The 60,948-nt window shown below is 40.0% G+C and overlaps 3 protein-coding genes and 1 non-coding gene across 4 annotated transcripts; 2 read left to right on the top strand and 2 right to left on the bottom strand.

Moving 5' to 3' along the window:
- The first annotated feature begins 982 nt into the window (after positions 1 to 982).
- Positions 983 to 10,776, top strand: LOC139294072 (myelin and lymphocyte protein-like). Its single transcript, XM_070915847.1, has 4 exons — positions 983 to 1,103; positions 7,430 to 7,594; positions 8,017 to 8,163; positions 8,725 to 10,776. The coding sequence occupies exons 1-4, from the start codon at positions 1,017 to 1,019 to the stop codon at positions 8,797 to 8,799; spliced, it is 474 nt and encodes a 157-aa protein (XP_070771948.1). The 5' UTR covers positions 983 to 1,016; the 3' UTR covers positions 8,800 to 10,776.
- A 1,708-nt stretch (positions 10,777 to 12,484) lies between these two features.
- Positions 12,485 to 16,746, top strand: LOC139294175 (myelin and lymphocyte protein-like). The gene is made up of 4 exons (XM_070915996.1): positions 12,485 to 12,626; positions 14,775 to 14,942; positions 15,046 to 15,165; positions 15,536 to 16,746. Exons 1-4 carry the CDS (start codon positions 12,534 to 12,536, stop codon positions 15,608 to 15,610), a joined length of 456 nt encoding a protein of 151 aa, XP_070772097.1. The 5' UTR covers positions 12,485 to 12,533; the 3' UTR covers positions 15,611 to 16,746.
- Positions 16,747 to 17,551: 805 nt separating this feature from the next.
- On the bottom strand, positions 17,552 to 17,645 carry trnai-uau (transfer RNA isoleucine (anticodon UAU)). The gene is made up of 2 exons: positions 17,608 to 17,645; positions 17,552 to 17,587 (listed from the first exon to the last, which is right to left on the bottom strand). It is a non-coding gene; the product is annotated as a tRNA-Ile (tRNA).
- Positions 17,646 to 18,322: 677 nt separating this feature from the next.
- On the bottom strand, positions 18,323 to 39,040 carry mrps5 (mitochondrial ribosomal protein S5). Its single transcript, XM_070916094.1, has 12 exons — positions 38,968 to 39,040; positions 37,779 to 37,931; positions 36,200 to 36,325; positions 35,196 to 35,309; positions 34,217 to 34,336; positions 32,036 to 32,070; positions 23,811 to 23,901; positions 23,327 to 23,373; positions 22,900 to 22,957; positions 20,092 to 20,154; positions 19,341 to 19,477; positions 18,323 to 18,948 (listed from the first exon to the last, which is right to left on the bottom strand). Exons 1-12 carry the CDS (start codon positions 39,014 to 39,016, stop codon positions 18,724 to 18,726), a joined length of 1,218 nt encoding a protein of 405 aa, XP_070772195.1. The 5' UTR covers positions 39,017 to 39,040; the 3' UTR covers positions 18,323 to 18,723.
- Positions 39,041 to 60,948: the final 21,908 nt, after the last annotated feature.

Raw genomic sequence — 60,948 nt, 5'->3', positions numbered from 1 at the left:
TCACTATTGTCACCATTTTTAAAAACCAAACAATGAATTGGTTAATGGAGAAAATAATGAAAATAATCATCAGTTGCAGTCCTATACATGACAGTTAAAAATGAGCTCCACCTCAACAAACTTCAACAATCCTGCTTTTATATTAACGCATGAGTAATAATAATAATAATATAATGATATAGTACATTATGTACATACATAATAGTATAACAGTCACAGGGGACATTTGTCTGCATTAAGTACCTTTAATACTTTAAGTAAATGTCCTGATTATACTTACATACTTTTACTTACATGTTCAATCCTCCATCACTGATCCGAAACACTGTTGTTGAGAAAACAACTCAAGTCTTGTTTGGGATTATTTGGAGCTCAGTGACTTGAATACAGATTGCTGTTCAAAAAACTGTCATCAAATAGAAACTTAAGTACCAAACTGATGCAGAGGGATAACTGAAACTATGAAACTAGAATAAAAGCTACATTGAAATAAAAACAAATTCTAATAACCTTGAACATAGTAAGAGTGCTTTCATTTGAGTACAGATTAAGTTACAGTATCTATGCTTTTATGGCTAATGGCGTTCACCACCTTTTATATCCCACGTGAACGCTGCATTTGTTGCTTCACAATCACTTTTTTTGTGTGCATGTAAACGAGTCATTGCTGTTTATGGAGACACACACAAAAACTACCAACATATGAGGGCAGACACAAAGACATAAAAACTGCAGACACACACACACACACACACACTAACACATAGAGAGAGAGAGAGAGAGAGAGAGAGAGAGAGAGAGAGAGACATCCTCCCTCTGCACAAACAAAGCAAAAGAGCACCTGTCAAACTGGTAGTTTCCACCACTGGAATGGATGGGTAGGTGGAGTGGAAAAGACTTCAAGGGAGGAGGGAGAGGGGGGAGAGAACGACGGCCTTTAAAAAGCAGATTAAAACAGGTTATACATTTCATTCTAGGAAATCAGACACACACACACACACACAGTGGTTTGGACTATGGCTTCCACCACCTCGGGTGATGTTCTGCCCACAGGCGGCAGGACCTTCACCTCCATTCCTGATGTGTTCTTCATCCCTGAGTTTGTGAGTTGTTCATTGTCATTTTGCTATTTTTTTGGGGTTCCTCTTTTCCCTCCAGTTTTTTCCTCTTTCCTGTTTAAAACATGATCCCCTTTTATTCTCTCCATCTTTACTCTGCTTATCCAAGTGAGTCATAGACAAAGATCTTATTCCTTCTCTCTTATCTGCACAGTGTCCTCTATCATTCCTTATTCACTCGGGTCAGCATCATTTAGATTACGACCTTGTTTCCTGGACTCTCCATCTGCCTCCTTGTCAGTGCTCCACTGAGGCGGGTCTCCGTTTCAGATATATCTGAAAGGTAGATAGACGTAGGTCTGTCTTGTCTTGTTGTGTTGGTCAGCAGGCATCAGTGTTTGATCAGTGGAGCCGACACAGAGCAGAGTGATCAGCAAACCAACCGTGAAGATCAGAGGAGTTGATTGTCTGGTATAGAAGAATAAGCAAGTGAATTGTTAATGAGGAAGATTTATGCGACAGGGGAAGGATTTATGCGACAGAATTACAAGTTACAACAGTCAGACAGCTTGGCAACCAGTTGAGTTAATACTGACAGTTGTTCCCATGTTGACATAGCAACAGGAAAACTTCAACATATTTTAGCAACAAAAACCAAAATATCAAGTGAGAAATCCACACAGCATTTTTTTTTTAACTATAGATTAAAGATATTAATCTATAAGAAGTATGTGATTAAATAATTTTACTGTAATAATAATTCTAAAAAGAAATTAATAGTAAATAAAATAATAGTAGTTAACATTTATAGCCATGGTGGTCAAGTTCTATAAATGCTCTACATAGACAAATCTAAATCCTTTTACATTTTACAGATATTGAATAATGATTATTATTATGACTTTTTACAGCAGCTTTCCAAAGTTGTTTATAACCCTTTAAACTACAATAAAGTGTTTACATTTTAAGGTTTTAATAATTTTGCAATAGTAGCCATCAGTTGGGAACTTAATTCCCTTATTAACAGATGTTTGTCATTGCTAACCATAAATACTAAACCTGAACTTTTTTTTGGGGGGGGGGGGGGGGGGGGGGCATTTTATGGGGAGAAGGGGGGTTTATCTGAATTTTATGTTGTGTGAATTTAGAGCACAGACTTTCTTATTCAGGGGAAAAGTCAGAACTCTCAGAAACCTCCCATTTCTCTTACATCTGTCCTGAGGTGCGTCTGGCCTCAGTGGATTTCCCTACTTGGGTGAATTAAGAGTCAATATTTTATCGAAGGAATATAACACATATAGCTGTACCTGTTTAAATGAGTTATTCAGACACAGTTCTAAACTATCTGTGGTTTCTGTTTAGGAAACTGAAGATTAAATCTGTGTGACACAGGTGGAAAAACAGCTTTAGTTGCATAGGGAGGTGTAAATCTAAACCAACCATCATCTCCCATGGTTTACTTGCTGGCTTTGGTCTTTTTTTCTGGCTGCTGGCCAGTAGACTTTTTACATGAAATAATATGCTGCTCCGGTATGGAAATGTACTGGTAATATTTACTACTGTGGTCAGAGTTGGCACTGTAAATCTAAACCATCGCGGCTGTAAAAAGGGCAGAGAAGATAACTGGCCGAGGACGGGCTTGGCAGCTTTTTTGGCTGCTGTTCAGTGTCGTTTTCCTGGAACAAAACTGAATCATGGAGCAATTTCAAACTAAGAAAGTTCAGAAGGAGAAACCAGCAAGAAAACAGTGATAAAACGTGGCATTGTTATTCCAAACCCTCTGCCTTTAGCAAGCACACACCATGTTTTGTGAACATTTATTCAAACAGTTTTCATGTTGTTGATGTCTTTGTGTTTTAGAGCACACAAAGACAGTTGAAACTCAGGGACTATAAACTTCTTACACAGAAATCGCGAGTGTGCTACATGAATGAATGAAATGAACTAGACTGCAAACAATGGGACAATACGTATATAGAGAGTGTCGTTTGAGTTCGCAATAATTTCAAACAAACAAACTATTGTGTTGCCGCAGGTTGGGATCAACTGATTTAAAGGAAAATTAAAAATACTTCACTGAAAATCTGTCTCTTGACTACAAATTGCTCTCTGCATGAAACGGGATCTGAGAAGCTTTGTTCCAAATACTCATCAGCACCAAAAGCGGCATTTTTAGCATTTATTTATTGGCGATGTGAGGATTGTTGTGAACATGCGAATCAACAGCCGTCACTCGGCTTGCGAATACTTCAAAGATTTAATGGGCTGCAGGCTAATTCCCTTTTACCTGGAATGGAACAGATGTGAATGAATAATGTTCCTCTGGTATGGAGATGGATAAGTCCGATATGGAGTAGTGGAGATAAAGGCTTATGCAATATTTGCTGATACCACTACATACGTGATAGCGTTAATTAATGTTTGTACGAAGTAATGCAGCGTTTTTTTTCACAGTAGGGAACTGTTGCTTGTGTTTTCTCACCACTGTATCTCACTTGCACTATCGGGTGATTGACTAATGTGGCTCTCTCCCATCACAGGTTTGAATTTAAAGTGAGAGTCATACACATGAGGTGACTTGTTACATGATAATAAAAACACTGACAGGCTGAGGCAGTTACATTTGAACGGTTTCAACACTTTATGTGATATCACCAATCTCACCTGCTGATATGAAATGACTGAAGGTTTTCTCCACTAGTGAGTCAACCATTTATTCTTCATGTCATGTGGACAATCTTTGTTTGAACCCACTTTGTTGGTTGCTGAGCTAAAGAAAGATCATGAATATGCTGTCCTGGCTTTGAACTCGCTGTGCTTGCACAGCTGAGAGAAACCTGGTTTCACTGCATTTGTGAGACAATTTACAAAACAAATGATGGATCAGCAATGAATAATAAGCTAGAAGAGAAGACGAGTAGATTAACCCTTCAACCAACTTATTCAAGTAGCACAGGAAGTCAGTTTCTCACTCTCATCTTAGTTTCACTTCGGCAAAGTCAACTGAATGTTTTTTATTGACAAAGATACAATGCTGAGTTAACTCGTGGCAGAAGTATTATCCTGTCGACTTAAGATTTTTAAGGTTTAGATCGATAGCATAGTAAATCTAAACCATCGCGGCTGTAAAAAGGGCAGAGAAGATAACTGGCCGAGGACGGGCTTGGCAGCTTTTTTGGCTGCTGTTCAGTGTCGTTTTCCTGGAACAAAACTGAATCATGGAGCAATTTCAAACTAAGAAAGTTCAGAAGGAGAAACCAGCAAGAAAACAGTGATAAAACGTGGCATTGTTATTCCAAACCCTCTGCCTTTAGCAAGCACACACCATGTTTTGTGAACATTTATTCAAACAGTTTTCATGTTGTTGATGTCTTTGTGTTTTAGAGCACACAAAGACAGTTGAAACTCAGAGACTATAAACTTCTTACACAGAAATCGCGAGTGTGCTACATGAATGAATGAAATGAACTAGACTGCAAACAATGGGACAATACGTATATAGAGTGTCGTTTGAGTTCGCAATAATTTCAAACAAACAAACTATTGTGTTGCCGCAGGTTGGGATCAACTGATTTAAAGGAAAATTAAAAATACTTCACTGAAAATCTGTCTCTTGACTACAAATTGCTCTCTGCATGAAACGGGATCTGAGAAGCTTTGTTCCAAATACTCATCAGCACCAAAAGCGTCATTTTTAGCATTTATTTATTGGCGATGTGAGGATTGTTGTGAACATGCGAATCAACAGCCGTCACTCGGCTTGCGAATACTTCAAAGATTTAATGGGCTGCAGGCTAATTCCCTTTTACCTGGAATGGAACAGATGTGAATGAATAATGTTCCTCTGGTATGGAGATGGATAAGTCCGATATGGAGTAGTGGAGATAAAGGCTTATGCAATATTTGCTGATACCACTACATACGTGATAGCGTTAATTAATGTTTGTACGAAGTAATGCAGCGTTTTTTTTTTCACAGTAGGGAACTGTTGCTTGTGTTTTCTCACCACTGTATCTCACTTGCACTATCGGGTGATTGACTAATGTGGCTCTCTCCCATCACAGGTTTGAATTTAAAGTGAGAGTCATACACATGAGGTGACTTGTTACATGATAATAAAAACACTGACAGGCTGAGGCAGTTACATTTGAACGGTTTCAACACTTTATGTGATATCACCAATCTCACCTGCTGATATGAAATGACTGAAGGTTTTCTCCACTAGTGAGTCAACCATTTATTCTTCATGTCATGTGGACAATCTTTGTTTGAACCCACTTTGTTGGTTGCTGAGCTAAAGAAAGATCATGAATATGCTGTCCTGGCTTTGAACTCGCTGTGCTTGCACAGCTGAGAGAAACCTGGTTTCACTGCATTTGTGAGACAATTTACAAAACAAATGATGGATCAGCAATGAATAATAAGCTAGAAGAGAAGACGAGTAGATTAACCCTTCAACCAACTTATTCAAATAGTACAGGAAGTCAGTTTCTCACTCTCATCTTAGTTTCACTTCGGCAAAGTCAACTGAATGTTTTTTATTGACAAAGATACAATGCTGAGTTAACTCGTGGCAGAAGTATTATCCTGTCGACTTAAGATTTTTAAGGTTTAGATCGATAGCAGTTACACTGTTTGAGATGTGACTGTTCAAATTAAACATGATAGCTTTTTAAATTCTCAACAACCACGTGTCTTTGATAAATGTCCTTCTCCCAGAAAGCCGTGAGGGCAGTTACGTTTATCTACATGTGTTACTCCTTCACCTGAGAAGCGGAGGGGTTAATTTGTTTGCTGCAGTCATGTGAAATTTTCCTCTCATGAGAGCAAAGCTGCTTGTGTGCTTGTGCTTGTGCCGAATGTGCCCCCTGCGAGTGTTTGCTCCAGCTCCGCTCCTGCACACCTGATACTTGAGGGCTTAATGCTGATTGATTGAGCTGCAGAAACGCCGCGAGGCCTGTGTGTAGCCCTTAACTACCCAACTGGAGAAAATCGAAGCCCGAACACAATGGGCCTTTTTCACATGGCTCTGTTCTATTCAAGTGTCTCTGTAAGCCTTTAAGACTCAGACAGCTAAATGGAATTATTCAATTTAGTATTTACGCCTGTGCTTTTCCCACTGCGACATGTCAAAATGTCTTCCAGTCTGATTACACAATAAAAACGACAGGATGCTAAAGGGAAAATAGTTTTCCTGTACACAGTATCTACTGTAAAGCATTTCATAGTGTCTCTTATCAGAGAACAAATGCTGGAGGTTCATCTAAATGCCAAGACTCTTTCAAGCAGACTGTTTGTCAAAGGAGGAGAGAGACTGTGAAAATACACCCGAGAGTGGCAGCATTATTTGTTTGTGTGTGTGTGTGTGTGTGTGTGTGTGTGTGTGTGTGTGTGTTTTCGAAAGGTTAGGCCCAACCCTTATTTTAAAGGTACACTCCACATGAAGCCCTGGGGGAGCTTCCTAAAGTCTAAAAAACGACGAGTTGCATTGTGGGAAATGTAGGATCCAACTTTTTTAGAGCTTGACCCGTGCTTGGGACTAAACGTCAGGGTATCTCTGCTGCATCCATTTTGACCACAGTTTTTTTCAAATCTGTCTCTTGCAATCCCCCAACTTTATGGAAATGCAACATGGATATACAACAGCTTGACTGGTTTGGTTCACTCTCACTGCTCTAACTGCATCGTTTTTGGGCAGAGCAGGCAGCTATTTTCAGAGAAAAGGCTCTAAAACCCACTGTACACTACCTGCTCAGCAACAAACACAGTTAGCGACTAGCTGGTGAACATAGTGGAGCATTTAGCAGCTAAACATCCAGATATTTCCCTCAGGAGATGGTAGAGACCAAAAAGCTGAGCTGAAAAGAGAATGAATATTGGATTTACTTTAGCCAGGTGGGAGGAAAGACTCAAAATGAGTGCTAACTTTGTGTAAATATGCAACTCTTTGCTAACAAGTTCCTGATATCAACTTAAAAGGTGATTATATGTCAATCTTGTGTTCACAACTAGTTTCCACTGTCCCCAAGTAGCCAGAAAAATCAGTTTTATATGTTTAAAGGTGCAACACTGTAATTGACAGTCAATAAAATTAAAGTTTTAAAGTTACTGTGTACAAACCATGGACATAAAACATGTAAAGACTTTGTCCAGTGTAAATATAAATGAACTTTATGGTGACTATACAAGCAGCATGAGTTTAAGACCTTTTTTATTTGTTCATCATGTGAAATAAATGACCTGGAAGTGGATCCAAACGAGTACACGACGAACACTGACCACTTAGTCTAATTCTAACAAAAAACTAATTGGAAATCCATCTCTCTCTCTCTCATTCTCTCCCTCTTCCCTCCCCCCGTGTGACCCTGCAGGTGTTTGGAGGTTTGGTGTGGATCCTGGTGGCGTCGACTCATGTCTTTCCAGACAACCCTCTGGGCTGGGTGATGTTCGTGTCCGTCTTCTGCTTCGTAGTGACGACGCTCTGGTTCTTCATCTTCCTCTGTGGAGCCAATCAGAGCAGCATCTGGCCCTCCCTGGTTAGACACGCCCGCCACCTCCTGATTAGCTAATTTGGATGAATGTTTAACAGTGGATAGATAGATAGATGGGCAAAAAGTATGTGGATGTCTAAACATAACAAAGTTCTTCCACACCAAACACATTATGTTGAAACAGAGAACAAAGTTGGAAGCAAACTATTCACACATAACTAAAATATCATTAAGGGCGAACAGTTGCCAGCTAGAAATGAGGACCCATTATTTCAAAATTGACTAAGTATTTAAAGTCATAAATCTGTCACTGTTATACGTAATGTGCTACAATGGAAAGCAGCAGCAGACAGGCATGGCAACAGTAACTAAGGTGACTTAGCGAACTGTCAGATGATTGATAGTTCTGTTTTCTGCCTCTCTTCTCCCTCACTGACTCCCCCCACCCCCCATCCCTCCCCCTGCAGGATGTGGGTTATCATTTTGTGGCGGTGGTTTTCTACCTCAGTGCATCGGTGGATCTGGCGTACATCACCATTCTGAGAGGCTTGAGTTTGGCGATTATAAGCAGTGAGGACGATCTCAAAGTCTATCGACTGGACATCGCTGCAGTGGTATATCAAACACACACACACACACACACACACACATTTACATGTACTTCAATATTCTGATAAAGTCCTACTGTAACAAAATGAAGACATCACTCTGTGAAGCAGGCGAGGTGAGCAGCATTTCTTTCTTCTCCTTAAGTAGTTTTCAGGTTGGATCATCAGTATCATATATACAGTGTATGTATATATTCTTTGAAGCGATACTGTTTTTCATTGCTACATCGTTCAAATCAAATAATAACCTAGATGCATCAATTTATCGTTTCTGCACAATTCAGCCCGGGATATTTAGCATCTTTGTGAAATTTAAGATCTCCGTTAGAATTTAGAATAAAGTTTTGTGGGTTTGAATAATTTGTAATGACTAAGGGTTTAGGGTTGTGATCGTATGTGGATATTTACATCAAAATGCATCTCTTTTTGTCTTGTTTAAATCAGTTTGCTGACTCCTGTGGTCTCGTGGCACCCAAGATTTGTAACACCTCTGTCTTTCTACCTCAAGGTGACAATTGTCCGTCTGTGTTTCTGTGTGTGTGTGTGTGTGTGTGTGTGTGTTTTCAGGTGATGTCCTATGTGGCCACTCTTCTCTACTTCCTCCATGCCATTTTCTCTGCCATCCGATGGAAGAGTTCCTAATAAAACAAAACACCAGCCCGACTACAAACCAAGAACAAGAAGACCAAAAAGAGAAGAAACCAAATAACCACCTGACTTGTCATTGGACCAAACACAGAATGACTGTTTCTGTTTCTGTTTCATGTTACTAAGAGAGTGAACGTGCCAAAACATCAAATGAATGTATGAGTGGAAAACAAGCAGGTTGTTGATAAATGTTACTTGTTCACTGGTCCGGTTAGTGAGGTAGTCCTGCACATTATTACTAATCAGAAGGGCAGCAGTTTGGTCATAATAGATGAAAGTGAAATGAACTTGTACAAGTTGAAATGTGTTTGTCAGAAGTATATGTGGTATAAAGAAGTTTGAGTGTAAATAACTAATTAAACCACAGATGTAATTAAATATTTAGGAGCAGGTACTACATTATCATATTTTAAGATACATTTATGATGACATACAAAATATTTACTTGTATTTTTTCATCATATAAGAGAAATGCCCTAAAGAGTCAGTTCAACCAAATTACAAAAAACAGGTTTTCTTACATATAGAACATGCAACCAACAGTTTTCACTGGGACTATATAATATCCACAGGAACTGGGGACGACGTTGCTGAATTTATCAAAGGTAAGTTTCCAATGTTGTGAGCAACACAAATTCAATTTCATTCACCTCTATTGTATTTGAGTGGAGGCTGAAATCTTATTTTAAGAGGGATATCTCAAAACTTGAGCAAGTAAAACCCAAACCTGCACGGTAAGATACCTCAGAAAATGAGAAAATGTCCTTTTGTCATTTGGGTGAACTGGCCTTTGAATTAAAGTGAAGGTTCAGATATTTACAAGTCTGTCTTGTTAATTTCTGGCAAATGTTGGCTCCAGCTGGTCAAATTGGTTAAAATATTAAAGGTGTCCTCCAGTGATTTCATATTGCACTTTTGTAAAGTTGGGTGACTTGTGAGAGACAGATTAAAAAAATAATTGTCAAAAGTGAAGCAGCAGAGGCCGAAATATTTTGACTTTTAGTTGCAGTAAGATGAGTCCAGCTGCAGAAATGATACTGGATCCTACACTTCCCATAATGCAACTTGACAGCATCTTTCATTACACTCTCCCAAGCAAACTCCCACATCTTTCAAACAAAAACCCACAGTTTTTTCCTTTAATGAATTTGAAGTCTCCAAACCCAAGCTGAGATAACCCCTGGTGACTTTCTTAGACTTAACAATATGTAAAATCAGTGGAGTGCCCCTTTAAATACAACTGGATGTCTAGTAAACACGGTGGCCACATGGTGACTGGTTTCAGTTTGTGTTCAACTTCAGCATCTGATAGGGAAGAAAATGCAATTATTTAGTTGTTAGCTGTTAAACTGCAGAATACACTAGAGGGTTTTGTGGCTTAACATCAGTGTAATTAAAGTGTCATTGGTCATTGATGACTGTACCGTACGGATAAATTGATGTTTCACAATCTTGAGATCTTAAGATGTATCACAGATCAATAACGAGAGCCAGATGTCAGTAAACATTTCTACAAATCAAAGAGACATTAAAGCACGTCACTGAAAAGTGTAGAAGACATTCAACAGTGGAGCTTGTTGTTGTTAGTATAGCACAGTACATTTAAATTACTAATAAATTCTATGAGGTTTTGTACCAAAACTTGAAACCTTGAATATAAAGACTTGATTGGAAAGAGGAATGCCCTTTATTTCCTGCATGTTTCCTCCATGTTTACGATGAACAAAAGATTAATGTATAAATAGAAATAGATAAATGACCCTCCCTCTAGATCACTACAAGTCTTCTTATTCAATTTTAATACAATAACTTTAGTGTTTTCCTCTTTTGTTTTTGCTCGGTATGGATGGATGTTTCCACGTGATTTGTTGTTTGCATTTTTATGAGAACTTCTCCCAAAAAATTGATTTAAATATCTACTTGATTTCACTTTACAGGTATTTTTGGAATCTATGATGTGAAATAAATTGACTGGACATTCAAACATCATGGCTTTTCTGCTTGTTCAGACTTTGTTTTTCACCTCAGTAAAGTGAAGACAATCAACACATTGCCACGATTTCATCATTACCGTTCTGCACCCTGAAAAGATTATGTGACAACAGAATTAACTTGTCATTTTCACCTGTTCATTATTTAGTGAAAAGAATAATTTGCTCATGATTACAGTCGGTTTCAGCCTGTAAAAAGGTTTGTCTCTCCATTTTATATCATATTACTTTTATATTGCAATATAAATGGTCACAAAGAAGAATTTAACAGAATAAATTGTGAATTTTAAGATATATATTATAACTATGTCCTCCTACACACATGTACCTTCCACATTTGTACTACATACATACTTTTTTGTTGTTTGACTGTTTTATAGTGTTATTATGTTTAAATCTCATGGCTTTATTTTTAGATGAATGCATCACAGCTTGACTAGGTTCTGATTGGTTCCTCTATATATATTCTGTGCTCTTCACAAAGACAATAAGGTGTTTATGAACCTGCAGAATGGTTTATTGTCTTCTCTCTGTCTGTCCCTGACTTACCTACAGAGTCAGGTAAGTGGTGTTAGTATTACAACGCCCCAGGACTCAAGTTCTCTGGGAGAGTATTCCTACATTTTTCAGGTTTCCAGTTTAAGGGTGCTGCATTTATCACAAATACAACTACCTGTAACTGAAAAAGCGCATGTAAATATTAAAATCTACTGTATATGTATTTTGTGTCTGTCCTTCCAACACTGTGGTCCACAGAAATACAGTACGTCCTGACAAGACATGCTACGTCTCACCTTTTTCTACATAACTGTATAAATGTAGCTTGCAGGATGTGAGTTCATCACAATACAAAGTTGTATTTGTTATGTTTGGACCAGAATTTAAAGCAGCATTTATTGATTTTTTGTCCACCTGGGGGCAGCAGAACAAACTGTAAATACAACATTGATATATTATCACTGTATTAAGTTGATATGGCTAATATGTTAGCAAACAGCTACTTATTTACAGTTGCTTATTTACACAGAATTAACATTCATATGGAGTCCAATATTCATCCATTCATTTTCTTTTTTCCACCAGCTCCTGAGACAAATATCTGACTCTCTATCAACTAAATGCTGCACTATGTTCCCCAGCTGGTCCTGCTGCTACTGTTTGGAGTTGGCCGATAATTCTCTGTGGGTTTGTGACCTCGAGTGACCGCTTTCACGTCACACACACTCATTTCATCTAATGTTAACAACAAAAATGTGATTATCGCAGCTTTAAAGTAGCGCTGTGTGCACCTGCCAAAGTGTCTGTGAGTTTGAAATGAAATGTCTTCACCCATAACGCCAATCCTCATATTTACAAGCACCTATATTTTGCTATAGCCCCTGTATACAATACAAATAGAGGCTGCAGGCACTCAGCTAACACAAGGTAAGGATCATAAAGTTAGTGTAACCTAAAACTCAGTGAGCAGCAACAATGTAGATATTTCAGCTGCGCAGGTTTAACTGTAGCCACGGGGCACAAAATTCCTCTTCTGGTAGCCTTGGGTGCTATAAGATGAAGGGTGGTGCAAGAAGCTGTTGTGGGAAGGGAGCTCTGCCCCCACAATAGCAGAACGGGTTTGTCTGCTGACTTAGCTTTCCTATAAGAGTCAGAAACACCTGCTGCTGCTCTCTTAGTGCAGAGGAGAGGGCAGGTCGCTCGCTGTTGACTCAGCACCGGGAGAAGGAACAGGCAGAGATGGCTGCGACTACTGCTCAGCCTATGGGGAGCCTGCCCAGCGGACTGGAGATATGCTCCACGGCCCCGGATATATTTTACCTGCCTGAACTGGTGAGTGGACAATGACAGAGGACAGAGCAGCTGACCTTGAGGTCACTTTTGAAGGGAGTCTTTCCATTTTCCAGGCATTTGGTAGACACAGTATTAACACTGTTACTGTTTGGAGGTTCAGCTGTACATTTTACAGTTTTTTTTACCCCTAATGTATGACATTTATTAAATGAATGCACATAATAATATGAATTCTTGTGCTGACAGCTCATGCCAGCATGATGTGATAACTTCATGTCTCTAAAATAAAATACCAGAATGTTTTAATTTTGTGCTGGTAGATTTTTTAACTTTCAATGTGATAGTGATCACCACAGATAGGGGGGTGATGAAACATATTCCTCATGTATGAGGAGCACCGAAGTCTTTTCAGATCTCACATTTCACACATATTGTATCTCTGCTGCTTCTAATCTAAGAAAGAATGTGGCCATCGCCTCTTCTCCCCTGAATGATGACAAAAGATAGAAACTCCTCATATAACTGCTGGAAAAATAACTGCACAGAGGAAGTTGTTTCAGTTTGTGTGTCTGATAAGTAGACTTAGATGTATCTTAAGTTGTTTATTTTAGCTTTTATTTATCAAGGGAAGGGTTGTGATGAGGATGCATGTTCCACTTCAAGCCACGCATCCCCTCCGAGCTGCATGAAAACAAGCAACAAATCTGTAATGGCCATGAAAAACAAAATGTCCTCAAGACTTTCATTAAAGTTTATTCTGTTCACCAAAATATGCAAAAAAGTGCAGATAGCAACTGAATTGCGACAGAAGACGTGGTATCTGTGAATATTAACATAAATAGCATTTTATGGAGAAAAGTGTGAGATTGATTGACATTAAAGAGAGAATAAGAATAATAACTAAGTAAAACAATCAGGCAGTCAGTGTGGTTAATCGCCCTCTGTAGATAATGTATATTCTGGCTGAAGAGAGTTTGTTCTGGTGACAAAATCCTTTCAACATGCTGTGAAATGCTTTTCATAAGCTTCAAGCAGGTTTCGGGTATTTCAAATATAAGACTTGACATAGGAATCAGTACTTATCAGTTGATTCAGTACCAAAGTCTCTTTTAGACGCTCGCAGCTTCAGCCGGTTTGGGTTTGACACAGTATAACACTGTGAATTCCAGAGAGTTTAGACTATACGGATGTGGTTACCACTGTATCTAAAGTAACCTAGCAAACTAAACGCCACCCAATCTGTGCTCAGAGATGTATAGAAAGTAAAGAGAAGTGTTTGTTTTGTCAATATTCAGAGAGATGTGGTTTCTGATCCTGCTGATTCGATATATGCTGACTGTAATTTGAATTTTTAACTTTTTGATTGATTGATTTTACATTTTATGGTTTTGATCCAATGTAGATTTTTGCTTTTCTACACTGTCACCTGTTCTTTGTTTAGTTTAGTTTGCTGTTTCTTGGCCAGCTCATACAGTAGCTTGAAAAAAGAGCCTAATTAGACTGGAAGAAAATATGCACGCAAGTCATAGGTCATTTAGGGTGGGAAACAACCCGCTTGAGGTGCAAAAACCAAGAGTATCAAAACACATTCCTGCTGGTGGTAGGATTTCATGTCTTCAGGGAATTATTCCACTGCAAAAAATGTTCATGTCTGCAGGTCATTTCAGACTGATCGCGGGATTCAGTGACTTGCTGGAGTTACTGCCACAGTGGGACAACGAAAAGGGGGAGATTAAAGAGAAAATAGTGGAGTTGAACTGAAGTTATGAAGAAAAGAGCATTAACTGGTAAATAGTTTCTAATAAGTCCGATCTGTGTACAACTATAAGCGCAGACTTAAGATGTTTTGGGTCCCAAACGGGAGGGATTTAGTTTGAACAATCAACAGCGAGAAACAGAGAGTTTATGCAATCACAGAAAAATATTTGAGAATCTGAAATTGTGCTTTGTGCACGTACTAGATAGTCACAGCTGAATAGAGATTTGTGATTTTGATTGAAATGTCTCGATAACTATCGAATGGATTGCCATGAAATTTGGTTCAGACATTCATGCACTTTAGTGTTGCAATACTAAATCACTGGAGGACCCCATTAATGTTAGTTTAAGTTCACTCCAGGTCAAACAAATATCTAAATCTCAAAAACCACAATACCACCTGTTCGCCTGTTCCCTCAATCTTTACAGGTGTTTGGCGGTTTGGTGTGGATCCTGGTGGCGTCGACCCACGTGAATCCACCGAACCCTCTGGGCTGGGTGATGTTTGTCTCTGTCTTCTGCTTCGTCATGACCTTCCTCTGGATGATCATCTTCGCTGCTGGAGGTCATAAGAACAGCTCTGGCTGGGCTGCTGCTGTAAGACCCGAGAGAGGGAACCAGATCAGAATCAGAATTAATGAAACAGGACATAAAACAAAAGACTGATTATTTAATTATTATCTAATCTATGTGTGTCCAGGACTTTGCTTACCACGGCCTGGCAGCGTTCTTCTACCTCAGTGCAGGGGTGGATTTGGCTTACATCACCTTCCTGAAGAAAGGCAGCTTCAGAGCGCACCAGATTGACATCGCTGCTGTGGTGAGAACTGACTCTTAAAACAGAGTATAAACAGCTGTTAATCTGTACAGTAGTTACAGAAAAACTAATGGAAACAGGGGGAAACAGCTCTCCTGGCTCTGTTGAAAGGTAATAAAATCGACCTTCTAGCTCCTCTAAAGCTCACTAACACGTCAAACTAACCTACCAACGGCTTTGGCTTAGTGAGCTTTAGGCTGCTTGCTTCATATTTACTGTACAAACACGAGAAAGTTATTGATGTTCTCATCTAACTTTCAGGAAGAACGCAAATAAGTGCATTTCCCCAAAGCAAAACAGCAAATAAAACGCATCATCATACAGTAACTCCTGGGTTGTATTGAACAGCTCTGTGTTTATGTGTGTGTCTCAGGTATTTGCCTTCTTGGCCACACTCCTCTACTTCATCCACACCATCCTCTCCTCCATCCGATGGAAAAACTTCTGAAGAGTGACGCTGAATCACAGACCTGTGCCTCCCGTGTGCCTCTGTGTGTCTACGTGTGTGTGTGTGTGTGTGTGTGTGTGTGTGTGTGTGTGTGTGTGTGTGTATGCATGTATGTGACATAAACCTGGTCAGATTCACAATGAAGGATTTAAGCCTAATTTCGGGACACAGAATTTGTGAAGAAGCTCCTTAAAAAAACAAAAACAGTTGTACGCGCTCAATATTTGTCTTTTTTTGTTTTTTTAATCACATATCATTTTTTAGCCACAGTTCTTTTAGAAGTTGTCTTTTATTTTTGTCTTTTTAGAGAACCATTGAATATGGTGTAAATGTTGTTATTGCAGGCTGAGTTTTCATGGAAAAATAGTCAAGATATAAAATAGAATTAAATAATGTTTCATGTGTAACGGACAGACATGAGAGTGGTATCGACCTTCTAATTCTTGGCGAGAAAGCAAATAAGTGTATTTCCCAAAATGTCTCTGCTTGATTCTTGTTTTAAGGGAGCAGTTCACCAAAATCACATAAAAAAAACAACAAATAAACAAATCAAAACCTATTTTTCACTTACTCCTGGTGATATCCAGCTATGCAGTTAGATTCAGATGATTTTCATAGGAACAGAAGCTGGTTCCTCCGAAACTGTTGGATCATCCACAGTAACCAGGACATTGTTTCTGGAAAGACAAATTGTTTTGTTTTTTTGTCTTTGAGCTTAAAGTTCACCTCCACTGTATTTTTGTGGAGACAAAAACCTTAGAGGTGGATATCTCAAAACCTTCTCAAATAAAACCCAAAACTACGTGCGCTGGTAGCTAGAGGTAGGTGAGAAATATGGCTTGTGTGTTTAGGGTGAACTATACTTCACACATGGAGTTTAAAACCTTTTTTTGCTACCTTTATTACGTGTTCAAACAGTTGCCACTTGCTGCCATCGGAGCCGTCTCTCTTCTCTTTCTGATTTGTGATCAGACTGACAGACGTTTGTTTCTCCACAGTAACTATAAAGAGTAAGTTGTAAATTACTTCTCACTGAGTTTTACTGTCACTTATTTTTTCTTTGTCATGTAGAATTAATGCCAACAAATCATCAGTACTTAAAGAATGATGAATTGTATGTTTTTTAGGTGTATAGTTTTGCCATTTTTGTATTTTTCAAGATTAAAACAAGACATAGATGTAAACATGACTGAGTCCTTGTTTCATTTGCTCAACTGTTTTTTACTTGCTATGCAAATGTGGAGTTTCGGTTCATTTGCTTAAATTGCTGCAAGTTTCTGCTGCAAGAACAGCTGCAACCTGCAGTGTTGTTATTGTTATGAGAGCCCAGTCAGTAGGCAAATATTTACCACCTTCTTTTCAATATATAAAGTCGATAAGCTGGATAAAAGACCTGGAACTATTACAACACTACGTTCAGAAGCAGATATAGCAACCACTCTCACCTGCAGTCATGCGCTTTTTGGGTTAGTGTTAGACTCTCATGGTTCCCAGAAGATGAATCCTCCAGACCTTTTGCGATCTGACTTTTCTGTAGTGCCACCATGAAGTCAACGTTTCGGGCTTTTTAGAGAAACAACTATTGGATGCATTGCCATGACATTTGGTTCAGACATCCATGGTGCCCAGAGGATGAATTTTGCTGTCAGTGGTGGAAGAACTGTTCAGACTCTTTATCCCTCTTTATTTAGTTCTTTTTACAAATGAGCAGTTTTAAAGATCAGATGTAGCTCAACAAGAACAGATACAGTATGTAGGCTGATTTCTACAGTACATTTTATAAATACAAATGTCTTAAAAATAATAAGATTTTAGGTTAATTTTCAACTTATTGTAGCTCCAGTACAAAAAACGTACCATGAAGCATTTGTCTCTGCTGAGCATTAAAACACAACCCTGCATGCATCATACTGAACATGTAAACAGGTCAGTGTACCAACGTGCTCCAGGTGAGGCTCGAACTCACAACCTCAGCATCGCTCCACAGCATACTGTCTTATAAGTACCGCATGCTGACCGATTGCGCCACTGGAGCTTATAGTTGTAGATAAACATACATGTAGCTTACAGCAAGATTTATTCAGCACCTCTACACTAATGCACTTAAACTAACAACTTAAATTGAGGAGATGGAGCAAAGATTCCCCCTGGTGATTCTTTAGGGAACATACAGTCACAAAGGAATGACATTTGAAAGAATAATACAGTTTTAAACCTAATTTTTTACATGTTCAACTATCTAAAGATGTATAACAGCTGACAGCAACTGATGAGCCCCCCTCACCTTTTAAAATTAAAACTATTTCTTAGACGCTAGAATTGAACATCAAAGACAGTAAAGCATCTCTTTGTAGTGAACATGTAAATACAAAATGTAACCTCTTTACTATCAGCTGCTTAGCGTCATGTTGCTGATCTACTGTTGCGCTCCCTATCTTTTAAAGAGCTACATTTAAACATGTTAGAAGTTCTCACATTTCTGACTGAAATCACAGACAGACTGGAGTTTGTGTGTTTTTTCATGTATAGCATCGCAAAAAACTTCCAACATGTTTACATTTTGATCTTTCAGCTCACTCCCTGCAGACATATAATAATAGATTAGCAACATTCAGACCAATAATACAGAAATCTTTGGGTGTCAGACTTATTTTTTGTAACTACTTAATGAGCTAAAACGTGGACAAAGACAGAAAAGTATATATATCACAAGGTTTTTACAGATTCATCCTTTATTTCATTACTACATTCTGTATTTTGCAACGATTCCACATGGACGAGAAAGCAGTTATAAAGGAAACAGTGATATCTAATAATAATATTTTACTGAGCGTCAATTCTGGCCTTGACTGTGTGTATCTAGAGGATTGTTTTCAAATGAGATGTCTTCAGTTTGAGAAACATGTAACTTTAGCCTTCAGTTGACAAAACGATCACAATCTGCAAGATTATTAACAAAAACTGATATTCTTTAGGAAGAATGTTCTTATTCCACACAAATCATCATCTTTTCTTATCAAAGCCTAAGTCAGAGCCTCAGTCTGAAACTCCTGGCCTCTATAAGTCCAATCACCCGTCTCGTGGTCCGATCCAGTCACCAGCCCACTCCCACTCTACCAGATGGTGCGTTTGATGCCCGCCCAGATCGAGCGTTTGGTTCCCTGCGCGGCTTGCACGTCGTCCCAGTGCAGCCGGGTGTTGGGGATCTCGTCTTCGGGCTCCGGGTCGAGTCGTGCGCCATCTTTAGGACTCGCCACCACCATGGGCAGCAGGCCTCGCTGTGACTGAAACTCGACGACGTGGAGCTGCTTCTTGTTGGCCAGCGTATGGTGGGTTTCCTGCGGGGGGGAGGGAGAGATGTTACTGAGGCTCCGAACTCAACAGCAACCTCTACTAGGTTTGGGGTGTCTGGCGGTGGAGAAGGAAACAGTCGACATTCATTATTATTTTTATATTATTATTATATGATTTCATTCAGTATAAATGTCTGAAGTGTAAGATAATATATAATATCATAATACACAAAGACTCATTTCAGAGTTTAAATACTTTCCTCTACATTATAAGTCTAAAAGTTGAAAGTTTTTCAGTTTTTCCAAAATGTTTAAGACCTCCCTTTATTGCATGGTAGAGGATTTTGTATTGTTGTTCCTGACTTTTCACTCTGCTTTTCAAGTAGCAATTAAAACAAATATCTGGGAACCTTCCCACCGTGCCGACATGGCCTCACCTGATTGGCTAATCCCGTGAAGAGGGCCCTGGTGATGTTGAGGAGATTGACAGATCCTTCTATTTTGCAGTACATGTCCTGTATGCCGATCAGCTTACACAGAGTGATGACCGCCCGGTGGCAGTGCAGACCATAACCTGCACAGACAGAGAGAGAGAATCACTCACAAACATGCGCACATTGATTTCACCATGACTGAGCATGAAGGAGTGGACAATATAAACTCTTCTATTATGGTATATGTAAAATTATAATATTCACATATAGTGTAAATATAGTAAATGATCTGGAAATTTTGCATACACAACCAGAGATATTAAAGAAATAGCTGCAGCACAAACTGCACAGCAAAGATGACACGCTTTATTTTATGAGTCTGTGATTTTGGAATAATTTCCAAGAAGTTTCCTGGGAAGAACTGTGTCATTGGATAACAATATGCAGAAAAAAGAGACACCCTTCCAATTAATGAATTCCAATTGCTAGAATAACTATAGATTTTCCTACACCTTCAACATATATTGGTTTCCAATTATAAATGAATAATTGCCGACCAAATTACACATTTCTTTCCAGAAAGCTTCTCAGAATGTATTAGTAAATATTAGTCAGTTAGTAAAAACTGACCTGTGAAAGAAAGCGTTACCTACATTTCTTTCTCATGTATATTGTGAGTAAAACCAGTTTCGATTTTTAACACTAAGCTTAACATTTATCCAACTGACCAAATGCTCAACGAATCGAGACGTACCTTCGTTTTGTTTCTTCATGCGGAGCGTTGTCCTCTTGAACTTGGAATCAATGTCGTGATAAACTGTTGGAGAGAAAAGCAACAACTGAATTACACTCGCTGGATGTAGATCAAGGGGAAGAGAGCGAGAGATCAAACAGCCAAACTGACACATAACAGACAAACAAGAAGGCTAATTATTGTCACGTGTTCTGATCCAGTTCCAAGTGAAGGCACTTGTGCTTTGTTGTGCATCTTTTCTCCTGTTCTCCCTCAGGTCTTGAGTTTCTCTACCTGCCCACCAGATGTCCTTCCACATGCCAGCGTCTCCTGCTCGCTGCAGCAGCTGTGGCTGATCAGTTATTCAGACACACAGCCCCTGAGCGGGAGCTGTGTGCTGCCGAATGAAGCCGGAGAAACCTCCATAGCTGGAGGTTAAAATCTTGTTCTTGCGTCACATCACTCTTGAAACACCTCACGGTCCCTGCTTTCTCTAGACATCCAGTCAGAATTTAATATACTTAATAAATTAGTTTTTGTACTTGGATGCTGCGACAACAACAGCAGAGGAGGAAGTTACGGAGGGAAGGAACAAAAGGAGAGGACGGATGAGAAGCAGTAAAAGATGCAGAACATTTGGTGCTCGGAGGACACACCCTGCTGGGTGAAGAAATCAAAAATTCAAAACTAAATGTCAAATACACACACATTCACACACACCACAGGGGGAGCTGAACATTTGCTGCAGCTGCAGGAGGTCCAGGTTCATTTGGAAGAGTGTGTGTGACTCACAGATCCTAACAGCGACAAAGTCAAAGCAGACAGGAAAAAACATGCACTCTTTTATATTCCAGTAACTGTGATTGTTTTCAATCTCCAACACTCAACTAAAAGTCGACCCTGACTTTAAAGCTGAACCAAAAGGACCAACAAATGTTTGTTAAGGTCTCGTTTTCTTCCAACAAAAGGTGGAAAAAGCCCAAAACAGAAACAACCACATTCATATGTATTCAAATTCACTTTGGCTTTGTATTGTTCATTTATTTCTACTGAACACCACTGAAGCCAGATGAATATTCACCTGCTCCTGGGAGAGGGAATACTGGTGCCAACAACAACAACTGGAGGGTCAGGGGAGCTCAAACATCTGCCAGATCTGAACAATTCTCCGACTTACAAACCTGCAGCCTCCCTCGTGTTTTATGCTTTTTATCAGATTTGTTTTTCCATCAAAACGACGTGTTTAGTGTCCAAGTCGGGGGCGTCCAGATGTTGGACTTCCCGACCAACGCATTTATGCAGCAGAACAATTACAAAAACTGTTAATCACCTGGTGGAAAAAAACCCAGGTCTGGACTGCCACCAAAAACCTGAGAGATTACTGGCCTGCAGGAAATCTGGATTTCAAATCTCAAATCTTACCGACTGTCAAACAAACAGATGCAACTTTTTCGGCTTCAGTGAGTGAGCAACAAAGGTGACCGAAGAATGATGACATAAATGATCTCGAAGCCATCCCATCTGACAATGTAATGTTACGTTCAGGACGAAGAAGTAAACAAACAACCAATCACATGACTCTCCAGACAGGTGGCAGGCGGTCGCACAGTGAGAGCTGGCATGTGGATTTGACAGTGTTTTTTTGCTACGAACTTGCAAAAATTAAATATACCATAGTATTGAGCTCAAACTGGGTGGAAATACAGGGTCACACACACACACACACACACACACAGAGACACTTCTTGTCTGGTCTCGGGCCAAAGCAGGAAGCTAACTTTCTCCTCCGGTGGGCGCGGTGGAGGCTGATGACTCACACACATTAATCTTTCTGGCTTCGCTCTCCTGCAGCAGCAGAAGCAGCCAAATGGCATTTTACAATAAGAACGTACAAGCAGTGCATTTTAACTCACATACCTTTCTTCACAAAATCCATTTTAATGATTCGAGTAATGTTTCGTTGTTTGTTTGAGTACAAACAGGTGATGGACAGGAGGGGAGAGGAAAGAGGGATGGGGGAGGAAAAGCTCGAGTAGAGGGCGTGATGGAGGAGGAAGAGGAGGAGGACAAAATAAGAAAAGTGTAGGAGGAGAAAGAGCTGGAGGTAGAGGTAGAAGGGGGAAACCAGAGGAGTGGAAGTAATAGAGGTGTGAAGCGGGAGAAGTTATTTTGGGGAGCATTTTCCTAACGGACGATGTTACGTGACTCACAGTTGGAGCACCTCTACAGTTTGGATGAGCAGGAAACTCTCACGGTTGAATCATCAGAGCAAACGGTCATCAACTGTGTGAGAAAATATCTGGTTCTTTGATAAAAAAAAAGTCGAACGTGCACATAAAAATAAAACATGAGACGTTAACTATGACTCCTCATGGTGCATTTTGTTAAGAAACAACCAATCACTGAGCTTAAAATTGTACTACTTAAGCCTTAATGCCGACATAAATTAATTCACTTCACTGGGATTCTGGGTTAATTTTGGAAGAGCAAAAATTCAAAGAGTTTTGAATTTGCTTGCGCTCCGAATCACCACTCTAACTGGCTTCTTCTCCAGCCAAGGCTCATGGGTACTGTAGTATTTAGAGCCACGAAATGCCAAACTGACGGAGAAAACATGACAGCAACAACTGGCAGCCGTGACAATAACTTAAAGGATTGTTTCGCAAGAGTTCCATGTTTCTATGTGACGTAATGTTGAGGATGTTCCCACTTTGCAACTCTACGAAGGAGAGAGCAAGAAAAGGAAGGATGTGAATGAACAGTCGAAGGAGGAGGGGAAGGTCTAAGAGAAAAAGTAAATGAAGGACACACATGCACACAATCACTTACTGGTGTGGTTGTTGTATCGTTCTATATAATACAAGTAGTGGATGGCTCTGTTCTTGGCCTGCAGGTCACAGTTACATGACACAAACACACACACAGAGTCATTTGTAGAATCAATAAGTACAATATCATTTTTAGCAGAACGCAAGGGACTCTCCATTTGCTTTGTGGGACTGCTCCGTGATAAAAATATTATTAACCAATCTACATAGTAATTCAATTGTTTTTGTGTTGGTCTTTGGATTGCATGCATAACACGGTAAATGTGGACTGGGTTTCAGTGGAGCTTAAGAGTCCTCTTATAGTCGAAATTTAGTTCATTGTTTTTAAATCTTAGAATTAAAAAATGCAACTAGAAAGTCCACAAATTGGGGATATGAACACAAAAAAATGACTTGATGATTATTTTACGTGGAATAAAAAGTCTTACCTTCCTCAGAGCTGTGTTTCTGTCAGCTGCTTTACCCAAAGCAAAGCCTGGTGGAGGAGAGACAGTCAGTTTAAAACGTCTGAGAGGAGAGTGACGGGCAGCTCAGTGAGTCAGAGAAAAGGTTAAGTTCAAGAAAAGTTCATGGCATTATTTGTTGCTGCCAATTAAACTGTTAATGATTATGAGCCGTCCATGAACGCTGTGACATGATGACATGTTAAATAAAGCAGCCCTAACAGACTCTGTAATGAGGAGCTGAAGCAGGAGAATCTCAGGAGTCTGTTAAGAGTTTCGCTCGCTTCTGAAGAGCTTTGAAAACTGTCAAAAAACATTTCCTGCACTTCTCCATATCTACAGAGGCTGGAAGGTTCCCAAATGATTTTTCAACGTTTGCAAAAATCCCGAAACTGTCAACATCAGTTTTGGTTCTGTTTTAAGAACTCAAGAAGTTTTTGTCATGCTTAATTTTCGGAGAGTGTCGAACCTGCAGCTCCGTTGCCGTTTCCCACGGCGACCAGGCAGCTGATGGACCTCTTCCTGCCCTCCTTGGCTGTCATGTTGAACACACTCTTCACCTGCAAAACAACCATAAACAACACCTAACAAGAGCGCTTTCACCGCCTGACATCTATCAGGTTCTGCTTGGACATCACGTTAAACACACTCATGGTATAAACATGAATACAATGCTCTGTGTGTGTGTGTGTGTGTGTGTGTCAGTTGTTGTCAATTCAGACCAGATTGCCTGTCCAGATTTAAACAGAGCTCACAGTCATCTACTCAGCTCAGTGGTCAGTCAACCACTCAGCCTGATCAGCTACCTGCAACATGACTTTGAGAACACCAGGGGGCAGCATTGAAACACCACAGAGAGGAGGAAGGAGCGGAGGGCGAGAGTGGAGGGAAGGTAAGAGATTACAAAAAGGAGGAAAGAGGAGGTGGGCAAAGGAGCAGATGCAAAGGTCGGAAAGAGGAAAAGGGCAGGTCAGAGCAGAGAGGAGAAAAATAAATAACATGGGAGGGAGAGAGAGAAGGGAGGATATGAGAGAGAAGAGAGGGAGGAAGAGGACAAGAGGAGGGGGAGAAGAAAGGTGGAGAACTGGAGGGGGGGGTTGAAGAGAGATAAGAGGAAAGCAAAAGAGAAGAAGGGCAGAGGGAAAGGGAGACAGGAGGAAAGGCAAAGAGGATTTTTTGCCTCTTTAGACTTTAAAATGATTCAGATGAGAAAACGATTAAGTGGATGATGAAGGTGTGGAGGGAGGACAGGAGAAGAAACTAAAAGAGGAGAGGAAATACAAAAAGGAGAGAAAGCCAAAGAGGAAAAGCTGAGAAGAAAAGAAACAATAGGGAAAGAAAAAGGAGAGGAAGAGGCAGAGTGACGCAGCAGAACAGCAGTGGAGGGTCTCTGTTGTGAATGTTTGTGTCTGAGAGACAATAACAGTAAACTTCAGAAGAATCACAAACAGTGTGTGTGTGTTTGATTATGATCATGTGTGTGTGTGTGTGACAGAGAAAGTAAATGTAAATATATGATGAAGAAGAGACAGTGTGTTGTACTGTGGAGTGTGAACGTATGAGTGTGTATGGGGTCTTGATTACAGATAAACAAACTGCTGACTCCCAAAATAACTTTACGAAACACTGTACAACACACACACACACACACACACACACACACACACACACACACACACACACACACACACACACACACACACACACACACACACACACACACACACACACACACACACACACACACACAGTAAGAAGGGTAGGACGTTTCTGTTGCTGAGATATAAATTCACCACAAATCCAACACTGAGCTGCTGAACGTCACTATGATAAATAAAACTAGCCAGTTATATTTATGAGCTAATTAAGCCGAGTTAATTAAGATAATTAGAGCGCTGATTAGAAGATATTTTTATGCCATACTTTTCTTCACATAATGCGTTGTGAATAAAAACTCAAATTTTGTAGTAGTTTTAAGCATTTAACGCTATTTTAACGACTTAATCATATCATATTTAAAGCGGCAGTAATCAGAACTCCACAACACGAGACAAATGATTGCCTTATAAAAGTTGTTACGGCTAACGTGACAGCAAACTGTTTACACATCCAGCATATAAAGCAATGTTAGCATCTACTTCATTTTTCTTGGCCAATTTAAGTCCAACATTCACTCTCTGTTTAGCTCCAACGACACCTGAGGGAAATATCTGGATCTTTAGCTTCCCACTACACAGTCATTTGATCCATTGTTCATATATAAAATATTGATTGGTGCAGCTTTAAGTATAAAATAGCTGAATTATCTGCAACTTACAGTGACAGGTATTGAACACAGACTTGTATAATCTTATGTGATTCCATAAAGAAGCTCTGCAAGAAACTTGTGGTTTAAATCTTTGTTGTGCCTTTCGGAGCTGTGTTGGTATTACTTCGCTGCGGCGGTGTGTTAGTGGGTGGGTTTTGTTTTTGTGCTGGTGTCTGTTTTGTTGATGTGGGGAGAAAAAAAAAAAAACACCTCAAAATACTGTGGTTTTTCTGAGGCGGCAGTTTGTGGTGGTGGTGTACTGAGTTCAGCTGCATTTTAAGATGTTAACAATATGCATCTACAATTCTATACAAATACAAGAGTATCTAGTGTATATTCATGGGCAACAGTAAGGTGGGAAGACAAGTGCCAAATAATATCCATTATCCAATAGAAATGGGAAAAACTAAGGAAGACAGACGGAGAATACCGAAGAGAAAGTGTGAGAGAGAAACAAACAAGTGAGTTAAAAAAGTGAGTGAATGAGGGAAGAATGAATGTGTGAGAAACTCGATGTGCAATAAGAGAGAAAAATATACCTTTATACAAATACTCAAAGGTTTAACAATGAAGCGCAGACATCCATTTTACACGCCAGCGATAAAACCAACAAGAAAAAACAAAAGTAAAAGAATCAGAAACGCAGAACTAAACCTCCATCATCCCCCAACTGTCCACTGAAACCTAAAGTGACCTAAAACACCACAGATATAAAAGTGCTATGTGTCCCTTTCTATCTATTGCCCCGTGTTTTTCTATGGTCAGCTTGTTCAGGGACCACCAGCAGCCTTTCGGAGACTCATCTGGGCCAAAAAACCCCAAAACAAAACAAAAAGAAACTCAGTTCACCTCGACGCTTTCATCACCGTGAGAGAGCGCAAGTGACAGAACAGTGTTGAATTTCAGCTGAGGGAACTTCAAAGTCAAGATCTGCCTTCAGCTTCACTCGTTATGTAACACACATTTCAGTAAAGGATTTATAATTTGACTGCAGGGCCATGGCAGAAGGATTGGGGTCAGGGTAGCAGCAGATACCAAAAAACACTGAAAACACACCCCTGCAGGACACACACACACACACACACACACACACACACACACACACACACACACACACACACACACACACACACACACACACACACACACACACACACACACACACACACACACACACACACACACACGTGGTGATGTGCCTCTGCTAGGTCCTAATACTTCCACACAACTCCACACACTTGATATTTTCTTATCGTTCTCCACCTTAAACAAACATGCATTGATGAAGCATATACAGTAATTACTAGTTGTTTTCAAAGCTTAAATGCAAAACCTATATACACACACAACATTGTGCGTGCATACTCTGGCTGCAGGCCTGTAAAGGAGGGCAGCAACATATCCTTTCTTGCTGTGAAGTGTGAGCGTTCACTGACATTGGTGTGTAGTTGAGGAGACTCTGCAAAGATCCCGATCAGATGGGATCTCAAACGCTGTTTTTGTAAATTCAACAAGTTATTAATTCTCATGTTTCAATGCAACTTGTAGCTACTTACAGCCAGTTTCTATTGCAAGTGTGTGTGAACGTCTACCAGTGTGATGTTGGGCTTTTGGGCCTTGCATTCGTCATTTTAGGTGAAAATGCAGCAGTTTTGGCGGCGCATTAGCAGCAGAGCAGATGGGCTGAGTTTCTCTCCACCGGATGAGCGACAGCATGGCGGTGGGAGGATGCTTCGAGCTCGCTCTCACTTCTGTTTCATCTCCTATTTTCTCAATCTGTTGCTGCATGTCTCCCTATCTGTATCTGTCTATAACGCTGCAGTGCAGGGGAGGAGTCTTTGCCGCATGGAACCAGAAGGCGCTGCGAGAGCACAGACCTCCGACAACACTCAACACTCCTCTGAAGTGCAGTTGATATCGGGACTCTGCCAACACACTGAATCGTGTAAAGAGTGTATTTACTCCTGCACAACTGAAGAGGCTTCTTCCATACGGTGCTGTCGAGGACAAATCCTTGTTGTACAATTACTACATATTAATACTGTATCTGACTTCATACATCAATTGTATCTGTACTTCTACTTACTACTAGTTCTACTTTGTGTTTATGTCTATATGGTAACTGTATATAATGTTTTAGTGGATCTGATTTCTGTGTTCTGTGTTTGCTTGTGTAGTAAGATTCATACAGACTGTATTCTGGCCGTGTGAACTAACTTCATCTCAAAGCAGACTCCATTGAGTAAATCATCAAACTTCATCCTGGTATTTGACTTTCGCCCTTCTTCTTGTGCAACAGTTTTTTCTGGTACATCCTGACTTAAATGAGCCGTTTGCCTCTCGACTTATTAAAAATTCTGTTTTTCGATGGGCTGCTGTGAAGCGAACACACAATGTGGTGAAATGACCATTATCTGAGTCAAATCGGCAGATCCAATGACGGATAAACTTCAATGAAAGCAAAATAGTTAAATGAATAATCAGTTTGATTCCACTGTAAAAATAGTCACAGTGTGGTTTTTGAACACTCTGAATTGTTTTAAAATGACCTTCCAGAGATCTCCGACCACCTGTCATCAAGTATGATTCAGAGGAAGAACTACAAGAGTGAAAATACATTTCTGTGCCAATGTGCGTTGGTTCAAATCGAACTGCTGTTTCATTATGACCACTGAACAGACTAACAACTGTCATGTTGGCTCAGGAGGCCACGTATCAATCATGCAAGTGTGTGTGTGTGTGTGTGTGTGTGTGAGCGTGAGAGAGATAGTGAACAAGAGAAAATAAAATAAAAATTAAATGAAGTGACGTGAATTTGTCTTAACTTTTTCCTCACAGTGTATGAACTATGTGGGAAAAGTTAAACGAGTTAAAAGTGGAACTAAGTCTCCTACAACAGAACTCGCTCACAAAATCACATTAGATTCCTCACATTCAACTGAATCTGTTTTTTTAAATAGTTTTTTTAAAGTCAATTAAAGCTAACATACAGGTTTTGTGATTAATTGGCTCTTCTAGTAATCTCAACAACTCAACATTGCTTTCATTAAAACATCTTTGTAAACTAAAGTGTGTTTTATTTGTGTACAATTTAGTATCACGGTCATCTAAAACCTATAATAAGCTAAAAAAAATGAAATGCAATTAATTTCTGTTCATCTTCAATGGGCCTACATGTGACTTAACATCATTTCAAGTGGTGGCTAAAATTAACTTATATGGACATTGTGTTCCTCAATTAAATATTTTATGTGTGCTACAAAACAAACTATTATGTACTTTGATGTATGTAGTTAAATGAACAGCATGCTGAAAAGTATATCTCTCCTTTATGATGAAAGTCTTTTATCTTCAAATTTATGAATTGAAGACGTGAAATTCTCTTATCTTAACTCCTATAATTAAAGTGGCAACCTTTAATGTTGTTTAGATAATCACAATATCAAACATAGTTAGAAAAGCACCATTAACTTAAAAATGATCCAAATGGGATTCCTGGTACAAAAGTTTCTTGTAATTTTCTTGAATTACAAAACGTCCTCATGAGTTGCAACAGAATTATGTATTCAAATTAAACATATAGATGAGAGAGGATATGAACTTTTAACAGCCTGTATAACATATATAAGTAATGCTTTTAACAAATTAATAATCAGCCTGTATTAATGCCTTTTATGTTTATTATTTCACTTTGGATATTACGTTTTGTAGGTGCCTCTGTGAGCTCCACTTGGCTGTTAAAACACAACATTTAATCCAATTGAAAGCTCTTGCAAAAGTTGCTCTCATCCAGCCGGCTGTCCTGTTTACTTTCAGCAAAACTTTCAAGGTTGTTGACTTTGGGGAGAGAGAGAGAGAGAGGGAGAGAAAAAAAGACAAAAACCCCTGTCCTGACAGTGACAACGCTCCATCTCTGTTAATGAAATCACTGAGTCCCGTCCAAGTGGCTGCTGTACCTGGAGAGAGGCCACGAACATCACTCCTCTCTCTGTCTGCTCCGACTCTCCCCCCATTCTTTTCTTTACTGTTACCTCGGCTCTCTGTCATCCCTCCCTCTCTTCTTCATCTCTCTGAGGTCCAGCTGTCTGCACTTCTTACTGAGACTGTGCCAGAGACGTGCACATTCGACTAGATTAGACATTATGGTGCATGTTTTTTTAAGACAAGATAATGCTTTATTAATCCCTCAGCGGGAAAATGCTGCATTGTTATAGCAGCATATGGGATAGTGCACTAGAAAGAGGCATGAGTACAATAAAGATAGTTAAAGTATAAGAACAATTATTTACAAACTTACAATTTCACAGACATGGATAAAGGAATTTTACTGTATTGCACATAGAGAGATATAGATATTGCATCATTCGTTATACATTCAAAATATTGCATTTTCATTCTACTCTATATGTTTGAATATGTATTTAGAGGATTTAATCTTTCTCCTCTCTCTTTACTTTGTTTTCACTTTCCTCCGTCTCTCTCTCATGTCTCGACTTCCTAACTCACTAACTTTTCCTCTCACTTTAACTTCCACTCTTCCTCCCTCCCTCTTCCTCCTCTCCTCACGTTGGATGTGTTCACTAATGGCATGCCGGCGTCATCGTCCTTGGGAGACAAGGCTTTTATTCCAGTAAGCCTTTTTCATTTCATTAGGCCTGAATTTATAGTGGCGCGCGCACACACACACAGGATATATTTATAGAGCGAGATGGTACCATAAAGCGTTTCCAGGGGGAAGCCTAATGTCTGTGACACCACTTTCATTTATGTAGGGAGGAGGGCTGGGGAAGACTATCAATGTGACACACACACACACACACACACACACACACACACACACACACACACACACACACACACACACACACACACACACACATCTGATATTGTGTGCGTATGGAGTCTATGTACATAATATGTATTTGACCTAATTTGTGCCTGTGTATCCCTGTGCAAGTTAATGTGTGTGTGTGTGTGTGTGTGTGTGTGTGTGTGGCAGATACACACTTGGGTCATCCTGTACAGAACTACTGTGTGTGTGTGTGTGTGTGTGTGACCTTGTGGCATTATCCCCATTAGTTCAGTAGGGTCCATTAGTGCTAATTGAATTAAGGTAAAATACAGTACGACGGCGAGAATCTAAATGAACTGGGTCTGTCCATACAGCTGATCTTATCTCACACACACACACAAGCTTTGTATTTAATTTATTAGCATGTGGTGTTAAGTGTGTGAGGGACGTGGGCTCAAGACTGGACGGTTGCTGGTTCAACTGCCAATAATACTTCAGTTTGTACATTTAGTCTTTACATTATAACATAACATTATAACACTTTCTTCAGCACAGCTCTTCATATTTTTAGTAAAATCTAATGAGTTGAGTCATCTACTTTCAAAACAAGACTATTACCTAGTAGTTTCATAATAATAAACTACCAAATGTCCAACTTATTATTATTAAACATACTGATTTCTCTTCAGGTCTAAAAAGGTCTATGAGCTGTAGAAATGTTTTTTTCTTTGTTAGAGTAAATAGTTAAGTGTGTGAGTGAACAGCACTACTCTAGGGTTGATGAAATTATTTATTTATATATATTTGCTTTGTATCAAACACGGCCACAAATGTGACTTTTTAGAAATTTCACCATTTGGTCCGAAGTGAACAGTTTAATAACCGTCTTATCTCCCCACACAGCAGCCGCAAGATGACACAAAATGTAAAGCTCGACTGCAGCTATCCTTGCTCAGCAAATTTGCCTCCAACACCGTCCATGTGTACACGCCACACTGGATTTTCCACCATTTTGAGTTTCCTGAAAACAGCCTCCTCCTCTGAGGCTTTCTGAATCATTATTCTGTACAGTCTGATTAAGTTAGAGCAGCGATTTCTCAATGACCGGGCCGCAACCCTGTGAGGTCCGCACAGCGTCAACAAGAACTGATCATCCATCTACATCATCTCCTGAGTTTCAGCTCACCGTTTAGCTGCTGGTGATGACGATGTGCTCACCACTTGTTTCTGCTGCCTCCAAGTGGCAGTTAATGCAGGTTTAAAAATAATATGTTTTCTGTCCAAATTAAGTGAAAGAAGCTATAAACCTTCGTAAAAATTAGCTCCCTCAAGTGAAAGTGAACTAATGTGGCAATTTTATGATAGTTTAATATGTTTGTGTGCAGCTAGATACAGTTTTTATTAATTTCATTGTTAGGAACAACATGCACTGCTACGTTTTTTTCAAGGCTATTTGAAAAAGGAAAGAAATAACAGAATGAATAAATATAATAATAAGTAGTACAACCAGAACGATGTTGCTGACAATTCAAGCCTTTATGTTTGTGTGTGTCAGTTTGCGGTTTGTTTGGTCAGCGGAAAGAGAGACGCTCACCTCGATGACACGTGAATCGAAGTCCTCGTAGGTTTCTGTGGAAAGAGACGGGAAAGAAAAAAAGACGTTTAGATAAAAAAGTTTGGACACACAAACAGTTTGGGCACAGGCGCACACACGCTCACAGACACTATAAACAGATTCAACCAGGCTCCTGCTAGCGTAACAAATACCCAGAAGCCCTTGCAGCAGTGTAACGAGTTGACACTTTTCATTGTCAGTGACCTCTGAAGGATGTTAGTCTCACAACAGCAGCCTGTTCACTTCTAACCAATTAACAACAAACAAAGGAGAGCTGACTCAAAGGCTCCAAGGAGAAAACTCTCTCTCACACACACACACACACACACACACACACACACACACACACACACACACACACACACACACACACACACACACACACACACACACACACACACACACACACACACACACACACACACCTACACAACTCAGCTGGGACATTAGCTCACCATCTGTAAGAAACTAAACCTGATCAGAGACAAGCAACCTAGTTACAGCTCTCTGCACATCACATTTACCAGGCCCAGTGTGTGTGTGTGTGTGTGTGTGTAAAAGAAAGGATTTGTACATGTAGGAGAGAGAGTGTATTTCACGGTGTTAGCGCTTGTTGGCACGGTGACGAGAGAGAGGAAATAACAGGGAAAAAATGAAGCAGGGGAGGATGTGAAAGGAACAGCAAGCAAGTGAGAGACTGAATACAAGAAGAGGCAGCAAGAAGCAAGAAAATGTGCTTTACGACTACGGAGCCTCGCCTCTCATCTGTCAGCAGTTTGAGGTAAATGAGCTAAACTCGAGGGGAAACGGCAAAGAACAAAGTTTAAACAGTGTAATAAGGCTGGGAATAAGAGGCTGGCAGCTCCATCAGTGAATCAGGTGGATTTTAACCAGCGGCGTTCCTCAGGGTTTGCAATAAAGAGTTGATCAGGCTGGAGACGCTCCTTTATGGGCTTCAGAGACTGTTTACAATAATATTACATTCAACCTTCGACCCAAAGTCCTGATATAAACCCTCCTGGTACAGCAGGCAGGGCTGAGAGGACGGTGAGGGAAACTTTTTTTGTCTCTGCCTGCAGTTTGAAGATAATCTGAAGGGTGACATTAGCCTACTTGAACTCAGTTACTGGGCAATACATATAATATAATAACAGAAACTTGTACTGAATGTCACTGGGGCTAGCTCCTGATAATGCACACCATCTATGTACATGGTCTTTTGTATCTGCAAACTCTCTTGACTTGTTGTTCTGCAGTGAAGTGAAAAAAACAATAACAAGACTAAGAGTCTACAGGCATGCTAGCAGCTCTGTGAGGCTGTATGCTCACAATGATGATGCCAGCTGTCACTTAGCAGGTACAATGTTTACCATGTTCTTTTTACACCACGTTAGCATGCTAACATTTGCTAATCAGCACTAAACACAAAGTACAGATCAGGCTGACGAGAATGTCTGTTTGGTATTTGGTCAAAAACCAAAGTACTGAACAAACTGAAACTTTACTTGATGATGGCCTTAGATAAAATGTCAGGTGTCCTAGCACTCATTTCATAGCATCCCATCTGATAGTTGTTGAGATATTTCAGCATGGACTGACGGCTCTCGGGAAAATCTAAAATATGGCAGAAAAACAGTGCGATCATTTAGGTTTAGGAATAAAAAAAGACTAAAGATCGTGGGAGGAAAGAGACAAATAGAGGAGGTGGTGGTGATGGAGAGGGGAATAGAGGAGAAGAAAAATGGGTTGAGAGATGTAAGAAGAGAAATTCTGAGTGTAAAACTGAGAAGAAAAAGGATGACAAAAGAGATAAAAAGAGAGTTCTGGGGAGACAGACAGAAAGCGTGACAGAGAAAAGAGGAAAAAAGACAGAAAGTCAAGCAGCATGAAGAGTGGAGACGCAGGGAAAGAGATGTCTTTCTAAATCAGGAAATTGTCCCACTTGACACTCGTTCTCATCTTCATCAGTCCTAATAGGCCATCATACTGGTCTGTCACTCTCTCTCCCTGTATTATTCCTCTACTGCTTCATCTATCTCCATCCCTACAGCTGGACTGACGGATCATCCTGACCGAGATACAGAAATCCAGCTCAAGTTTACACACAGTTTACGATGTTTACATGTTTCTATGTTGTGTGAGTGTTTGCGTGTAGTTCACCTCCGTTGGGTCCAGGGTCAGGGGGGCCCAGGCTGACGCCCCCCCAGGAGTTTCCGGTCCATCCTCTTTCCCTCTTCACCTTCATCTTCCTCTTCCTGTCCCACTCATCCCTCAGACGCACTGCAGAAAGATACAACCGACAAATTTAGCACCAAAGCCTCGAGAACATACAGAGGCCACAGCTGACTTCAAAGAGCGCAACATGATACACATCACAGGTGCTATTTGTCATTGTCAAATTAACTGCGTAATTATTGTTAACGAATGAGATCACAGCGGAGACAAATTGGCAGCTTCTATCTCACACCAGTGGTGCTGACGGTGCTCCTGTTTCTCAAAATTAAAGGTTCCCTGTGGAGCTTTTGTCCCCTAGTGGCGCTACTTCTACTGTTTTTCCATAAGTGGGTCCCAGTTTTGTTTGTCTCGTGCACACACATGCACACAAGTGACACGGGACACTTTCCTGCCAATTGTTTCACACTACTCCACAGATCAACAGGTGGAGGTAACATCCAAGATATGCAGCAAAGTACCAGGAAAGAAGAAGACTGCAAGCTAGTAAACAGGGATGTAAACACTGCTGGATACTTAAAATATTGGTTTTGCAAATGATTTATGGAGGAAGACACATTTGTTAGACCTCAAGGATACACACAGTGAGTTTTGGTAACAGTGCATGTAAACATAACTTTTGTTTGTTTACAAGAACACCCCACGGGGCCCCTTTAAGACCTCATTCCCCCTGCTGTTGCCTCCTAGTAGCTCTTGAAAAAGACTCTTCTTCAGAAAAATAATTGCTCTTTGGCTTTGCTAAAGGTATTTTATTTTTAAAAACCTCTCAACTCTTGTTGTTTTACACAGCAATTTAATAATCTGATCACAATTTCTTGAGCAAAATCAAATGAGTGAATGTGTTCCTGCATTCAAACATGTTTGTAGTGAAGTGTGCTTGTTTGTATTCAGTGCACTGTCTCTGTACCTAGCTCAGCCTGCACCTCCTGCTGCTCAGTCTCGCCTCTTCGACTCATGCTCTGCAGAGTCCCGTCCTTTACCACCGGACTGTTCAGACCAGGCCACAGAAAACCACCACGACCTGTGGGTTAAAGACAGACAGACAATCAGGGAGAAGGAGAACACAACAGAGGAGGACTCAAAGGGTGCAAGAGAAGAAAATATATAGTACGACTCATTTTCCAAATCTACGTTTCTTATCCTTGTTACAGAGAACAAAAAATGAACTTCTCATTTAAAAAACGATAAGAAATAAACAGAGGTAGCATGTAAATAAATAGGTAGATAATCTACCACAGATGTATTTGAGGTGTCTACAGGTTTCAGAAAATTAATTTTAAGAGTTTAAAACTTCCTATCTGCAAAAGTCTGACAAGATCAAAACCTCGACTGAAAATGGATAGAGCTGAGCTGGAAGCCAACCAAATAAACGTATGTCCTTAAAGTATGAGGAGTGGTTGGCATGACAACATACTGCATCACAGCATTCATATGAACCGAGCTGCATATTTTGTTTGTGCATCTCTATCAATACATCAAAGACATTTTAAAGCCTGATAATTTAACAGACAGATGAGTAGGGATCGTAAAAGAGCAACAAATTAGAGACACTTAGTCAAAGTGAAAGCACAGAAGAGACTGAGTGCAGACTGATAGTTCCTGTGAAAACAGGAAAGAGAGGACAGGCAGAGTGATTGAAGGGTAATTCCTCTCCTAGTAGAGCGGTCTAATAAATGAATCAGCATTAACTAATGAGTATTCTCGTGTGTTGTCCATCAGCACAGCAGCACACAACTTCACAGAAAGCACAGAGAAAATAATCTAAACAATCTGATTTCATATTTAGAAGGTACGAAACAGACCTACAGAAAAAAGAGCTTTCAAGAAACCTGATTTCATTTTTCAATTTGCTTAATTCTTCTTTCATCTGCAGAGACTAAAAGAAAGACAGACAGACAGATGATGTCTCACCTTCTCCGATGATCTGTCCTCGGTTCAGGTCCCTCTTCAGTTTGCGTTTGGTTCTCTTCCCTCGGCCCTTCCTGGCTCCGGCACCCGACTCTGCCAACACACCTCTCCACAACTCCTCAGCCGTCACTGTAAACACACAGACACAGATGAACAAACAGACATGAACATAACAGCTCTAAAGATCTGTCAAATGTCTTTACTCAATTTTATCTGTATCAAAACAGAAAACAGAGAAACTTTGCTGAACACACAATGGCAGTCAAATAAAAGTAAAATACAGAGACTTCATCAGCCAACAGTGCTGGTTCTGAGCTCTCAATTCAATCAAAAGGCATCCAAGTACCCAAAAACTACAAAAAACAATGATTCAAGTGAAAGTGCTGATTTTTTTTATTTCTATCTTAACATCAATAAATCACAGCCACATGATTCTTATTACTGTAGAACTGCAACAATTACTAGATTAGTTGATCAACAACAACAAATTAATCGGCAACTCTTGGTCTAACAAAATTAAAATTAAAGTTAATTTGATATTTTTTTATTGTTTTGGATTGTTAGTCTATGGGAGTCCCTATGTCACCTTGTTCTCTATGATACTCTGATTGGCATTAAAATAATCGTTAGTTGCAGCCCTAAATTACTTCAACTAATCAAATGAGACCAATGCCACAAGCCTGGCAGCTGCCTCTACACTGTAAATTACCATTAAAATTCTTCAAAAATTAGTCTCAAATATTTTTATTAATAGTCTTAATATCCCTTTCTTTCTTCCCTGACCGAAAAGCTAAAATGCTGCCAACAAAACAGATTTAGAACTTGACGGGGTGTCCCCACTTTCACCAGGGTCCATTTTCTCACCTGCTACACCTTCACAGCAGAGAGTTTAGCTCCACTCACAAAGCCAGAACACTCTACTATGCATGAAGACTATGGATGTAATTTCTTAGGCAGCTGAATTTAGGCGTCTCACTAAAGCTAGCTGTTCTGAGGATGTATGGACTCTGTGGGCTGTAAGGGCCAAGGAATAAAGATGTCCAACAGGTGACATATGGGATTGCCTAGGGACTGTAATTGAAATACAATAAACTCTCAGTGTTTGCAAAGACCTGGCACCTAAAGTGGATATACAGTATCACAGGTCCAGTTTAGGGCCTGCAGTGCATCCATAGATTAAGGCCCATCTGAAAATGCTGCACATCAGTAAAATAAAACCATAAAAGTAAATTAACACAACAAAAACTCTCCTGAGAGTAAGTATTTAATATTTCTCTACATGGAGAAATATGAGCCCACTGTTTGACAGTGTGTGTTTGTGTGTGAGCGTATTCCTGTGATCACAATGCAAACTGTGAGCAACACATGTTGACATACACAAAATGTCATCTAACGAACATGTTGTCCAAACAAGCTCTGTTAAAATGCACCCAACAACTTGAAGCAATTGCCATTTGAACAAAACAGGTGCTTACATGTGCTGAAGGATAGCGGGTTACTTTGGGCTGTAACTGACAATTATGATGTTAGTGTTCCAACGTGGGGAGGAGGGATTTTGAAAATAATCTTTTCATATACTTACACTTGTTGAAGAAGCTGCCATGTCTAGTTTGCTGCCATGCCGTTGCAGGGAGCAGTGGAAGTGCAGGGTTTCTTTGGAGAGACGCTGCTGAGGATCGACTCGCCAAGTGGGACACCTGAACTGCTCCACCCATGATACGGAGGGGTGCTGCACCTGGAAGAGCGAGACACCCACCAAAGGAAAGGGAGATGAATCAAAACTGCATTATGTGCATCACGGCAAGCAGGTTTAACATACAAAGACACAGCTACGAGTACACACACAGAAAACCCTGTGCAACAAGACAACAGCAAACATCAGGCTTGGCCAATTTACTGATATTACAACTTGATGAATGAAAGGGTTAGACTGTCACATCAAGTACCATGTTGATATTGATTTTTAATGAACAGAATATAAGCTAAGCAGCATCAGCCACCTCCCAGGTTTCTCTCCTGGTTACCAAAATATTCTACCCATAAACACACTACAGCATAGGGAGACAGTGAGGAAAGTAAAGCCTGATAAAAGATGAGATTTCACTACAACAAAGTACTGTTCCAGTTGTAACTAAGTACGTTGTAAGTATGCCGAATTAAAAGATGGATTCAACCATTGGCCAACTAGTCTGAAGTTCTTTTCTCAAAGGCGTCTACATTTACTCACAAGCAGCTGGACATTAAATTGATACAATTTTGAATTAAGTTTGGTAGGGGAAATACATACACCATTTCAAGGTGACTTGAGAATAATTTCTATTTACCATAAACAAGCCTGAAGTGTTAACACTTGTACTAACATTTTCATGTTTAAGACTATTATGTCCTTAATTACAACAACAGTTAAACGATTTAAATAACGATTAGAGAGCACTAACACACGCGAGGAACACGCAACATGTAAAACAAACGCAATTCCCAGCCAGTTTATTCAATTTTGTTGTACAAGTCTAAAATTTAAGGACCTGTTATTCTTAACCGCAAGAAATAACGTTACATATTTCTGACTGCACTTAAATTACTGCTATTTTTTAGACGTGCCTGATCGTGACAGCCCTGCAGCAACGACAGGCTTGTCCCGGGTCAGTAAACAGAACACACCATAAACAAACAAGTCACACTTCAAAACACAAATACAGTAAACATACTCCGACATACACACTGAACTGTTTTAACGAAGCTGTGGGTGGTAAGAAAGATAAATAATTCACCTCCGACTGTGATGCGGAGGGCACAGCACACCCGTATGGACGCCGCCATGTTGGAATTATGAAGGGTCCTTCAGAGTACAACAAGGCGACTGGACTATGCCTGTTGAAAATAAGGAAACTACCGAGGATCTGGGTTTTGCATTTCATTTTTTAAATATTCACATGTTTATCATATTATTATTAATGTTACTATTATTATTATATTATTATTATTAGTGGTAGTAATATTTTGTGCAGTTTGTCCAGCTTATACTCCTAGTATGGCGTTGTCTCATTACTATCATAGAATGTGATTACTATATACATAATGAATGGCTAAGAGAAATAATGAACTTCAATAATAAATGATAAGAAAACATTAGAGATTATAGAACATGTGTTTAAAAAAGGTAAAAGTGTTACAACATGAAAGCATACAATGGGACAATAGCAACAGTAGTATCAAATAAAGAATAAATATAAGGCTTAACATACCACAAAGAAAATATGAAAAACTTTATTGTGAACTTTTTGGAACTCGTGAATATAATAGAAGAGACTAGAATGGGCAAGAACAGAATAAATTAGTAAAAACACAACAGAGCAAATATCCTTCTTCTTATTCCTGACCTTCCTCTGCGCATTTCTCTTCCTCCTCCATCTTCATTAATTTTCTCCTCCTCAATCTCATTTCCTGTTAAACAACACAGAACATTACCTCCTGTTCCTCTCTAAAACACGGCTGCTGTTACTGCTGTCTCATGGGATAAAGATCACACACACACACACACACACACACACACACACACTGTGGCGTTTACTATTTCAGTTTCTTCACTTTATATTGATTCTATTGGTTAGATTTGATTATGTTATCAAAATTGAGCCTTCTTTGCTGCTTTATAAACTATGTTTGAAAGTATGATGAGTCCCATCAATTTATGAAACACGGTCTGTGAATAATTTCAACATGAATGATATGTTTGTGCCTTTCTGATCTGATGATGATCTTTCAGTTCCGGGAGGAGAAAAATCAGAGGAAAAACAAATTATGGATTTTTTTTTTTTCCAGGAGGCTGTCTGTTGATTGGCTGCATATGTATAAAACCCCACAGAGCCTTGGTTTTCCCTCGTTTCTTCTGATATTAATTATCACATCACGGAGAGAGAAAACAAGATGATTATAATTTGGAGAAGCTGAGGAGAAGATGCAGCAGAAAGGTGAAGTAGGTGAGGGAAGAACTGAAGGAGAGACAGGAGGAAGGTAGGAGAGGGAACAGTGAAGGGAGAGGGTGGGGGAATTAAATCCTGTTTAAAGATGGTAATAAAATCAGGGAAGAAGTGCATGTTAATCATTCACACAGAATGAATTGCATTCGGGATGGGAAGGAATCTGCTGGGATGAATTACAGTTATACAGTCTGATATTGTGGCAGTTAGACTAATTGACTAACAGACTTCCTGTTTCTCTCAGTTTTTGGGTAGTGAATATGTATTATTTTGTGATAGCACACAATATGTATGTTCGTGCATGCATGTGGTGAGTGCCACTGTCTCCGAGCATGTGCAGTAGGCCACCAATCAGCACCTCTAGCCTTTGGACATGATTGCCACGCAGCAGAGTGACTGTTGATTATCCACTGTACGCGTCTCAATTTCACCTTATTCAAGATAATCTCCTCTCTATTACAGCCCATTTTTCCCAATAGAGTGGAGAGCTGCAATCAAAGACCCGCTGCAGAAAGAACAGCCGCCCAGCTGTGTGACAGCAGGAGGTGGGAGCTGCTGTTGAAAGAATCAATGCCTTTCCTACTGTAACTTTTCTCCAGAGTAATTGCCCCATAATGACAGCTTCATCCAGAGCTTTATGCAAAAGAGTGAGTCACTTTCCTTGGCTTTGTACAGTAGCGAGCGGAGGAGTGAGGAGGGGAAAAATATTTTTCTTGAGGTAAACACAGTGCTGCTGGAGTTCAGTGCTACTCAAGTCAAAGTTAGAGAAGTTTGTCTTGGAAATGCAGAAGTGCAGCTCACTTAGAAAATGTTTGTGATGCAGTTTGGTTTCTGCACTCTGTTTCAGCTGTTTGTCTGTTACATGGAATATTAGATTGTATTATATAGGAAAGTTGGAGGAGTTATTTGGACGTCCAGGATCCTGGATGTAAAAGTCAATCAATTTTGTGCATAGACAATGTTGGGAGACTGGCAGTTGGAGCACTGGACCTGAATCACAAGGGAATCACAAGACGAGCAACTACATTAGACAATAACTGACCAAAGTCCTGAGAGGAATAATAAGGCATAAGTTGTCCTGCCCTAACAGGGGAAACAAAACTAACAGGAGAGAGCAGGAGCAATTTATAGATGCCCACACAGTTCTGAGAAGAGACCTAACAAGCCAATCAAGTGAAAACACCTCTGCAAGGGAACCATAGGTGTGCTTCAAAAGTTAATTCAGTTACTGCTCCTAAGACTCTGCACCTCTATAGCGCATGTGTTCATGTTATTTTGTCCCCAAATTAAGGAGGCAAGTTGGTCTTTGAATGCTGTTTTATTGTTACCACAAAAAGTCCAAAATCAGCAAAAAGTTTAAATCCCACTCAGACAAAAATAGAGAAAATCCCTACAGTGGTAAGGTAGTAGACACGCGGATTTAGTAAGGCCCAGAATGACTGATATGACATCTTGCTATACTCACACTCTCATAGTTAGTCATAGTTATTATACTTGAACTTGAACTCCACGTTTTCCATCAAAGACTGAAATCTCCTGGCTTGAAGCAGGACCTCATATCACCTCCTCTACCTGCTGAATCATAATCTCTCCCGTCTATACCCTCCACTGCGCTCTTATCTGGAACTTAAAACATCCCCTCCACCTCTCTGCTCAGCTCTTATTGCTTTTCTCTAGCACACTCTTTTCTCACAAGATCATTCCAGCTTCTCCAGATTAGATGATATGATCTGTTGCCTTTGAACTGCATCTCTGACCCTTCACTGCCTTGATTGTTTGTACTGTTGGTATTTGTACTGTTGTACTCCCTGGAGGCTGCTCTGTAAAACAGCACGTCTCTGTGCTTTTCAGGTAATGCAGAGTATGTCTAACTCATAATAATTACTTCCTCAATTTATGGCAAAGGAAAAGCATTTATATTAAATGTTTATTTTGATTACTTTACTATTGTTTTCTTTCATGTGATATTTATGAGCCTATATATTTTCGGGAGCTAAGTTATTACAATTTATCATCGACATGAATGGGGTAATCCATCCGATTGTTGAGATATTTCACTCAAAACCACAAATGTCAACCTCATGGCGGAGGCAGAGGAAGTCATCCTCCCGAGAACATGAATGTCTGAGCAAAATTTAATGTTAATGTTCCATCCAATAGCTGTTGAGATCTTTCAGCCACGTTGCTTGCCACAAAAAATAAAGATAGTAATGCATGTATGTATGTTATGGTACCATAAACAGTCGCTGGTAGTCTTGTGTCACATCCTGACACACACACCCTTTTTGACTTCACTGTTACAATATGAACAGCTTGATGAAGGAGAGCAAGACAGAAAGAGAAAAGAGAGAGAGAAGGACAGAGACACAGAAAGAGAGACCAAAACCTCCAGTCATCAGTCTTCTCCAGGTGGCTTTAGAGATTAAAGGTACACATCTATCACACCGCCTGCCAAAGACTCTCTCCTCTCTCTCTCTCGGCAGGGAGTCAGGAGTTGGACTGTGTGTGAATAGTGATTTTAGTCTGTTTGTGTTTGCGTGAGAGACAAAGAAAGTGTATTTATAAAAGTAAGTTTTATTTAGAATCCACCGTTAAAGGCACAGCAGGAGGTAAGATGCAGCAAAGCAACAGAACAAATGGGAGTAACATCATCAACACATTATAAATATGACAATCTATTCAAATAGTTTTTAGAAGCTTTTTAAAATGTACCGACTCAGCTGACCTGAGGAGGAGGCTGTGTCGTGATGCTGAAGCTGTAAAAGCACAGCTTTGTTTTGAGCCTTGACCACAGAACATTAAACAGCTGTTGCTCAGCAGATCTGAGAAGTGCTGCCGTTGTATATGGAGTTAAAAGATCAGAAATATATGGCAGTGAGTGGGAGAAAGGTTTTTTAAACTTTTTTGGTTCACTCTCACCACTGTCAAAAACCTTTTTACAGTAGCAGACATCTGTTTTCAGCACAACCCCACTGTACGCTACCTGACCAGCATCAAACTGCAGACAGACAAAGTTAACACCTAGCTGGTGAACACAGTGAAGCATTTAGCAGCTAAAAAGGCGGATACTGTCAGAGACCAAAACAGAGCTAAAAGCAGAGCGAGTATTGGACTTACATTCATCAGGAAGCCAGAAACACAAATCCCAATGAATGCTAGTGTTTCTCCATGTCTGCTGGATCAGCTGATGTTTCAGCAGTTTTTTTTCTTCAAAAGCCCAACACAAGAAACTGCTTTTCTTGTGAGATAGAGCTGTAAAAACAATACAAAAGACAATTGTTTGAATGTCATATTTAAAAATGTCCTCATGATAATGTCCCTTTGTCAATGACTGCTAACAGTGTTCATAGTTGGGAAACATTAAATACTTTTGTAAATTTCAAAGCTTGAATTTGACTGAAATGAAGTAATGACACTCCAACAAAGCAGGAAATAGAAAGAGAGAGGCAGATAGTTGAAGGCTTCTCCCGGCGGACTTGTCTTTAGGGCGTCTTAACCTGACGTGGATCGATACTATAACTCCCTGCTGTCCCCACTCTGACACCTCCTCTTCCTCTTTCTCTTCTCCTCCTCCTCTCCTCTCCTCACACAGACAGGATGGGACAGGAGGCGACGGGGAGGTGACACCACACCTGGCTTTAACTGTACGAACCAATAATTGTCACCAAATCCTTCCCGGCTTTGTTTTAATCTCCTTGTTTCAGCAGATATTTGGGGGCAAATTAGTCCAGCATGGGGGCTGACAGAAGATGTCAAAACCAGCTTAAACTTTTCTCCCATGCTGCTTTTGTTGATTTTAGATTAACATGAAATCATAACATCATAACTAGCTTAAAATGAGGGTATATTTTTACTTTCATTATGAGAATATTGCTACAGTACTACAAAAAGTAGCTAGCTTGCTGTGATAGCCTCCCCCTTATTGCAGCTTTTTCTTAAAGCTGCATTGATTAATATGTTTATTTTAACAATGGATCAAATTACTATATGTAATGAATGAGAATTATCACCTGACTTTGCAGTTTGAGTGTTTCAGTGTCTTTTAGCAAATTGTTTTGGTTTTGCTGTTTGCGTTCACTCTCACTGCTCTAATCAACACAGTTTCCAGTCGGATCAGGCAGCTGTTTTCAGTAAAAACCCACTGCACGCTAAACGTCAAACTGCTGACAAACAAAGTTAGATAGCTGGTGAACATAGTGGATATTTAGCAAAACAGAGCTAAAAGCAGAGTGAATATTGGATTTACATTCATCACATGACACCAAATGTATGCTAACGTTACTCCGTCTACATAAACGTCAGACGATTATATGTTGCCCAAAAAAAATCGAATGCAAGTTTAAGATTGCTGATTTACTAACTGGAATTGCACTCCATTGCATTAACTGAACCAGTGAGGTTTTGTCCATCTGCTGAGCGTCTAAACAATTTGCATTTCAGTTGTGACTCAAGTGGATTAAACACGTGAAATCTAACAGGAACCGCGCTCTCACTGAAAAAGCGGGTGGTCCTGATGCTTTTGTTCACTCAGTGCAGACGAAAGCAGCAGTCCAGCGTTACTTAGTAATTTAGCTTTGGTTGTGAAATGTGCAGTAATTTGGTGACTTCTCGTAGAGGTGATGTTTGTGGGAGTTCAGAAAAGAAAGCCCAATTTTAAAGCTCTGAGGTAGGTGAGGACGATAGATAAGTGGAGTTGTGAGTGGAAAGACTGTGTTTAATTCTTTTTTCCTTTTGTTTGTCGACCATTTCATTTTCCCATGCTTTTGTCATTTCCTTGATAGCCATTTTGGATGTTCTTTTTACAAAGTGCTGATGATACTTGCAATAATTGCTACTGAAATGTTATCCTCTTCTATAACACCTGATTTTTCCTATTTTCTTACCTTTATAGTTTAACAGAAAAAAGGTTCAAAACTTACGTACAAAGATTGTGAATTATGCTGCCACTCCAGTCAGTCAGATAAAAAATGTACCACATGAGACATTATGTAACACTGATTGTTGTAGAAGTCGTAGAACAAAGCAGAAACTGCAGTATTGTCTGTGGAAAGATGATAGAGACAGAGATAGAGACAAAGGGAATATAGTGACGGGCTGAAGAATGATAGAAGAAAAGGGAAAGGAAGAGAGAACATGACCAAGAACAGGAGCAAGTACAAGGAGGATAATACAGGAGAACAGACAGAAACGAGAGGAAAGACAGAGGTGAGTTAACAAAAGAAGAAGGAAAAAGGACTGGAAAGGAAATAGGAGTGGTGAGGTTGAGATGGAAGATGAAAGGGAGAAAGGAGGATAGACAGGCGGAAGAGGTGTTGAATGAATGCATATGTTGACAAAACTACTTCATAAGTGTGAAACATGTACAAACTGTACATGTGAAACTTTTCTCTGAAGACTGCCTGTTCAGACTTTTCCCTCCATTTCTCACCACTGCAACTCGACACTGTAGAGTCTACCGCACCTTTTGAACAGCTAAAGCAAAAACATGAGTAGAGCAAACTGGATTCAGTCCCTGTTTCAATCCAACATACAACCGAGGAGGAACTGAAGGCAGACATCAAAGAAAGACCTTTACAAGCCTCTTTAAACTGAAGGCAAATTCAAAATCAGCAGGGTTAAGGAGACAAAGCTCAAGTATACTGCACAATCTTTCTTCAGTCTTGCGATGAATTACCATTATTTGAAAAAAAATCAACATTTTAAGTCTCATTCTACTCAAAATGTGTTGAATGTTTACATTTGTATTGCTTTTTAAAAGGCTCATACAAAAAGTCAGCTAAATAGTCGTCAGTGAGGTAAAATTGTAACTGATGCAAGTTACTGGTTAATGGGTTGGGTTGCAATGGGTTTTCTAACCAGTTCATGTTTCAGTCAGTCTGCTGAATTCATGTGTCAGCCATCACAAATCTCCTCAATGAAGTCCAGCCACTAGTTTGGTCCCTGATGTTTTGCTTGAGTGACAAAAAGACATCACATGCAGGTATTTCCAGCAGCTACAATGATGTTTCATAAATCCATAACACTATCAGTTCTGAGAATAGAATAAAAAAAGGCTTCTTTTTGCGACATCATTCAGCAATCACATGGGAGAAATCACAATCACGCAAAACCGCTGTGATATCTATCAGTGTCAGACGACTGAAGGGAGGATTTCCCCTTCTAGGAAACGGTGTGAATATTGTAACGTGGTGACAACGGGCCTGACAGGCTATCCGATAAAGTTGTTATTTAGGATTGGTACAGAGGCGGTGGGTGGAAAAAACATTACTTTTGCCAGGAGGAGTAGTAGGAGAAAGGAATTAGAAAAAGAGAGGCAGAGGAGGAGACTCTGATGAAATTCAATTGTACTTAGACATTTGGCTTGAGCGAGGGAGCGGAGGGGGGATATGGAGAAAGAAAAAAGTGTAGGAGAGTAAGGGAGAGTTGGAGAAAGACAGAGACACAAAGGAGAAGACTGAAGGAGCGGAAATGAAAAAATAGTTTGTGGAAAGCCAGAAAGAGATGTGTGTATATGTATGTGTGTATATGTGTGTGTGTGTGTGTGTGTGTGTGAGAGGGAGAGAAGAGAGAGTGCACACTGGCCTGCATGTGTCTTTATTTGACATGAAGGAGATGGGAAGAAAGAAGAGAATGAAATGAGTTTTAAATGGAAATGTGTTAGGTGAGGTGAGCAAAGTAAGGTGGGAGGCAGGAGACGGGGGGGGGATAGAAGCAAAAGAGGGAAGGAAGGATTGAGGGGTCGTAAGGTAGAAGAGATACAAGAGGGAGTAGACAAGAAATGAATAAGGATAGAGGAGGAGATTGTGGCATAAATGAAGAATTAAAGAGCAAAATGATGAGGAAAGTATAGAGGAGAGGAAGCATTAAGGATAAATAAAGGGACAGTAATTTAAGGATGAAAAGGGAGAAAGGGCACGAGGGAAACAAGGGAATTGTAAGTACATAAGTATATTATTGAGGCAGAGCTAGAGCCAGCAGTATCATCAGGCGGGGGTGACCCGACCACCTACTGAAAAACAAAGAGAGATTAAATGGATCTTTAAAAAAATGAAAGGGACAGAAGAGAGGGATAAATGACAGGATGATGAAAAGAAACGCAGAGAAGCAGAAAACCAAAAAGAGGAAGTGTGTGTGTGTGTGTGTGTGTGTGTGAGTAGGTGCCAGGCGGCAGAAACAAGAGCTAATGAGACGTAAAGAAATAAAGAAAGAGAGAGTGAAAACATAAGGAGAAAAACGTATGGACACCCGCAGAGAACAAAACAACAGATGAGAGAAACAAATGATGTTACCAAGATAAAAGCATGAAACAAAAAGGGCAGATAGGGGAGGGATAGAAAGTATAGGAAGATGTTATTTCATGGTAGCTCATACTGTGTCCTACAGAAACCACAATATAGAGTTATTTTTGAATTAAGGTTTTGGTTTCTGAACAAATGAGCAATAACTGCCTGTGAGATGTGACTTGTTACTTATACCGGCGTGTTAGAAAGAGAGGAAGAGAGGTCTGGAAGCAGAAGAGAGTGAGACCTAAAGAAGATGTTAACAGAGGGAGAATGAAAGGGGGACATATAAACCTCTTTGGTGGTGAGTTGCCTTCATTTCCTTTTGAGGGGGATCATCTTTTTTCATTTGGATCCCTTCAGGCTCTGATGATTTTAGTCCAACTCACCTTCATCACAGCGATGGAGTTTAACTCTACAATAAAGCTTGACATTCAACATTTAACCTCACCCCGTTGCCTTCCCTCCGGACATCTGCTCATTATCTACTATTTGTCTTTTTCTGCCAACTTCTCTTAATGTCAGCCGGCCTCCACTGTGTCATCTCTCACAGCGGTAAAGAGAAACTGAACATTTTCACCTGCAGTGATGATGAGCCGGCCATGACTGGGATTATTCACTCTGTCTGACACTGCGACGACACAGTGAGTCACTGTTTGGACTCATATTAAAGGTCTTACTTATAATAGCTACATCACGGTCTGGACAACTTCAGTTTACTGAACAACATGATGAAGACCATTCATTTTGCTAATTCCTGTTCACGGTCTGAAACATATCCCATTTTGAACCAATATTACCAACCTCTGGGTCTGAAAAATGAAGCCAATGCAGAAGTGTCATAAACCTGCATTCTTTCCAATGGCCAACAGGGGGGCGACTCCACTGGTTGCAAAAAGAAGTCCGATTGAATAGAAGTCTATGAGAAAATGACCCCACTTCTCACACGATTTATTACCTCAGTAAACATTTTCCTAATGATTTTATGGTCTCTATCACTAGCTTCAAGTCTTCTTCAATATAACATGGTGGTCATTTTGTAAATTATGGTCCCATTTAGAGTAAAATAAAGCAGGGTATGCTTTAGGGCGTGGCTACCTTGTGATTGACAAGTCGCTACCAAAGTGACCTGTGGAAATCCTCTGGATAAGCAAATTTCACGCCCCCCTGCTTTGGCGTCAAAAACACAAGAATTTAGCAGGTAAGCTGTCATGAAACCAAAACATATATAAAATATAAATTTCTACCTTTTGGTTTCTGATTGTACTTCTCAAAGGAGAACATATATGCACAAGCATGCACAATGTATGCTGCAGCAGACCGAACAAATTAGCCAGTTAGCTTCAATCCAAAAATGATATCAGTCAGTCCTTATTCACCAGAAAAAAACCTATATCACTCAAACTTCAGTTGTTAGCATCCACACCAAATGTTATAGTATGTGACGGGCATCTGTGCATCATCACGTTAAGTTAGAACATAAGCTAACACAGCACGGCTCAGCACGGCACGGCTCTGGAAGGCAGCCTGAATACCCTGCAGTCATGCGAAAGCTGTTGCCAGTTAGACCGAGTGAGAAATGTGTTTTTTAAATGATTTCCATTTCATAATTCATTTAACCAGCATTCTGCACTTATTACACTTGTTGAATAATGTAAGATGATAAATAATTTATAACGAGATAAAAATGGCTCCAGTTTTAACTGTGGGCTAACAATTAGCTGGGAGTAAAAGTGGATAACAGACAAGAGACGAGAGCAAAAGAGAGAGAGACCTTTGTTTGAAAATGAGCAAGTAAAATAAGGATTTAACTGGGCAAAATAATAAGGTTATGATTTAGGTTGTTTTTTAATGACAGTGACAGAGTAAAAGAGAGAGTCTGGGATTAAATCTGGATGTGAATGAATGTGAAAGAGAGACAGCTACTCTCCAAGATAACAGTTAACCATGTCGCCCCATGTGCAGACGTTTGTGGCTAAAGTGAAAATTTAAAACATTCACAAAAATTTCAATGCTGTTAGAAAGTTTAATCCATGTACATGTTATCTCCAGGTTGTGCTGCTCATGTATTAGCATGCATTGTTTTTTTTTTTTAAACATCTCAGGTTAATTCTGTGGTGTCTCCAAATTTCATCAAAGTAAATTTAAAACCCCTCAAGACATTTTGATAGCAATTGAAATGACCATGGGATTAATTTGCTGCAGAATTAGAGAGGAAATGTTCTTAAAAGTCAAGAGTATTCTTGTCTTGCGAGGGCTTAAATCCTCCATTTTTTTAACCCACGTAAAATGCAGCATTTAAACATTATAAGTACTGTAAAAACCAAAGCAAAATCTTGAGCAGTCATGAAGATTACAACGATGTCACTGGCGATGGGCTTTCCAGAGTCATGAAACATCGTGCAGTGCCTTCAAATTCATGGATCTGTTACTCAAAATGGCCCTAAAAGGTCATTTTTCATGTCTCATGTCATGTCAACATGCACCCACCAACACAGCATCTCACATCTATTAATGAATTTTTTTTTTTTTAGTTTTTGGTCTGGACGCCCAGTAAAGGAGAGGCTGTTTGCCATCTTTGTAACATTTGTCACAGTTTGCCTCTCATCTCCCTCAACAACTCAGGCCGTGTCCTTTCTCGCCTGTTCTCACTTCCCTCATCAACCCTGCAGTCACCTGACCTTCTGCTTGTTCACCTGCTCACTACACACACTCACTACATATCCTGCCAGATCCTTTGCTCCTTTGCTAGTTCAGTCTTAGCTGCCATCTTGCTTTGTGGTTTCCCTTTTGGAGCTGCTGTCACTTGCCTACCTGCCTGCCTGTTTCTGGACTACCTGTCTACCTGCCTATGCGCTTTTCTTATGCACGATAAATCATTGAGCTGCACCAGTTTGCCTCTTCTGTCTGCATTTGGTCCAATCCGGCAGTGATTCGTTACAGTGCACACAAGCAGACAGAGAGAGACGCACACACACTTCAATGAATTATTCCACATACTCAAACACTCATAACAACACTGTATCCAGGCGATATTTTTAATCTGGTCATGGCCAAACCAGATCAATACTGAACGCAGAGAGGACACGTCATATTTCTCTTTCCATCCAGAATGACTCACGCAGCATAAACCAGCAGTCTTTTTAAACATCCTGTTTGTGATGCATGGCTTAAATCCAACAGTTAATGGTCTCTGAGCTACAGGAGAGAATGTTTTACTGCCCTCATCATTTCCCTTAAGGAGAAACACTTTCCATGTTCGATAGAAGCGCTTTGTCCTCAGAAGACATACTGCGTCCTTAGTACGATCTCCTCAAATGAAATACCAACCTTTCCTTGAAGCAGGACAGCCCCTTTGAGGCGGCTGAAAGCTGTAATGTACAACACTGAGGGTTCAAAGCTGACGAAGGGAATTGTGAATTTTCAAAGCGGTCCCTCTCTGGAGCATCTGTGACACTCAAGATTGGGATTGTGTTTATTAAAATCCAACAATCTTAACTGTGGAGCGAAAGTGTGGATTCATCTAGCAACGTCTATAGATGTAGCTAGCAAGTTTCCATAATATCCTTGAGTAAAGCAGACACACTAATGTTATGTTGGAGAGACATTTAATCCATGTATTTCCCACCAACCTTTTCCTTTTCAGGAGGGATAATGAAATTCACTGAACTCATCACTGCTGAAGATACATTTGTATGAGGTCAAGATTTTACAATTTCTTCTTTCCTGATGTTTTGAAAATATATTTAAAGTCTTCCATTATGTATTCCATTACTGCCCCTGTTTCTCCTGACAGGAGGAAGATTAGATCTTTGAGAGGAAAGAGGGAGAAGTAAAAAAATAAGCTCAAATAACATGGAGGTTGTTTTGCCACCACTTTCATTCCATCACTTTGGTCCCGACTGAAATATCTCAACAACTATGAGATGGATGGCCATGACATTCTGTACATTCATAGTCCCCCTTGAGGATGAATCATACAGACTTTTGTGATCCCATGATTTGTTCTCTAGCAGCACCATGAGGTTGACATTCGTGGGTTTTAGTGAAATATGACATCCTTTGTATGTAGACCCAATAAAAAGTGCCCCAATATGACACGTTTGCTTTAACCGCCGTTTGTTTACTGTTTCCTACTATTGTTCACTATTCTTAACCATGTGGTTATTATTGTAACCATGACAATGAAGGTCCCCTAAACTTAACAAAGTAGTCATTTCAAACCAAACCACGATGTTTTATCCAAACCTAACCAAGTTGTTTTTGTGCCGAAATCTAACAAAACCTTAACCATTGCAGTGTTACTCCAGTGTTTTGGAAGGCACAGACAAATTATGTTGTACAGCTGATAGGGACGTAAGATCAGAAAACACAATCAGTCATTTTAAGGACTTTGGGGATCCTTTAACTTTTCATATAGCGCCACCATCGGGTCAAATTTTACCCACAAAACTAACGACATTCCCATCAGCCTCTGGTGTACTTTGTGTTTAGTGCTAATTAGCAAATGTTAGCATGCTTACATGCTAAACTAAGATGACTAAGATGGCTAACATGGCCAAAACATCAGCAAGTTGACACGTGAGCATGTTAGCATGCTGATGTTAGCATTTAGCTCAGTGCAGTCTCACAGAGCTGCTAGCATGGCTGTAGACCTTCAGTCGTCTTACCTTACAGCACAGGATAGAAATTACAAATGATCTCCATTATTAGTACAAATCGTTTCAACGATAGGAATTACATTAAATAATTCCTCATATGACAAACTAATCTTTACTCTCAGCAGCAGAAGGGTGATCCTCAATAGCCTGTAATGTCAGCAGGGTTATCTTTCACTCATACACACACACACATCCCTCTAGCGTAGCCATTGGGGCTAACTTTACGGGAAAGCTCTACATGTGATGTCACATTACATAAACTCCCTCCCCCTCCCTCCCTCCATTTTCTCTCCTCTGCAGCTTGAATGCTGTTAACCCTTAAGCAATTCCACAACACTCAGCTCTGATAGTTATCTCTGACTGCTGCAAAAAACATTCAAGGCACTGTAAATCTTCCATGTTAAACATATCCCTCTGTCTTCACTAAAATAAAGATGGGCAATATGTGCAGGCATAGTTTCCCTTTGATAACACTAATCGTGTGCAAATCAAGATGAGTAATGTCAGCAATAAAATGGTTTGGCTTCTTCTAAATGCAGATTCCTGAAAAACGAAGGCATGCAGTGAAATCTACCGAGGAAGTTTTTAAAAGCCTTTTCTTGGCAGCAAACGTCGAGGTTTGCTTGAAGAAGTGTAAAGCCTCGACCTCACTGCTCACTGGTGTATCAGGGTCATTGGTGAGTTCTGTGAATTTAATTATCCAGTGTGAAAGCCTATCAATGAAATGTAGGGGGTTGTGGGTTAATTCCTTAGATAATACTCCTTGTGTGCGAAGAGGGCTTTAGGAAGAAGAAAGGGGGTGTGGGGAGATGTGGGGAGATCAGGGATGGAGAGATGAAAAGGAAAAGAATGAACGGGAAAGATAACAAAAGGAGAGTTTGATACAGAAACAGACGAAGAGAGATGCTGTCGTTGTGTAACTCCTGTGATGCAAAAAGCTCCTCCAGTAAGTATGCAAATGCCTCCTCAGTGTCCTCATCATCACCAAAGCAATTGCCACATATTCACCAAAGGACCAAACTGAGCTAATCAGGGCCAGGCAGACAGGGTTTATCCAGGGCCTCTCTGGAATCATACAAATTATGATTTGTACCTTTTAATATCACAACAGTTTGTTAAAGCAGTATTCATTGATCTTTTTGGACACTTCAGGGTCAGAATAACAAGCTCAAATCACAAACATGCTAACAGAGTTGCCTATCTACACATCCAGCAGACATAAGCATTCATTAGGAGACATGTTCACTCTCTATCTAGCTTTGTTTTGGTCTCCACCAACTCCTGAGGGAAATATCTGGCTGTTCAGCAGCTAAATGCTCCACGATGTCCTCCAGCTAGTAGCAAACTGCCATCAGTTTGGTGCTGAGCATGTAGTGAACAGTGGATTTATCACAGCGACATTGATGAGAGCGGTAACAGTGAACTAAGACAGTAAACTTGCCATAAAACAACAACAATGAGCTAAAAGACACCGAAACATAGATCTGAGGGGAAATACAGAGTTGGATGGTAATTCTCTGTGGGTTTTGTTGCTACGAGCGACCACACAATCAATTGTTAATACAAACATATTGATTAGCGCAGCTTTATCTGAGGGGGTCAATTTAAAAATAAGAAGATACTCTTTTGTTGTATGTTGTTTTTATGGGATGGTCAGTGGGCATCTGATTGTAGCGTGTATGTGCATATTGTGTGATTGTGTTTTGTTTTATTTATTTATCTATTTATAATTAAGGTTTTATTATACACATGCATATATATATATATTTGTTAATGGGATTTGTACCTTTGTTAAGATTGACCTACTTATTTGTATTCAATGAAATTGCTGTAGTTTCCCCCCCCGTTCCTACAACCCTGTTTAATATTAATATTTATTCATGCATTCATTCTTCTATTCAGCATCTCCAATGAAACAGGTGGGAGTTGAGAACCTTGCTTGGAGGCACCTGTGTATTGGAAGACTTTTTCTAAATGTGTTTAGCCCTCTCATAGTAAACAGTGTAATGAGTAAGCCCTGGTCTGCAGTGGAAACCAGACTGAGGAGAGTTAGCAGGCTAATCAAAGTGGAACCGTGCAGAGCTGAGGGCATCGCAGACCAACATTAAAGTTACTTTGAACTCCTGTAACTTTAATTCTCTTTGACATGGAGGGATGTAGCTGTAAGCCACACCATGTACACTACAATTAAGATCAGTGAACCACAACCACCATAAAATAATCCTGTTATCCTCTCTCTGTCCGTCTGTCTGTCTGTTAGCTTGGCTGGAAGCACTGGTTTTCCCCACTCAAGGTCAGGGACAGTGAAAGGTCATTGGACCACCAGCAACATTTTCAGACAACGGAGACCAGTGATGTGCTTTCACCAACGAGCACGACTATACGAAATCAGTGCAAATTACAAATTTCTTTGAGGTACAAAAGCATAATGAAGAAAAACTGCACATCTTCACAGAATTACCTCTCTGTGTTGTCAAATTTGCAAAAGCACTTGGTTTTGAATCTGATTTATGTTTCTTTGCTGGAAGTGTGACCCTCTCTGCGAGAATAATTTTAAACATTTATTTACAAGGAAAAGGTTGACTGAGCATGTTTGCTCCTTTTCAGCAACGACCTGCTTCATATTCACACAGATCCTCAGATTTCCATCAGGGAGTTGCCCAGAACCCCCACTATCCAACTCTGTTTAGATGTGATCTGTTTTAGCAAGTGGAAGAAATATATAGCAGAAATAATTAATGCACATTTGGCAGTGGATACCACATGACAATGTTACTTATCACGCAGAATATTGCCCTTGGTGGAAGTCCTTGTCCTTGATTTATGACGACAACACTAACCACACATCTGCTCTAAAGAGAAGAGAAAAGACACTAACAAAAAAGGCAAATTAAATGCATTAGAACAAGTCATACAATTACATGCCACTTTGGGACTTCAATGTTTAAATTTAAGGAAGAGTCAGCTTCATAACCAGACCTTCAAGGTGACATTGACTCAGAGCAGTTCAGTATAACCACAGACCGCTGACCACGGAGCAGCTGCAGTGGGGGTTGTTGCAGTGGATGTTACCTGCAGTTCAAAGGATTTGAGCCAGAAACCTTGAGGTCTGGTTTAACCAACCAACTGACATTTTGGTTTACAGGATAATTCTGGTTTATCAAAACTTGTGTCTTGTTCTCGTAGCTTCGGCCATCATTTCTTCCGATTATGATACAATTTTACTCAACAAGGTAATCTGGAAGCACTATGACATGGCTATAACATGCAAAAAGAGGTCAAGTGTTCATTGATGTTTGTTTACAACATATGTGATCGTTCATGTTCATCGCTTTATCTCACTTCTTTTTAGCATTGTCACTGTTTTCCCAGGTTGTTCCTACGGATGAATGGTGGACAAAACTGCAAAAACAAGACCCAGTTTGTAGTAAATCATAATGATCCTTTCAGCCAGACCAGCAAGCAGACAGATGTTGCGATTGACCTGGTTAGTATTCCACCTACAGTATGTCTTAAATGGAATATATAACTGTTATCCATATTCACAAAAGACCGAAACAGCACAAGGTTTTACATGAACAAAATGAATGGCTCTTGCCTCTGCTGTCTCTCTCTGTCTGAATCTTTACCCTCTTCTCGTTCTCTGGTTGTGGTCTTTTCTGCATAAATGACAAGTGATGTAATTACAGTCATGTCCCGTCTCCATCTACACTTTCACAGAGGAGCTGTGACAGCTGAGCAGGACTTTGACACTCCCTCGGCGCTGATGCTTCACAGCCTATCATTAAAACAGACTCCGGGGTGGGGACAAAGCCAGTGAGGGCGCGTGTCATGTAACTCCTGACATTGTGATTTTGAATTTGGCTTGTAGTGATATTTCAATTACAAACCTATATTTTGTGCAGGGAGAGTCAGTAGAGCTTGCACGCTCTTTTTTCAGTACCGTTACTGGCACACTGGCTGTCAGAGGCTTCAGTGTTTTGCTCAAAGTGGATGCTTCCCATCATAGGGGTTTTAACAACAACTGTTTTATCAACAGTCCCAACCTCTCGCACTAACAAATGAGACCACTGCTGAGAAGACTTACAGACTCTTGACTGAGTTTATATTGTGTTGCATTGTGTTATTGGCTCACATTGGACAGGAAGTCTACTTGATTGCTAAATGGCATAAAAAAGGAGGCTGTGATATCAGGCAAAACAGGAAAAAAAAAAGATTTAAAGCTCATTCATGACCTTGGAAACAGTAGTTGACAGTTCATTTAATGGCTTTTCTGGTGCTTTCAAAAGTATTACACAATCTTCCTCAACCAACTCATTCAACTCCATCTGCTGAGGAAGATCCCATCGAAAGTACTAGAACAGCTACAAACTGGATCTTTATGTGAGATTATTTTGTTTACTACTGTTTTCAAGGTCAAGAATGAACTGTCAATTTCAGCTTTTGGGCCAACATGGACGACTAACTGTACAGGTTTAGATTCATGTTGGTCACCCTAATCTAAACATCTAGATGAATACCTAGAGTGGACACTCTGATTGGTCAGGGCAAAATGAAACACGCCCCCTCCAGAACTTGACTAATGTAAGCACGATGTCAGGCTGAATGAATGAAGTGAAATAAGATGGCAATTCAATCTGATTATCAGAATAACAAGTCTGGCCAAGAAAAATAAAGAATCTAATCCATATTGTTTACATTATGTAACCAACTAATTGTTCAAAACAGAAATCAGGCTGAAGTTGAATCATCCCCCGTTATTCCAATATCCTGCTTAAACCTGCTGCTTTGCATAACCCAGTACAAACTGCACTCACACAGGTACTGAATGGCGGCTTTGTTGTCAAGGAAACATTCTGAGCCACGTTTGTGTGGAGTTTTTATTCGACATTTTATACAAAGCTTTCTGCCAACCCAAAGCCATAATTCAGAGAGATGTTGAAAGCAGCTTTAATGGAGGCCTCGGTTCTGGTATAAAGCCTGAAAAACACGTTTTCACCTCTTATTCCGAGGAGCAGGTTTGACCACAGCCACAATTGAAAAACCTCTATGAAGCACAATTTGTACTTTGTACTCCCTAAACACACACACACACACACACACACACACTGAAATGTGTAGTCATGACGTTCCACATGTTGATGAGGAACACAATCTTCCAGACGAAGATAGTTACCAGGTACACGAAAACATGTTCCTTCAAACACACACACACACAGTCGTGTTTCCATCACTTCAGAGGACATTACATTGACTCAGATTAATTTTCTGGAGACTTACCCTAATCCTAACCGTACCCATTACTTGCCTAACCCTTACCCTCTAATAATACACGTCTCTTAACCTAACCTAAACCAAGACTTCACCCTAAAAATTAATCATTTACATTATGGGGACTTTCATTTTGTCCCCAAAAGGAAGGTGAGTCCCCACAACGTGAGTGATACATGTCCAAACACACACAGACACACACACCCGACACACAAACACAGTGCAAATACAATTTCATTGTTGGACAAGGGAAACAGTATGGGATGTTCTTGACTCCTCTCAGGGCAAATGATGTCATGATGCTGAAACAGAGCACAGCAGCAGATTCATTTAACTAAATAAATATCGTCGTAGCAGACCACCACAAACATGATATTTGTTGCTCAATTTCTCTGTCTCTCTCTGACACACACACACACACACACGCAACCATCACCATTAGTCATTTATGGTCTGAGCTATTTTAACTGCCAGGACAGCAAACAGCACACTGCAGGGAAGGCGCCTATCATGCCATCTGCTGATACTCTATGGATGCCATAAAACATCTCAAACTAACATTAAGGTGATAAACCTTCTTGGTTCCCGTTCACACACACACACACACACACACACACACACACACACACGAACAGCCTTTCCCGATTCTTCTTGTTTTCAGATGGAACTAATTTGACCTTTGAGCCATTTTCAGCTCTGCCACAGTTCAGTGCAGCATGATAATGACAAGATGTCCTTTTCTCTTGTCAAACACACACACACACACACACACACACACACACACACACACATTTTGATAAGAAACCCCACACTATGAAAGGACCTACAAATTCATGTTCACTGCACCATAATAACAGCAAGATGTGATTTAGTGGACCATAACACACACACACACACACACACACACACACACAGTTGCTGCATGTATGCACATATACTTACATGAAGAAAGACACACACCTATGAAGGTAAGGAAAAACAATTGCAACACACATGTGCATGTAGAACGCGTGTATGCACACACACACTTAATATTAATGAAATGTATTTTGCGTATTATAATGAAACCTTTTGCTCCTTAAATATCCAGTGAATTTGCTAAAACAACACAGATCACCACACACACATACACACACTCGCATGCACGCACACTCACACACATTCACATGGTTCATTTCATTTGAAATACCTTGTTAATTTGATGGCATATATGGTCTCTCTCCCTGACTTTATGGCTTACAGTGCTCTCGGCAGCACGCCTGAATGATCACTCATCAACTGGGACAGTGATTTCGAAGGTTTATCACTTGGTGACACACACACACACACACACACACACACACACACATACACACACACACATATACACACTCCTACCTATACATACACCAACACAGGTTGTCGATTACTAGGCTGAAATTGTTTTGGGGAGAGTCCTTGCGTTTCCTACACACACACACAAACACACACACACACACACACACACACACACACACTGCTGCCACCATGTCCTCAGGGACAGACCTAAGCAGGTGAGTGGAGAGTAATGAAACGTAAGAAATAAGAAAGAAAAACACATATGGCCTCTGTGGAGATGCTCGGCATGAAAAGAGGAAGAGTGAGACTGAAGAAGAGAAAAGACATGGAGGTGACGCGGCAAAATCAAACCGTCCTCCACCAGTACAATAATTACCTGATAAACCTATAGTTTCAATATTTGTAGTTTTCATTCTAGTCTCTCCACTGAATGGATTCTCAGAGAGGAAACTGATATCAACCCTCAATCAAACCACTGATAAGACAGCCAACAAGTCGACCCTCCAAATACTTTTTCAGAGCCGACATTGTGACGTGTCAAAAAAAAAAAAAGGTGTTACTAACGATTAACATTACATTAACGTCAACGATGGCTCCGTTCTATTCAAGTGTCCCAGTGAGTCATGACAGTGTGACAGTGAGCCAGCGTGCACAATACCAGGAGCTGGAAACTGAAGCAGCTCAATGGAAATCAGCCGTCACTAATTTCATTATTTACAGCTTTGCTTTTCCTTCTGTGACATGTCAAAATGTCTTCAGTGAAAAAGAAACAGAGCGTTACACTACTTGTTGCTGAAAAACGTAACAGATTACTCATTAATGTGTTACTGCACAACACTACTGACAACAAAAACAGGAAAATAGGTCAACAACAATCTGTTGCTTAGCATGGCTGGCAAGAAGAAGATCCTCCATGTTGGTAGCAGATGTATCGAAGAGTAATATTTTTTGCTTGGTGCTGGCTGAGGTAATGAAAAGGTGAGAGAAAGCCCCTGATTGTTCCACCTCTTCATTGTTTTTTTTTTGTTGAGAGGATCATGGTGATCAAAACGTTTAGAAAAAAGACAAAGTTCAAATGTTTAATCATGTAGAGTGGACGGCATCTAGCAGTTGGCGATACAGCTGTACATTATTAAAAACATAAAAAAAAATGTTCTTACCCTCATGTGTCATGTGTCAGCCCATGATGATACTGTTGTAATTGTTGCCTGATAACCAAACCCCAACTGTTTCTTTGGCACTACCTGGGCTCATTAATGGGTTTTGGCATGAAAATGCAGTGTGGAGAATGATGGGGCCATTCAGAACAATCAGAGGCTGATTTCCATCTGGGACAACAGGTGAACACAATTAACTACTTGGCACGACAGAAAAACCGGAGGCACACAGAGCAACAGATCACAGAGGAGTCGTGCTCCGGTGCATTCCCAGGCTGAGCAACATGCTACAAATCACATTGACTTCATACGTGACAATATATGGCATCTGTTTTCTTAATGAACGCTCATCACCGCTGGAGACACAAAAGATCACTTTTAAAAACACTGTTGCTGTGTCTTTTGGGAAAGTCCAGGTCTTCGTGAGGTGAATCACTGGTTAGAGTGAGGTGTAGTTTAGATTAAATGTCTCCTATTCTAGCAAATTAAAAGATTAGATCATAGTTTCAGCTGCAGATTGTAATGCAGTAGTCTTTGTCTTGTTGATGTGGTTATGGATAGGTTTTTCAACCTGTCTCCTTTTGTTTTTCTGTTGTTTTTGGTGAACCAAAGACAATTTTCAACTCAGCAGACAGCATTTTGACTCGGAAAAGCACAGGTGTAATTGATAATGTTAAAAACAACTCATTTTCATTAAGGTGAGCTAGTTCCAGGGTCCTGGTATTGTGCATGCTGGAACTGGTTAGAATTGGTACTTGGTAGTTAAAAATGGCTGTTCCCTTGTACCTGTATTGTATGCACTGTACCGGTACACTATTAGCACAGAAAATGCCTCTTTAAATGGCGCTGTATGTTGTGGGCCGTAATCTCAAATGTTACTTAAAGATCTCATTTGAAAGCAAACAAAAGAATAATTTTAGAGGTATTAGAGGTTTTAGCTTTGAGTTAAGAACATGTCCATCTACATTGATGCAAGTCATTACCCATGAATCATTGCCTTTGTTGGATGTATTATCCCATCATGTTTGAGGGGAGCAGGAGTTGTATAGTCAGAGAGAAATACATTTTAAGCCCTGAGTGTGTGGG

This window comes from Enoplosus armatus, chromosome 12 (assembly GCF_043641665.1).
Source record: "Enoplosus armatus isolate fEnoArm2 chromosome 12, fEnoArm2.hap1, whole genome shotgun sequence".
In the NCBI taxonomy this organism is placed as follows: Eukaryota; Metazoa; Chordata; class Actinopteri; order Centrarchiformes; family Enoplosidae; genus Enoplosus; species Enoplosus armatus.
This window is presented reverse-complemented; position numbering and strand designations above follow the sequence as displayed.

Coding starts and splice junctions, on each gene's coding strand:
- LOC139294072 (XM_070915847.1), top strand. CDS start 1,017: ATGGCTTCCACCACCTCGGGTGATGTTCTGCCCACAGGCGGCAGGACC. Junction 7,595..8,016: donor GCAGCATCTGGCCCTCCCTG/GTTAGACACGCC, acceptor CTCCCCCTGCAG/GATGTGGGTTATCATTTTGT. Junction 8,164..8,724: donor GACTGGACATCGCTGCAGTG/GTATATCAAACA, acceptor GTGTGTTTTCAG/GTGATGTCCTATGTGGCCAC.
- LOC139294175 (XM_070915996.1), top strand. CDS start 12,534: ATGGCTGCGACTACTGCTCAGCCTATGGGGAGCCTGCCCAGCGGACTG. Junction 12,627..14,774: donor TATTTTACCTGCCTGAACTG/GTGAGTGGACAA, acceptor CAATCTTTACAG/GTGTTTGGCGGTTTGGTGTG. Junction 14,943..15,045: donor GCTCTGGCTGGGCTGCTGCT/GTAAGACCCGAG, acceptor ATGTGTGTCCAG/GACTTTGCTTACCACGGCCT.
- mrps5 (XM_070916094.1), bottom strand. CDS start 39,016: ATGGCGGCGTCCATACGGGTGTGCTGTGCCCTCCGCATCACAGTCGGA. Junction 35,310..36,199: donor AGGACAGATCATCGGAGAAG/GTGAGACATCAT, acceptor TTTAACCCACAG/GTCGTGGTGGTTTTCTGTGG. Junction 23,374..23,810: donor AAACGGCAACGGAGCTGCAG/GTTCGACACTCT, acceptor CTCCTCCACCAG/GCTTTGCTTTGGGTAAAGCA.